Source organism: Perognathus longimembris, chromosome 2, assembly GCF_023159225.1.
Source record: "Perognathus longimembris pacificus isolate PPM17 chromosome 2, ASM2315922v1, whole genome shotgun sequence".
NCBI lineage: Eukaryota > Metazoa > Chordata > Mammalia > Rodentia > Heteromyidae > Perognathus > Perognathus longimembris.
Window position 1 is genome coordinate 60,436,223 of NC_063162.1, and position 52,946 is coordinate 60,489,168.

At 47.2% G+C, this 52,946-nt stretch overlaps 1 protein-coding gene across 1 annotated transcript; it reads left to right on the plus strand.

Moving 5' to 3' along the window:
• Positions 1–263: 263 nt before the first annotated feature.
• C2H10orf71 (chromosome 2 C10orf71 homolog) lies at positions 264–31,012 on the plus strand. The gene is made up of 3 exons (XM_048336058.1): positions 264–444; positions 21,391–21,493; positions 26,555–31,012. The coding sequence occupies exon 3, from the start codon at positions 26,709–26,711 to the stop codon at positions 30,945–30,947; it is 4,239 nt and encodes a 1,412-aa protein (XP_048192015.1). The 5' UTR covers positions 264–444; positions 21,391–21,493; positions 26,555–26,708; the 3' UTR covers positions 30,948–31,012.
• The last annotated feature ends 21,934 nt before the right edge of the window (positions 31,013–52,946 follow it).

A 52,946-nucleotide genomic window follows, 5' to 3' on the forward strand; every position in this document is an offset into this window, starting at 1 on the left:
CATAGCTTTTGAGATTGCTGTGGATTGAACAAAAGTTGGAAACATAGTAAGGGGTCTAACTAATCGGCAGGCAATTTCTCACTCCCCAAGTTATCTATTACCCGTGGCTGTTCTGGATGTAAAAATAGCCGCCAAGGCTGTTTGTTTAATCTGACTGTTACTTGACACCACGCGGGTGTTGCAGTGTTTGCCTCTTCCCTACCAAGAACACCATTTGGTTTTTCCCCCCTCTGCCGGGTCTCTGTAGGTAAGCTGTGTGGATTTCCAGTGTCTGGTCAGCTTCTTGTCTCTGGTTTCCTCACGTGGGCAGGTTTGTGGGAGACCCTGAGTCTACGCTCCTCTCATCTCTGGGTGAAGAAGTTTGGAGGCTGCTGGGCAGAGCAGGGTGCTCTGTTCCGGGGGAGGCCTGACGATCAAGCAGCTGGAACACGCGGAAAGCGGAAGGTACAGTGTGGCCAGACACTTGCCTGGCTCCTTGGCGCCCGGCAGGGACAGTTCAGCTGATTGCAGGAGAGAATTTGTTCCGGGTGGGCTGGGGGTGTGTTGGGATAATCAGGATGGCGCATGGGGTTGGGGACAAAGGCAAGTTGGGTGCTGAGGTTTCGGGGGGTGCAAGGGATGACATGATAGCCCTGTGGGACTTTGTCCTCCCCATGTCAGAGTTCTCTGCTTGCACATGGCTGGGTGAGCTCAAGCCTCAGGACCTGCTGGACCCCAGCTTTGGCAAATGAGCGACTTGAAGGGGCCAGGTCTCAGGGCAGTGGGCTACAGGAGGTGACTGTCTTATCTCCCCTTGGGAGAGGGGCACTGGCTATGGGACACCTGGACCTTGGAGCTCTGAAAGCATAAATGTCCCCATCACAGAGACTGCCTGTTCTCATGCACCCTAGGGGGTCCAGCCAGTGCCCGCCAGGCCCAATCCTACATCATTCCTATTTTTATTTGTGGAAAAGAATTGATGGGTGAAAAAAAACCCAGTTTTGAATATGTATGAAAGGTTTTGCAGCTACATATATGAAAAGTTTTTAATACAGATGAGAAGTTTTGAATATGAATGAAAAGTTTTGAATATGCATGAAAATAATTATTGTATGGTACCTGAAATCTTCCCATAAGCACAAGAAGCCTAAAGATTAAATTAAGCACAGATGTGTAGTAAATGTTTGGTTTTCAACTCTTGAGAACCTTTACAACAGTTGTTGGTGAACTACATGGGCCAGTGGGCTGGGCATCTGGATTTGTAAATAAAGCTTTATTGGCACACAGCCATGCTCATTCATTTGCATATGGTCTACAGCTGCTTTTACATGGTAACAGCCAAGACCACAGGGCCTACAACAGTGAAATCATTGACTGTGTGGTTCTGTACAGAGAAAGTTTGTCGACCCCTTGCTTAACAAGCGTGAGTCTTAGATGAGTTGATTTAGTCCCCCCTCACTAAATGATGAATGTTACTACCACAAAGATCTGAGAAAGACCTTCCAGGACCCACTGGTCCTGGGTGGGCAGTGGGCTTCCTCTTTGTCCCCAGGGTTGTTTTTCGGATCTGCCTGGCACAGGAAACATTCAGTTTGTCATGGTTGTCATGGGGCTGGGAGAGGGTTAGCTTAGCTGTACAGTCACCAGCTGCACCATGTCCGTGTGGCCCAGCCAAGCGGGGTAGATTGTGCTTATCAAGTGCTTTATAAATAGCCGCCTCTGGTGACCCAAGTCCAACCCATGTCTGCCCCATGGATCTTTCGGTTGTGAGTGGTTGTCTCTGATCTTTAGTGACCAGAAGCTCAATGGGATGAGAGATTTGTGTGAGCTGGAAAAAGGCTTGGTGCTGGAAGCAGAGGGGCTCAGACACACCCCCACCCCACCCAGGAAACTGAGGCAGAGAGAAGGAGCTACAGGACAGGGGAGGCAGAGGCCTGGCATCCTCAAGAAAAGAGTGCATCCACTTCCTGCCTTTTCTCGTCATGCCTCTGTGCATCCCAACTCTGCCCCCGATGGTAAAAAAGCACAAGGGACCCTTCTAGAGCAGGGGAAGCCCCATGTCTTGAAATAACCTGATTGGCCAGCAGAAGCGAGCCTTAACTAATGGAGATCTGCCCCATGGCACCAAGACTCAGCTGCTGCCTAGTGGCCCTGGGGCTTTGTTCTGTCTGCCAGGGCGTTGCTGGAGAGAAGCAAAGGGCTTTAAGGGACAGCCACGAGGATGGAAGCACATAGAACTAACATTCCCCACTGCTGGCTGGAATGGATCTTGATTTTATTTCCATTTGAGGGTCTAACCCCACCTCAACAAATCCAGCCTGTGGCCCTGTAATTGAATCTTAGGTTTTGTTTGCTTAACTGGAAGAACCCCAGATGCATCTTTGGTTTCTACCTGGCTCCCTGGGTTATATGACATGAGTTGCTAGGAGTAGCCAGAAAGAGAGGAAGCCAAGGGTCAATGAAGGCCCCTCCTTCAATACCCAAAAGAAGAACAGGAGAAGCCCTTGCTAGGGTAGAGGTGTGTCACCCAGTGTAAGCCCCGGGCCCAGTACGGGATATGGCTGTGAGTGCAGGCAGCAAACCTTTTGCATTCTTTTATTTTTATACCAGTACAGAGGTGTAGCAGGGCCCTGAGCTCTTGCTTAGCTTTCTCTCTCAAGTCTGGTGCCCTACCACTTGAGCCACACCTCCAATTCTGACCTTTACTGGTTAACTGGAGCTAAGACTCTTGGATTTGTTTGTCTGGGATGGCTTTGAACTGGGATCCTCCGATCTAGCCTCCTGAGTAGCTAGGATTCCAGGCATGAGCCACCACTGGCACCTGGCTAAGAGAACACATTCTTAGCAAAAAGGGACGAGGAATTTCTGAACTACATTCTTTTCCTACTCAAGTCAACCTTTGGGGTGCAGCACAGGTCGGAGCCCACAAAGGGCTCACAAAGCCCATGGAGTCCCACATGGCTTCAATGACTAGCCCAGGGCTTCCCCTGGGTATCAAGTAGTCCCTTCTCTGTCTGAAATGCCCGACTTCTGCCCTGGGCATGAAGGGCAGGAGACTGCAGGGCTGGGCTGAGGGGTGGATGTCCTCTCCGCCATCCCCCTTCTCAAAGCACTTGGACAGAACTGAAGATAGGCAGGACAGAGGAGCAGCTCAGAATCTCTTGAGGCATCTCAGGGGATTCTCTGGCCAGCCCTGAGCTTCCCACTCCCTGCTGTGGCTGGAAATTGGCTTCACTCCTCTGGCCACCAGGCCTCATCTGCAAATGCCCAGTCACACTGGAGCTTCCCGTTGGCTGCTCCTCACCTGGGGCCACCAGGAAAAATATGTAACCACAAATTTGTCACCCTATCTGGCCCTGTATGCCCCTTGTAGAGACAGGTCAGGCCCAAGGCTACAGAAGGGAAAAGGTCAGAGGTCAGACTTACAAGGCTAGACTCACTGGATCAGAGCCATTTCCTGTCCTCGGTTTCCCTGCCGTGTCTACCAGCTAATCCTGGCTACCTACTACTATGGGCAAGGTCTGAGAGCACCTGAGGTTATTCTTGAGGTCACCAGACATAGTAAACCTTGTGATCCCCTTCTTCGAGGCAGGCATGAGCCTAAGAGAGGTTAATGGATGTCCCCACGGGTGCATAGCTAATGAGCAGTGAAACCCAGTCTGAGAAGACAAACCCTGGAGGTGGCTCCAAGGCCGGGGAGGCCTGGGGGGATCTGATCTGCCCAGGTCAGCATGAGGGTTGTGCCTTGCTGCCCTCACTCCTCTGTGGTGGAAAAGAAAAACTATGCCAGACACTCATGCTCCCTGGTCCTGTGTTAACCTGGGCACACTGTGGTAATAATGATGACATCTCTTGGGTAATTGCTAGGAGTCTGTCACTTCACCTTCTCAACAACATTATGAGGTGGGGACTACTGTTATTCTCCTTTTACAGATGAGGAAACTGAGGCACAGGGGGCTCTGTAATTTTTCAAAGACCATACACAGCTATTCAGTAGAGTGAGATGAAAGCAAGAGGTTTGGCTCTTCTCCCCACTTTTCTGTCTAGGTGATATGATTCACATCTGGAGATTCAGAATGATGGGCGTGGCATTTAGAGATTTAATGAGCACCTGTTAAAGTGCTTTATGGACTTGAGCTCCCAAGCACCTCTATGTGCTTTGTGGATGTGAACTTCTGCAGACACTTGACATTGATGTTGGTGGTGTCGTTGGCTCTGTAGGTTGATGCAATTTTCCTTTCCCCCATTGTCTGCTTCAAAAAAAAACAGTGGTCTCTGTCTCAGTCTTTCAACCCTGCTGTAAGAAAAAAAATCCCACAGACTAAGAGGCTTCTCAACAACAGGCTTTCATTTCTCCCAGCTCTAGAGGCTGGAGATTCAAGATCAAGGCTGCAGCTTGGAGTCAGGGGAAGGCCTACGGGCCTCACAAATGGCACCTTCTTGTAGTGTGTCTTTCTTTTCTGTTTTTTTCTTTTTGGGGGTCCTATAGCTTGAACTCAGGGCCTGGGCACTTTGCGCAAGGCTATCACTCTACCACTTGAGCCACAGCTCTACTTCCAGATGTATGAAAGCATTTATGTATGTATTATGTATGTATGAATATATGTATGTATGTGTGTATGTATGTATGTAGTTTGGTGATTAATTGGAAATCAAAGTCTCATGGACTTTCCTGCCTTGGCTGCCTTCAAACTGAAATCCTCAGATTTGAGCTTCTTGAATAGCTAAGATTATAGGCATGAGACAATGCTACCTGGCACCATTTCTCATAAGCCCCTTGGAGAGTCACCTGAAGGGCAAGAGACGAGTGACAAAAATGTGTCCCCTTCCCTAAGAGCACCCTGGAGCATACAGTGTGGAGCCACAGGGAGGTCTAAAAAGTTTCCAAAGTTAGGTAAAAATGCCCAGAGTTTAGACAGAGTGAAGAAGAAAAAAAGCACAAAAACAGCACCTAGGCTCTGAGTTCAAGCCTCAGGACTAGCCAAAAAAAGAGAGCTGTTATTCTAAGTAAACTTGCCAGACTTTTGGCTTTAACTTCTGGAAGACTCAGCCACAGCTGAATGCTTTCTCTTATGAGGAGGAACTCCATGAAGAAAGCAGATGTCAGGTGGGCACTAGTGGCTCACGCCTGTAATCCTATCTACTCAGGAGGCTGAGATCTGAGGATCAAAGTTCAAAGCTACCTCAGGCAGGAAAGTCCGTAAGACTCTTCTCCCCAATCAACCACCAAACAACAACAACAACAAACGACAACAACAACAAAAACAGAAGTGGCACAAAAGCCGAACATAAAAGTTCAGGAACAGCACCCAGGCCCTGAGTTGAAGCCCCATGACCAACAAAAAGGGAAGCTGTCAGTTAGCTCCTCATGACACATCACACATGGCGTGGGGGTCCTTCCCTATTTTCCTACCCCAGTCCCAGCCCCGGTCACTCTGCCCTACCAGTGAGGAAACAAAGGGCAACAGTCATCTGTTCCCTACAAACCAGTCAACCCCCTGGGCTCTTCTAGCCCTAGGCAGAAACCTGATGAGTAGCTCTGCCCATGTGCAGAGGGCTGGGCACCCATGGGTGCTCCCTACAGGGCCCCTTCCCCTTAACCCAGATACCTATGGCTTCCTGGGTCAAGATGGGGCTGCAGGAGAGCCAGACTAGCATGCTGGACCTTCTCCAGTCTCCTGGAAGCAAAGCCTCCTGCTGGGAACAGATAGGAAAGCAAGTACCAGAAAAAAGAGTGCCATCCTTCCTCTCCCCACATGGAAGCACCCCATTTCCTGCTTGTCTGCTTTTGCTGCCTTCAGAGGGAGGAACACAAAGAAGTGGGTCTGAATCCTAATTTTGCTTCTCTGTGGCTATGTGATCTTCAGCAAATTCCTCAAACTCTCTGACCCTTAATATTTCCACCTAAAATTGTCTTGTTACCAGTCAAATCTAATGTATCAGTTGGGGTAATATTGGGTGGGGTCATGGATACAGAATGTAGATCCATGAGAAAGGTGATCTAGAGCTCAATCAACAACATGGATGCTCAGAAAGGCCTACAGGTTGCCCAGGTCAGTCATGGTTCTCTTGCCTCGCTTCTGGGCTATGTCACCCAGCCCCATTGCAGCACCATTTCTCAGTTGGGCCATTGGGATAGTAGACAATCTAGGGGATTCTTTTGTACCTCTTCCCTCCTGTGCTGCTGGAGGTGGGGCAGGAATCCCCTCTGGTACCTTCTCTTTGCTTCCCTGGGCTGTGGTCCCACTAAGCCTCAAGGTGACCACACACGGCTAAGGATCAGACAAATGGCCTGACTTTGCTGAAGGCCAAGATTTTTAAGATCTCAGTGGAGAGTCATGTGTGCCAGCCCCTCGGGGCACCCCAGGGCTCCAGTATCTTGACAGTCTTGGCTCTGGAATTCCAGGGATGGTGAGATATAGGAGACAGGACATCCTGTGGTTCTAGTTCCCTAAGGCCAGTTCCCAGGAGATGGGGCGGGTGGGGGTGGGTGGGTGACGACACTCAGGAGCAGGGCCTTCAGACTGCCTTCTGAAGACTACAGCAGGCATCTCAGTATCTGCTGGAGGAAAGGTGTGTGTGTGTGTGTGTGTGTGTGTGTGTGTGTGTCTGTGTCTGTGTGTCTGTGTGTCTGTGTGTGTCTGTGTGTGTCTGTGTGTGTCTATGTGTGGTGTGTTATATGTATGTGCATCTGCATGTGTGTGTGTATGTTATATTTATATGCACTTGTGTATTCTGGTCCTGGGTCTTGAACTCAGGGCCTTGGCACTGTCCCTGAGCTTTATGCTCAAGCCTAGCACTCTACTACTTGAGCCACAGCTCCACTTCTGGCTCTTTGATGGTTCATTGGAGATAAGTGTCTCATGGATTTTCCTGCCTAGGCTAGCTTTGAACCATGATCTCAGATCTCAGCCTCCTGAGTAACTAGGATTGCAAGTGTGAGTTAACTGGCATCTGGCTGGTGGAAGCTTTTTAATGGGCATGGCTAGGACCTAATCCTGGAGCAGCCTGAGTCCCTGCTTGACACATCAGGTGCTCCAGTCTTTCACATTTCTCCTCAGGAAAGAGCAAGTACAATTCCTGCTTCCCAAGGTTGCTGTAAGTTTGAATTAAATAATAAATACTAATCAGTAATACTGGGCTATAAAGCACAGTATCTTTTACGAGGTACTCAGTAAATGGGAATGTCTTTTATTCATTCATTCAACAAATAAATGCCCTGTCTCTTGTTAGGCACGTACAGTACAGGCTGTGGACACAGCCCAAGGGCAAAAAGGCAAGGCCTGGCCCCCACCCCTACCCCCAGGAGGTCTGCCTCCCCAGTGACTCTTACTAGACCCTCCAATCTCTGTACTGAGGCATCAGCTCTCCAACTCTTCTCCCAAATGGACATCTATGTCACTATCAACTGGTAAACAGGACAGCCTGGCACACAAAAAATAAGTAGACAGGACAGCTTTGTATAGCACCTGAGCAGGAACACTGAGGGATTCTCACCCCAGACATATTTCTAAAAAACACTACAAGCCGGGTGCCAGTAGCTCACACCTGTAATCCTTGCTACTCAGGAGGCTGAGATGTAAGGATCACAGCTGGAAGCCAGCCCACGCAGGACAGGCCCTGAGAATGTTACCTCCAGTTAACTAGCAGAACACTGGAAGTGGAGCTGTGGCTCAAGTGGTAGAGGGCTAGCCTTGAGCATAAAAGCTCCGGGACAGCACCCAGGCCATGAGCTCCACCTCAAGACAGGCACAAAATAAATAAATAGGTAAATAATTAAAAAATAAAAAATAGGTAAATGTTACAGATCATAAGTCACACCTGAGCCTCCAAATCACTTATTAAGTTGCCTACTAGGTTTTTTTTAAATGAAAGACTATAATAGAATTGAATATAATAAATAGAAAAATAGAATAGACTTAAAGTAGTACTCATAGGAGGGATAAATTTTGCTTCTTGAAATCCCCTTTCCAGATCTTTCTGAGCATGTTCAGTGCAGTGATAATAATCTACTTCACAGGAGAAAACCAGGAGTGCCACCTCTGCTGGGGGAGCCTGGGAGGGCAAGGTATGGCTGTCATTCACTTGCTGTACAGCTGCTGCACAGAAAGTGCACAACACTGCACTGACTCCGTGGACCTGGCCTCCCTCTGGCTGGGGAGTTGGTCAGCTCTGAGAGTCAAGCCTTGCTGGCTCAGACGCCATTTTCACAATTCCCTTCCCTGATGTGGGAAACTCCCCTGGTGATGGGGGCAAAGCAGGAGTCATTTTCATTGTCCCCATCTTACAGTGGTTGTTAGGTGACATGGATGGCACAAAACTTCTAAAACCAGGTTGCCAGATCTTCCTTCTTCCCAGACTTTCAATTTGGTTTCTCTCTCATGTCAGTTCTTGTGGTTTCCAGAATCCAGATTCCAGATTGCAGGGCAAGGCATTCCCAAGGATGACGAGTGATGTTGGGGCAGTGGGGGGCAGTGCCCATGTACAGGCACTGAACTCCAGGGTTCACTCTGCTTCCATAACGACAATCTCTGCCAGGGGCCCCCAGGGGTCTTTGACAGAGTTGATTGTGCCAATGGGACACTTTAGGGACACTTCTGCCAGGTGCATGCACAGCCTGGAGCTCACACAATGGGCATCACTTAGCCAACATTTAATATGTGCAGAGTAGCACTGGGGATTTGAATGCAGATCCCCATGTAAAATCCTTACAACTGTGTTTTTTAGGAGCTGGCATCCTTTCTCCCTGGTGCAGCCTGGCTGCCTGGCAGTGAGCATGGCCTTGGTATTTTGGATAGCATGACAAGGTCAAAAGGTCAAAATTGAGTCAGGCTCATGTGTATAAATCCTAGCTACTCAGGAGGCTGAGATCTGATGATCAAGGCTCATAGCCAGCCTGGGAAAGTAAGGCCATGAGGCTCTTATCTCCAATAAATTTAAAAAAAAAAAAGCTGGAAGTGGCTCTATGGCTCAAGTGATAGAGCACTAGCCATGGGAAGAAGAAGAACTAAAAACAAAACAAACAAACAAACAAAAAAAACTCAGAGACAGCATCAAGTCCCTATACGTCAAGTAGTAGAATGATAACCTTGAGCAAAAAAGCTAAGCAAAAGCTCAAGGCCTTGAGCTCAAGGCCTTGAACTCAAGCCTCAGTGGCACACACACACACACACACACACACACACACACACACACACACACACACACACACACCCATACTGGAAGCAGGAGACAGGAGAACTGGAGTTTTCTTTGAGATTAGTCATAGGCTGGCTAGAACACAACATATGTTTACTATATATCTTTTGAGTCAGAACTGAGTTTCAAGAATGGTAAGGAGTAACTACAAGACTTTGCCATTTCCCGGTTCTCCAATGATTCTCAGTGGTCCCGGACAGGGGTGGCTGAGGTCCAGGCTAGAGTCCAGCAGCAACATATTAAACACACCCAAGGAGATTCTGCAGACACACCTTGCACTGCCTATTCACTGATGTGCCAGGTAGTCAGTGGCGGGTGGCGGCTGCTGATGGTGTTGCCTCTGCCTTGTGTGGTTCAGAGCGCACTGGCTGGTTCTCTGATACCATCTCCACAGACGCTGGCTTAGGCAAGCACGTGTGCCACTGGGCAGCTTCTGCAGAGCCAGTGGGGTCCCAGTAAGAAGTTACACCTATACATATAAACACGCATATATGTATACATATAAACACGCATATATGTATACATATATTATCAATATGTACATATATGTGTGTATTAGACTGGAGGTTTAAACAACCAAAAATAATTTCCCAAAGTCTGGAAGCTAGGAAGACTCTCTCTAGTATTGGAGTTCGAAATCAGGGCCTCTCGCTTGCTTGACATGCCTGCTTGACTGGTGTTCTACCATTAGAGCCACACTTCCAGCCTAGATTTTTGCTGCTTATTTTGGAGATAGACTCTCTTAAACATTTTCTCCAGGGTTGGCCTTAAACTTCGATCCTCCCAATCTCAGCCTCCTGAGTAGCTAAGGTTATAAACGTGAGCTACCAATGTCCAGCTCAAACTGTCTGCTCATGGGGCAATCCTAGCACTCCCGAGGCCCTAACTCCCTCCCACAAACTCCATCTTGCTGGAGATGAGAGTCCCCACATATGAATGCTGGGACACAGCCGCCAGTGACCAGCAGTGAATGAGCAAAGAACAAACTGGCCTTGCTCTGGCGGGGCATCCAGGGGTAGCAGACACAGGCAAGGCACCCATGGGTGATGGTCTGGGCTTCACCTCTTCCTGCACTTGTACTTGCTGCCTCATGAACAGTATTCCTCAGGGAGAGCCTCCACTCCATCTTGCAGCAGGGTAAACTGAGGTTCCTGGGGTTAATCATGTGTCCCTTGCTGCAGCAATGCAATACCCCATCCTTGGCCTCTGAGTCCTGCCTTCTGGGCCCACAGTGATTTCTCCCCCACTGTTTTCCCAGTGTAATGATTGCCTTGTAACTCCTGACATTGCAAATCAGCAATTTCAAGTTCATTTAGATTTTCCTGGAAGGTTTCACAAGTTCACGGTAACTAGAAGTACTTTGATACACTCATCCATTTAAAAGCAATTGGGGGAGGGTGTTGGTGACTCATGCCTGAAATTCTAGCTGCTCAGAAGGCTGAGGTCTGATAATCATAGTTCAAAGCCAGCTTGGGCAGGAAAGTCTGAGACTCTTATCTGCAATTAACCATGGCTCAAAGCCAGCTTGGGCAGGAAAGTCTGAGTCTCATATTTCCAATTAATCACTAAAAAAGTCAAAAGTGGACTTATAGCTCAAGTAGTAGAGTGCTAGATTTGAGCAAAAAGGCTCAAATAGTACCCAGGCCCTGAGTTCAAGCCTCAGGACTGGCACCAAAACAAAAGCTATTGGTTGACCACTTGCTATGTAGTAATGCTATACTCACTGGTGCTGGTAACACAGCCTCAGCGAGGCTGATGTGCCTTTTCCCTGTGGAATTCCATGAATCCTAGCAGAACACTGCTTGTATAAAGTGCATTTATTCCGGGCACTGGTGGCTTACGCTTATAGCCCTAGTCACACAAAGAGCTGAGATCAGAGTTCAAAACCAGACTGCGCAGAAAAGTCTATGGGACTCTTATCGCCTATTCACCACCAAAAACCTGGAAGTAGAGCTGGGGATCTAGTGGTAAAGCGTTTGCTTTAAGTAAAAAGGCTCAGGGACAGCATCCAGGCCCTAAGTTGAAGTCCCAGAACTGGTGCGTGCACGCACCCACCCCACCCCACACCCACACCCAAAAGTGCATTTACCTCTGCCTTAGACGGACCTCATTGAGCAGTAAAAACACAGTTTTTATTTACACACCATTTTTTGCACATATACTTGCCCAGCTGTATTCAACATCCAAAATCTAGCCTGGCTCAAATAGCCCTCAAATTGAGAACTAGGCTGCAAACTGCAAGGACTCCCAGACCAGGAGATGGAGGACAAGGCTGGCTTTCCATCCATCCTGGCCTTTGCCAGCTTCTTTTTTTTTTGTTTTTTCTTTTTTTTCTCTTTTTTTTTTATTAATTGGACATAAATTTTTTTTACAAGGTGTTGTGCAAAGAGGGTGCAGTTACATAGTAGGGCAGTGTGTACATTTCTTGTGATATCTTACGACCTGTTTTTCTATCCCTTGTCTAGGTCAGGTTGACATATATGCAATATACAATGTATCAAGAACATATACAGTATTCACAGACTTGGTCTCTACTGTCTCTCCATCTCCCTTTGTTAACAGTCATATATCAGGGAGATCATGGCCCTTTGTTTTCTGTGTTCTAGGCTTGTCTCACTCAACATTATTTGTTCAAGTTCTGACCATTTCCCTGCGAATAACAGTATTTCACCATTCCTAATCGCTATGTAGTATTCCATTGTGTATAAGTACCATATTTTTTGGATCCATTCGTCTGTGGAGGGGCATCTGGGTTGTTTCCATATTTTAGCTATTGTGAATTGTGCCGCGATAAACATGGAAGTACAAATGCCTTTTTGATATCTTGGATTTTGCTGTTTAGGATAGATGCCTAGGAGTGGTATGGCTGGGTCATAGGATAGGTCTATATTGAGCTTTTTGAGAAACCTCAATACTGTTCTCCAAAGTGGTTGTACTAGTTTGCACTCCCACCAACAATGGAGAAGGGTTCCTCTTTCCCCACAGCCCCTCCAGCATTTGTTGTTTCCTGAGTTCAGAGTATAGGCCATTCTAACTGGGGTGAGGTGGTATCTCAGGGTTGTTTTTATTTGCATTTCCTTTACTACCAGGGATGTTGAGCATTTCCTCATGTGTTTCTTTGCCATTTTTATATCTTCTCTTGTGAAGTCTCTCTTTAGCTCTTTTGCCCATTTCCTAATAGGTTTATTGGGCTTGGAGGGGCTTAGTTTTTTGAGTTCTCTGTAGATGACCGATATCAGGCCTTTGTCTGTTACTGTGCTCTTTGCCAGCTTCTTTGATAAGTCATGTGACTTCGTGCTTTAGGACTTTAATATGGTGGACCCTCTGCTTGGAAATCTTTTCTATTCCTCCCCCCAACCCCGTTACCTGGCTAACTCCTACACACGCTTCAGAAACCCAGATACATGTCCCTTCACCAAGAAAGCGCCAGGCTATTTCAGGTGCTTCTATGACACACTCTCATAATTGGTTTGGCCTGTCTAGTGACTGAACTGGGTGATCTGCTGGCTACCATTTGTCTCTCCTCTCAGCCTGGGTGCTTCACTGTGCTGGGACCGTTGTCTGTCTGTCTTTCCCCCTGTCCTCATGGGCTGGCATGAGATGTCCTGCATAATAGAGTAAACCCTTCTACTTCTGTGCTGACCACTTTTCACTCTATTAATTTGCTTAGCAGATTTTTTTAAAATCGATTCAATGGTAATTTGGCAATTGCTGACCTACCACAAATTCTAGATTAGTGAGTTTGAATCCAAGTGAATTTTCTTTATTTTTTTATTCCAAGCCCTAACACATGTACCATTTATCTGTGGTCAAAATGGAATCAGCCAGGTACTGGTGGATCACCCCTGTAATTCTAGTCATTCTGGAGGCTGAGATCAGAGGATCACAGTTTGAAGCCAGGCTAGGAGGGAAAGGTCATGAGATTCTTATTTCCAACTCACCACTTAAAAGCTGCAAGTGGAGCTGTGGCCCAAAGTGAGTAGAGCATTAACCTTGAGTACAAAAGTTCAGGAACAGTGCCCAGAACCTGAATTCAAGACCCACCACCTGGGCTGGGAATGTAGCTTAGCAGTAGAGTTCTTGCCTAGCATGTGCAAAACCCTGGGTTTGATTCCTCAGCACCACATATGCAGAAAAAGCAGGAAGTAGCGCTGTGGCTCAAGAGGTAGCGTGCTAGCCATAAGCAAAAAAGAAGCCAGGGACAGTGCTCAGGCCCTGAGTCCAAGCCCCAGGACAGGAAAAAAAAAAAAGACCACCATCAATAAATAAATAAATAAAAGCAATCATCAACTGGGTACTAGTGGCTCGTGTCTGTAATGCTAGCTACAGGAGGCTAAAATATCAAGCTCACAGTTCAAAGCCACCATGGACAGGAAAGCCCATGAGATTATTATCTGCAATTAACCAGCATGTACACATACATGTGTGTGAACAAACACACACATGCTACATGCACATATATTAGCCCAAACGAAGACATCCCCCTCGCCCCACCCCCCCCCACCCATGCAATGCAGAGACTCTTCTAGGTCTGGTGGTAGATGCAGAGGCCAAGAACTTGGCTTAAGTCTGACCAGCAAGGCACAGTCCTTACTGAACATAGGGGCTGCTCTGGGGTGGGGGCAGGGCTGGGCAGATCCACATCTGGAATGGGGCTTCCCACCTGCAGACAGGCAGCGGATGTATAGTAGTTCACAACTCCAAAGCGCTCCTTGGGGCCTGCCTGAGGTGATGTCTCTGAAACCCACCCCAGAAAGCAGAGCAAGAGGAATCAATTCCAATTTGTTAAGGCCTTCTGGGTGTGATAAAGCCAACCTCTGTCATCCCCTCTGTCTTCCTGCTTCCTCCTTGACTGAGAAGTGAAAACACCATTCAATTAAGGCAATTAAATCTACCCAAAGACTTTGGGCTCCAAAACCACACTATAGGCAAGTGGTCAAACCCAGCAGCAGAGCAAACCCCAGTGGCTTCCTGTGGAAAGCTGGGCAGACTCTATGGGCATTTCAGCAGCTCAGAGCCTACCCAAGATCTCCCAAGCCAACCTCTGTCCCCAACCCTGTCAGCTCCATCCCTCCCTGAGGCCTCAGCACCCATGCATCCCAAACAGAGGGCCCCCAGGTTTCCTATGGAATCAAACATTGTACCCCCTGTGGCTAAAACAGAAAAGTAGCAGAGAGGATTTCCAGCATGTGGCATGAACACAAAATAAAAGTCTTCCTTTTCTTCCCACCGTGCTTTAAAATATTTGGTGAACTCCTCTAGCCCAGGAGCCACAAGTGGCCAAAATAACACAAGACACACTTACAGGAGTCTAGGCCCCAGGACCTAAGTAAGTCCTAGCTGTAACTCCTCTCTTGCTTTGTATGATGTGTGGCACTGTGCTGTGTTCTGCACCTCTCTGTGCCTTTTTTTCTCCACCTACATAACCCTCCTCAAAATCAAACAAGCCAATGGCTGCCAAGTGTGTTGTGAGCTACAAGGCAGTGTGCACACATGATGCTGCTGTTGCTGTCCTTCCAGTGTTGACTCTCCATATGGTTATGATGTTTAGGGAATAAACACTGGTGAGGCGCTAGGGTTACCAAATAGATAGATAGATTTATTTTAGTCTGAGACAAGTAATTTTAGTATAAGTACATCCCATATATTGCACAGAATATACTTATACTAACTACAGAAGTATTTATCTTTTCACCAGGGATAATTGTGTGTATGTGTGTGCCAGTCCTGGGGCTTGAATTCAGGGCCTGGGTGCTATCCCTCAGCTTTTTTTGCTCAAAGCTAGTACTCTACCACTTCAGCCACAGCTCCACTTCTGGCTTTGGGGGAAATAATTGGCGGTAAGAGTCTCATGGACTTTCCTGCATGGGCTGGCATCAAACCATGATCTTCAGATTTCAGCCTCCTGAGGATTACAAGTGTGAGCACCAGAGCCCAGCTTTCACTGGGGATAATTTTAAATTACTCTATCTGGCAGCCTACGCATGCCAGACCCCTGCCTGCATTCTATCTTATTGTTGCTGACTCCAGCACCACATAGGTGCTGTCCCAGCCCATCTGTCACCAATGGGCTGTGAGATACGGAATATTTGCTTCACCTCTCTGAAGCTTTTTCAGAAGTAAAACTGAATCCAGGCACCAGTAGTTCATACCTACAATCCTAACTACACAGGAAGATCACAGTTCAAACCCAGCCCAGGCACAAAAATCCATAAGACACCTATTTCCAAGAAAACCAGTAAAAGGCTAGAGTGAAGACATGGTTCAAGTGGTAGAAAGCCAGCCAAATAAGCAAGTTGAGCAAGCATAAAGCTCCTAAATTCAAACCCCAGTACTGGCAAAATAAAAGTAAAAGAAAGAGGAAGAGGAGGGAGAAGAAGTAGAAGAGAAGGAGAAGGAGGAGAAAGAAGAGGAGCTGATATTTACCGCCCCATTCATTGCAGTAGCCCCTGAGCTGGGTCCTCCAGCACCACTGACCAGGGCCCTGGCTCTGTTGGAATGTTGCAGCTGTGGGGCTGAAAATGGACCTTGAGGGTGGTGAACAGGCATTTGTAAGAAGTTAGGAGAGAAACCAATTGTCTGTGCAGAAGTCGCCCCTTCTGGTCCATTCTGGTCCCTGACAGCACATTAGTATCTTGTAGTATGACAGGCCAAAAAGCATCATGTGCAGAAATACTTGGAGGAGGTAAAATCCAGCTGTGAATCAAAGGATAGTCTGAGACACACCTTGAGAAGGGGCTGGTTCATGAAGATGATGCATGCTCATCTCTGACTGGTTTGATATATTCCCATTGAAAAAGAGAACTCTGTCACGAGGGGAGACAAGCTGCATTTCTGGGAGTGTGTTGGGTCCAACCATCAGATTCTAGTGTGATAGATGAAGAAGATATCCAGGCCAAGTTACTTCATAACCTCCTAATAACACCGTGGGGCAAGGAATGGGTTGACAAACAGACATGGTTAACCTGAAGATGTCTCCCTGAACTTCCACTTTTATAGATTCAGATTGAACCAGGCTATATTTTTTTTAATTTTTAATGCTTTTTTTTGTTTTGTTTTTGGTGTCAGTCCTGGAGCTTGAATTCAGGGCCCCTGTGCTGTCCCTGACCTTTTATGTGCAAGGCTAGCATTCTCCCAATTGAGCCAGAGCTCCACTTCCAGTTTTTTGGTTGTTAAATGGAGATAAGAGTCTCAGGACTTTCTATCCTTGATTGGCTTCAAACTATGATTCTTAGATCTCTGCCTCCTGAGTAGCTAGAATTAAAGTCACGAGTGCCAAGCTTGCCATATGATATCTTAAGGGAGTTACAGGGAAAATAGACAAAAGAGCACATTCCAAGATTCAGATAAGTACTACATTCAGTACATACAGGAACACCTCTTGTCTTTTTTTTTAATTTAATTTTATTGTCAAGGTGATATACAGAGGGGTTACAGTTACATCCGTAAGGTAGTGATTACATTTCTTGTCAAACTTGTTACCCCCTCCCTCATTTTTCTGTCACCTTCCCTCCCCCCAAACCCCAAGTTGTACAGTTAATTTCCTACATATTGTCTTGTAAGTACCACTATTGCATTGCTTCACCCTTTATCCTTTGTCTCACCATCTTGATGTTCCCCTGCCTCTTGTTTTTGACAGGATTACTGCAGAAGGTTAGACACTCGTGATCCTGTGTCATCACTTAGACATAGGCTAAGCAGCCACACACACAGGGGTTCGCACTGATAAACATTCAAACTCTAAGCACCCTGGCCAAGCCCCCAGCAGCCAGTCTCCATCTCCACAGGGTTCGGGGTTCCCTCCAGTGTGCTTCTTCCCCTGGAGGCCAGGCACACAGTGCACACATGCATGTCTGCCCCAGAACTCCTTCCTGGGTCCCCAGTGAGCCTGAGCTCCAGTGCTTTGCAGAAGCTGCCCAGCGGCACACATGCTTGCCCAAGCCAGCACCTGTGGAGAGGGTATCAGAGAACCAGCCAGCATGCTCTGAGCTCTACAGCATGGTCTGAACCTCACAAGGCAGAGGCAACACCATCAGCAGCCAATGCCCACCACTGACTACCTGGCACATCAGTGAATAAACAGTGCAAGGCGTGTCCTCAGAACCTCCTTGGGTGTGTTCAACATGTTGCTGCTGGACTCTAGCCTGGACCTCAGCCGCCCCTGGCCAGGACCACTGAGAATCATTGGAGAACCAGGAAATGGCAAAGTCTTGTAGTTACTCCTTACTATTCTTGAAACTCAGTTCTGACTGAAAAAACATATAGTAAACATATGCTGTGTTCTAGCCAGCCTATGACTGATCTCAAAGAAAACTCCAGTTCTCCTGTCTCCTGCTTCCAGTGTGTGTGTGTGTGTGTGTGTGTGTGTGTGTGTGTGTGTGTGTGTGTTTCTGTGTGTGCACAGGCACACAATAGTACTAAGGCTTGAACTCAAGGCTTTGAGCTTTTGCTTAGCTTTTTTACTTAAGGTTGGCGATCTATCATGTCTGCCTTTTTGCTAGTTAATGCAGATAATAACCTCATAGACTTTCCTGTCCAGGGTGGCTTTGAACTGTGAGCTCAGTATTTCAGCCTCTTGGGTAGCTAAGGTTGTAGGCATGAGCCACTAGCACTCAGCTGATTCCCTTTTACTTTTCTTTTCTTTTCTTTTCTTTTTTTTTTTGTCAGTGGTGGGTTATGAATTCAGGGCTTGGTCACTATTCCTAGACTTTTGTACTCAAGGCTAATGCTCTATTCACTTTGGGCCACAGCTCCACTTGCAGCTTTTAAGTGGTGAGTTGGAAATAATAATCTCATAAGGGCTGGGAATATGGCCTAGTGGCAAGAGTGCTTGCCTTGTATACATGAAGCCCTGGGTTCGATTCCTCAGCACCACATATATAGAAAATGGCCAGAAGTGGCATTGTAGCTCAAGTGTCAGAGTGTTAGCCTTGAGCAAAAAGAAGCCAGGGACAGTGCTCAGGCTCTGAGTCTAAGCCACAGGACTGGCAAAGAAAAAAAAAAAAAAAAAAAAGAATCTCATGACCTTTCCCTCCTAGCCTGGCTTCAAACTGTGATCCTCTGATCTCAGCCTCCAGAATGACTAGAATTACAGGGGTGATCCACCAGTACCTGGCTGATTCCATTTTGACCACAGATAAATGGTACATGTGTTAGGGCTTGGAATAAAAAAATAAAGAAAATTCACTTGGATTCAAACTCACTAATCTAGAATTTGTGGTAGGTCAGCAATTGCCAAATTACCATTGAATCGATTTAAAAAAAAATCTGCTAAGCAAATTAATAGAGTGAAAAGTGGTCAGCACAGAAGTAGAAGGGTTTACTCTATTATGTAGGACATCTCATGCCAGCCCATGAGGACAGGGGGAAAGACAGACAGACAACGGTCCCAGCACAGTGAAGCACCCAGGCTGAGAAGAGAGACAAATGGTAGCCAGCAGATCACCCAGTTCAGTCACTAGACAGGCCAAACCAATTATGAGAGTGTGTCATAGAAGCACCTGAAATAGCCTGGCGCTTTCTTGGTGAAGGGACATGTATCTGGGTTTCTGAAGCATGTGTAGGAGTTAGCCAGGTAACGGGGTCGGGGAGAGGAATAGAAAAGAATGCCAAGCAGAGGGTCCACCATATTAAAGTCCCAAAGCATGAAGTCCCATGACTTATGAAAGAAGCGAGTAAAGAGCCAAGATGAAAGGAGCCACCAACAAACTAGAAATAGTCCAAAATGAGGATGAAAAGAGAGGTTCCTTACTAAGACTCCTTTGCAATTTTTGAAAACAGGAAAACCACTGAGGTCCTAAACGATAGGTGGACATGACTGATTAGTCTTTCAGAGGCTGTCTGGATAGTGTGTAAAAGTAGCTGGGGTTCCTTCTGTAGGCCAAGGGTGTCATGACGGCAGCTGGTAAGAAAGTGAGTGGCAGCTACTGTGAGGTAGATAACTGGAGATGGGGACAAGACACTTTCAGCAGATGCAGCTTCTCTCACTTGGACTGGAGTGTGCAGGAGGCTGGTTAATTGGAGATAACAGTCTCTTCAGTTTGTCTGCCCAAGATGACTTTGAATCTCCATCTTCATATCTCAGCCCCCTGAGTAGACATCTGCACCCAATGGCTCCATTTCCCTTCCAGGAACAAGGAAGCCAGATGCAGATGCCTCTTCTAGAGCACTCCAGCTCATTCAGCAATGTGTTGATGGGGGAAATACGCAGAAACAGATAGAATAAGACCTCATCCCAGGCTCAAGAAACTTTTTCTCCTTGGGAAAAAAAGTAGTAAACAAACCTATATTTATTTTCTTGTTTGTTCGCTGTCTGTTCACTCCCTCCCTCACCTATCTATCTACCTATCTATCTATCATCTATCTAGTACTGGGGTTTGAACACAAGGCCCTGTGATTACTAGATGGGAGTTCTACCATGTGAGCTGCGCCTCCAATCCAGCAATCATCAATCTCTCTCTCTCTCTCTCTCTCTCTCTCTCTCTCTCTCTCTCTCTCTCTCTCTCTCTCTCTCTCTTTCTTTGGGTGTGTGTGTGTGCGCGTGTGTGCATGTGCGCACACGCACACACGTATGTACTGATCCTGGGGCTTGAACTTGGGATCCGTGCACTGTCCCTAAGATTTTGTGCTCAAGGCTAGTGCTGTAACCACTTGAGCCACAGCTCTAGTTCCAGCTTTTATTTTTGGTGGTTAATGATAGATAAGAGTCTCATGGGATTGTTTTTCCCAGGCTGGCTTTGAACTGCAACCCTCAGATCTCAGCCTCCGGAGTAGCTAGGATGACAGGTGTGAGCTGCTGGTGACCATCACAATCCACACTTTCAGAAGCACAAGGGTTATGATACCCATGACAGCACAGCCTGAGCTGCAGGGAAGGCAGACAGCCCGCCGTGAGGATGGCTGGCTGTGAGGACAGCAGGAAGCCCACACAAGGCAGCCTGGGAGAAGCGTCCAGGATTCACAAATGGTAACAGACGCAGTGCGCTTCTGTGATTCTCCAAAGAAATTTGTTCCCCAAATTTATATTATTATGATTACTAATATTATTAATAAACTACCTTCAACTAAATTAATATCCAGGAGCTACAATCAAGGGATGGACTTGTGGAAACCCCAGGGGTCTGCATTTAAGATTTGCATAGTGGGTTTATTTTAATTAGTTTACACTTCATCCTGAGCACTCTGAGAATTCTCCTGGGCAGCTATTTGGTTCTTTTAGCTGTCAAAATAGATGTTCACATCTCCTGCCAACAATAAACCAAACAAGTGCTGCTCTTTGCTGACTGGACATGAGTTTGGCTGCTTTAGTTCCCTTTATTGCAAAACCTAAGTTATTAATTCAGTGGAAAAGGGACCTTTGGTTAGACTTTTTACTAGAAGATAATTTTCATGACTTGGCCAATCATAGTCCCAAAGGCTTAAAAGAGGTTCTTGAAGATTTCTTGGACCATAGATAAATAAGAAGGAATAAAAAAAAGTGCTAACCCTGTGTTGGTTTGCACTGAAAATATCACTATTTGGAATCTTGTTGTGTTTATGTACATGTTTGACAATAATAATAAGGTCTGGCATTGGCTTATAATTGAAGCTACTCAGAAGGCTGAGATCTGAGGATTACAGTTCAAAGCCAATGGGGGCAAGAAAGTTTCTTATCTCCAATTAAGTACCAAACAGCTGGATGTGGAGCTGTGGCTCAAGTGGTAGATGGCCAGCCTTGAACTAAGGCACAGCACCACCTAAGTCCTGATTTCAAGCCCAAGTACCATCAACATCATCATCATCATCATCATCATCATCATCATCATCATCATCACTAATAACAATAATTGAGCAATTGAGACATTCAGGAAGTTGAGATCAGGAGGATGATAGTTTGAAGCCAGTCTAAGAAAAAAAGTTAGTGAAATCCTATCTTAACAAACAAAGGAAATTGCAGTGCACACCTGTAATCTCAACTATGGCTCAGGTAGGTAGGAAAAATACAAGATGCTATCTGAAATATGAACTAAAACAAAAACATACTTGAAGGAAATAATGTGCTTTCCCAGTAAATGTAAGGCTTTGAGTTCAAACCCTAGGAATATCAAAATAAACGAATTTTAAAGAATGGTTGTATTATAACTATCCCTGGCATTTAAAGATGTTTCTTTCCACTGAACACCTTGGCCCTTTGATCAGTTGGGTTGCACTAAAAATATTTTCTCCTCTTTCTAGATGGGCAGTGATAACAACCAATATAAGAATGGAAAGGAAGCTTAAGAACCCAGATCCTGTACCCCAACAAGGCAAGCACCTGCAGCCCCCACTGCTCTAACAGGTATGGGGTCCTCCTCTTTCTGTTGCTATAACAAAGATCTGAGAAAACCAAGTTAAAAAGAAGAAAGTTTTGTTTTGACTCCAAGTTTGGAGGTTTCAGCCCATGATGGATTGACCCCATTGCTTGGGTCTGTGGTGAGTCAGGACATCACTCCATGGTGGGAGCCTGTGGTGGAGGTTTGTGCTCACTACACAGAACCCTGGATGCAAACAGAGAGGAAGAGAGACAGACTTCTAATAGCATTTTCAAAGTCATATTCAATCCCACTGACCTAAACACCTCCCATTAGGCCCCGCCTCAAAATTTCCAACATTTCCCAATTGTGCCTTGCTGCAGCCTAGGCTGTGAGGGACACTCCAAACACAAACCATGGCAATATGGAACCAATGTGGACACTCCAGACACAAACCAAGGCAACATGAAGTCAATGAGGACACTCCAGACACAAACCAAGGTAACATGGAACCAGTGGGGACACTCCAGACACAAACCAAGGCAACATGGGGCCAATGCCTTCCATGGTTGGTGCCTACACTTGAGGAGTCACTGTTCATGTGAGGATGAAGCCAGCATTAGGACTGACCCCTGCTTAGACTGGCTTCAAATCAGAATTGAAGAAATTACCTGAATAAAGGCAGTGGGCTGGTGCTGCATTTCCCTGTCTCCTGGCATGAATTCATGTGGTTACTTTTCTGGATGCTTCATCAGTGAACACTCTTTACTGGGTATGTGTGTCTGTCTGTCTACCTATGTCTGTGTCTGTCTGTCTGTCTGTCTGTGTGTCTGTGTGTGTGTGCACACATCAGTCTTGGGGCTTGAACTCAGGGTCTGGGCAAGTTCCCTGAGTTTTTTTGCTCAAGGCTAGGGCTTTACCACTTGAGCCACAGCTTCACTTCCAGCTTTTTTGGTAGTTTATTGGAGATTAGAATCTCACAGATTTTCCTATCTCAGCTGGCTTCGATCCTTGATCCTCAGATCTCAACCTCCTGAGGGCTTACTTTACTTTTATTTAGAATCACAAGATAAACTTGTGATCAGTTAGAATTCTTTGGTCACAAGCAACAAATCTGGACATATATACAAAAACAGGTCATCATGTAACGGAAAATTAGAGATGGAGATTGAAGATCAAAGAAAGGAAAGATCAGAAAGCAAACGCCCACAAGCATGCTGAAAGTTCTCTCACTGAGAGCAACCCAGAGGATAGGGGTCTCCAGCATAAACATAAAGTCAGCATCTCTGCTGGGTGTGTTAGCTCACACCCATCATCCTAGTTACTCAGGAAGCTGAGATCTGCTGATCATGGTTCAAAGCCAGTCCAGGCAGGAAAGTCTGTGGGATTCTTATCTCCAGTGAACCACCAAAAAGCCAGAAAGGGAGCTGTGGCTCAAGTAGTAGAGAGCTAGCCTGGAGCAAAAAAGCACAGCTTCCAGGCCCATGCCCTGAGTTCAAGACCAGGATCAGCACATACACACACACACACACACACACACACACACACACACACACACACACACACACACACACACACACCAGCATCTCTGTCCTGGCTTTTGCCCTTGAATGTGGCTCAGGGAGTACAATAGGCTCCTTGGCTTTCAGCAACCCTCGTTTCTGAGTATGATAGTTGGAAGAAAGAATTTCTCAAAGATATCAAGTGTTTTTACTCAGAAAGGTAGAAGTCCATTGTTCCAAAATACAAAGCAAGTCCCTGCTAGTATAATAGTTCATTTAGCCAGAGATTATTGACTCTAAGATTCTAGACTTGGTTCTGCAGCTCTCTCCTATTTGTATGTTACACACAAGTAGTACCAATAGTACCAGGTGTTCTGATATTGTGCACCAGTACTGATGAATGATCCTGCCATCCCGGACACCAGCAGACATCTCCACCATGTTGGAAGGGCCACAGGGCTGCTGGTAGTCACAGCATAATGTGGAGATAGGCAGCGAAGAGGAGGCACATAGAGGAGGAAGGGAACACCCATGGAATGTGAGGGAAGGATTGCAAAAATGTATCTGAATTCTAGACACCTTATTAAAGTTCTTCAGAATGGAACAGAACCAACAGAATTCATAGAGGGGAGAGGGAGAGGAAGAGAGAGGGAGAACTAAACTGAGATCTACCCTCTTAGCGAAATTCTAACCCTTCAGCAGTGCAGCATCATTAAGAACAGGCAGCATGCTTCACAAAAGAGCTCTAGGGTTTATTCATCATGTAAAATCAAAAGTGTGATCCCTAGGACCATCTAGTCTCCATCACCCAGCCCCTGGCAATGGCCATTCTAGTCTCTGCTTGGGTCGTTTGAGTCTTTTACATAAGTAGGCTCCTGTGGCATTTGTCCTTCTGTGTCAGGCTTATTTTACTTAGTGTGATGCCATCTGAATTTATCTACATTGTCACAAATGGCCAACTTCCCTTCCTTTCTAACACTTTTATTAACACATATTAGTTGTACCAAAGGGTTTCATTGTGACATGTCTACATATGCACACAGTGTCTCTCGATCAAACTCACTCCTCCCTCCCTCCCAGACGCTCTTCCCCTCACCCCAATTTGTAAAACAGTTTCAGCAGGTTTCACTGTTCTTTTTCCAGACATGTATATAAACTATGTGGAGTGTCTCTGCCCTCCTTTACCCTCTCTAACCCCCAACACGCACTGGAACCCCCCTCCCAGCTGCCTGTTTCCCTCTCCTAACATCCAGATTTGAATGGATATTGATTGTTTAAAGGGTTTTTACAGTAGTATTTCACATATTCATATATTATGTTTTATCAGACAACTCCCTCCATGGCTCTTTCTTCATTCCTTCTACCAGCTGTTATTCAACAGGTTTCAGAGATTTCTTATGCCATCTTTATACATAAACATAATGTATTTCAATACTGTTTGCCTTCCATCATTCCCTTTCCTCTCCCCTCCACATCTCCCCAAGAAGTTCTGCAGTTATAATCATGTTAGATGATTCATGGATACGTTGATACATACATACATACATACATACATACATATCATACAGACAGACACAGATGATTGATAGATGAGATAGATGATTGATAGATACATAGACATATGAGATAGATAGATGATAGATAGATAGATAGATAGATAGATAGATAGATAGATAGATAGATTCTGCACTGGAAAGAATACATGTGGCTTTTGTCCTTCTGAACCTGGCTTACTTTACATAACCTGAGGATCTCCAGTTACATCTATTTTCCTATACATGATATAATTTTATTCTTCCTTGTGACTGATAATATTTCATTGACTATAGACTAGTTTTCTTAATCCATTCCTCAGTAGTTAGGCATCTGGGATGTTTTGTTGCTCAGCTATGATGAATACTGCTGCAACAAATGTGGGTGTGGCAGTGTCTACTGTACCCTGATGAACATCTTCAAATGTGTATCATTGAATGTCTTATGGTTCATGTTTTTGGAGGAACCTCTGTCCTGATTTCCTAGTTCATATTCTCCCTAACAGTGTATGAGGGTTAGTTTTTCTACAGAATCTGTGGCAGCATTTGCTGTTTATGTCCTTGATGATGCTCATTCTGATTGTCATTTCTATTTACAGTTTCTGCATAGCCAAGGATGTTGAGCGTGCCTTTGTGTATTTGTGGTGTACTTTGCTTCTAAAAATTCTCTGTTCAGCTCATTAATCCCTTTATTAATTGGGCAGTTGATTCTTTGGGCATTTAGGGGTTTTTTATGGCTACTAATCCCTTGTCAGATGTATAACTCTTTTCTTTTTGCCAGTCCTGGGGCTTGAACTCAGGGTCTGAGCATGGTCCCTGGCTTCTTTTTGCTCAAGGATAGCACTCTGTCACTTGAGCTACAGCGCCACTTCTGCCTTTTTCTATATATGTGATGCTGAGGACTCAAACCCAGGGCTTCATGTATACGAGGCAAGCACTCTACCACTAGGCCATATTCCCAGCCCATACCTCTTCTTTTTTAAGACTAAATTATATTCTACCATGTGCATGTACCACATTTTTGATCTACCAATCTGTCCATGGACATTTAAGGTGCTTCCATTTGAACTGGGTTCCACTATAATCAGTTTTAGCTGATAATAAATCAGGATCTCTTTAAGATCTTAATTCCATCTTCTTTATGTATATACTTGGATATTGAATTACTGAATCCTAAAGTCATTTTTAACTTTTGGAGGAAACTTCACAAGGTTTTCCATAATGGCTAGGTAATTTGCCTTCCCACTAACAGTGGGAACCCTTAACAACACTAATGATTTTCACACACACACACATATACATAGTACGTGTGTGTGTATACACATATGAGTTTGGGGGGCTTTGGGAGGGCAGAACTGGGATTTGAACACCAGGCTTGGAACACTCTCACATTTAGTTACATTTCAAATAGAGTTGCAAGTTTCCTTAGTGAAGATCCTCCTATCTTTACTTCCTGAGTAGCTGAAGTGTAGTAGCTGGGGCTTGAACTCATGGCCTGGGTGCAGTTTCTGAGATTCTTTTTGCTCAAAGTTAGTGTTCTACCATTTGAGCCACAGCTCCATTTATACCTTTTTTAGTGGCTAATTGGAGGCAAGGGTCTCATGGACTTCCTAGCTGGGGAGGTTTCAAATCTTGATCCTCAGATCTCAGCCTCCTGAGTAGCTATGATTGCAGGCATGAGCCGCTGCACTTGGCTTTCATTCAGTTGTTTTCCTTTGTTGTACAGAAACTTTTCCATTTTATGTGATCACATTTGTCTTTTCCTTTCTTTCTGTTTTTGCTTTGTTACCATCCTCTTCTCCATTGTTTTTCTCTTAAAGACTTCACCTGATTAAAGGTGGCTTACCTGCTTTACATGGGGTAAGCTGCTGAACCATTTCCACCGATTTCCATGTTCATCACACCTGAAGAACCCAGTTATATAAACATCTAGCATGAGTGGCTAACCCCAAACCATACAGTAAGCAAGCCACAACAGCACCCAACTAGCCAGCCCAGGCACCATTACCCACCCAGGGCAGTGTACAGACTATTAAGTTGAATTTACTGTTTACATCATGCATTTCTTTTACAGAGGCGGATTAAAAAATAAATAAATTCCCACTTTGCAAGTGCAGCTGGTCAACAAGAAGTTCAAGTTTGTGAGAAGAAGGCTGTACCTGACTGGCCAGGATCTCACCCAAGACATCACCCACTGTCAGGGGCCAGCCAGCCAGTGCCCACAGACCATGCAGGGGAGCAAGAAAGGCACAGATGCGTTCAGTGATACCTCCAGCATTGGCAGTGTGCTGGATGATGCAGACAGAGAGGTGAGTAACCTGACAGACAGGGCATTCCGGAGCTTGTGCATTTCCGAAGACACCTCCTTCCAGGACTCTGATCTCACCCTTTCTCCAGAGAGCAGCCGCCAGGGGATTGGCTCTTTCCACCAAGAAACAGTGGGCCACACCCAAAGGAAGAGTGGCATTTGGACTCAGCTTCCATCCCAAGGCACAGAGCACACAGGCTGGGCCGCCACCTTCCAGCAGCTGCCCAAATATGCCCAAGGGGAGGAAAGGTACCCCAAAACCAGCCCCCCACCAATGCCAGCCCAGAGGAGACTGGAGGTACCTGTTTCTGGTCTAAGGAGCAGCACTAAGCCCATTTCCAAAGTCTCATCATTAATCAAATCCTTTGACAGACCTGAGAGCCAACATTGTGACAATAGGCCTCCTCCTAGCAAGCCTCCGGCTCTCAAAAATCCCCCCAAGTTTGCCCCTCTCCCAGAAAGCGGTGTCAATTTCTGTTTCGATTCTGCCTTTTTGACTGTCAGAAGAGTGCCCGCTGAAGTCTCCAATCCCCACCAGAGTGGCCACCAGCCTGGCAGGAACCTTGGAGAACAAGAGGCTCCCAAGAACTCTGAGATGGCCTCTCACAGCTCTGGAAGCTTCCTCCAAGCAGAGGACAGGGCCACCAGTGCATTTGAGTCGCGGTTCCCCTCTCCACCCAACCAGTCAATCAAAGCTGAACCCGAAAGAAGCAAGGAGTGGGCTCCCAGAGGGACTTTTCTGCATAGTGAAAACAGTGCTTTTGAGTCATGGAATGCCCACCAGCCAAAGTTGCTGGAGAGGAAGGAGGTGGCTGAAACAATCCCAGAAAGCAAAGCTCCCAGACATTACGAGGACAAACTTTTATTAAGAGAGCCTCATGCCCCCGATCGCAAAGTCTCTCCCTGCCAGGCCCGAAGCAGCTGTACCCAGGAAGAGAACCAAGTGGCCCCAGGACCTCTGTGCACATCGGGATCCTGGGGGCCCAGAGACCCAGGAGCCCTGGTCTTTCCTGCTGAGGAAAAATCTTCTGGCTCACAATCAGAGCCTCAGGCAAAGCCAAGCCAGCCCCCGTGGAGGAAGCCAAAACCTAGCAAAGGAGGGAAGGACAATCGCCAAGATACTCCCGAAGAAAAGAAGCAGAGCCACAGGAGAGAGCTGCCTCCATTCTCAAAGCACAACCCCCCAGGGCAGTTTCCAGACAATGATGCTCCAGACATTTCTGGGGACCCCAGTGAGCATTATAGTCCTCCTTTTAATATCAGTAAGCTCCTGACCCCCATCATACCTGCCAAGCATCCCCTGGAGTCCTCAGACCCCCAGCAGGCACACATCAGCCCCTCCCCACCAACACAGCTAAACGGGTACCAGGAGAAGGAATCCAGTGAACACCTGCCTCGAGACAGTTACAAATCCAAAGCACCCAGCCTCTTGTTCAACCTCAAGGACGTGCGGAAGCGCGTCAAGAGTACCTACAGTCCCTCCCCGCTCTTAAAAGGCTTTGATGAAAAGCACAGGGGTAAGATGGATAGCAAGCAAGAAGCCATCACCAATGGGGTGATGCTGCCCAATGGACTTGAGGAAAGCCCTCCAGAGGAGCTTTCAAAGGAGAGCCCAACCAATGCCCCCAGCCCATCTCACAGCGGTACCCAGGGGGACCCCAGTGACTCCTCCTCAGAAATCCATCCAACCCTCAACTCCCCTGCAACTGGCACCCAAGCCCCTTTCTGTGTCAATGGGGAGGCTATAGAAAGGAGATGTGAGGAGAAAAAGGAAGCAGAAGGAGAGGCAGAACTGGGTCTTGCCAAGGCCAGTTGGCACCCAGACTCCAAGGAACATTACCCCAGAAAGCACCTGTCACTGAAGCTTTGTGACAGGGAGCCTGAGACTGGACAGACTGCAGAGAAAACCAAGATCCACCAAGTCGAAAATGGGCTCTCGAGATCCATCTCCCAGGAGACAGAACCTGAGCAAAAGGTGGGACTTCTGGTCCCACCCTTGAGCCAGAAACTCTCCCCTGCACCTCTCTCCCCTGAGGAAGAGGAGGTCTTCTACAGTGACAGCCAGTCTGACTTCATGCCGAGCCTTCAGAGCAAGGCCAAGGTCAGTACCAGCTCCTCAGACCAATCGTTTGCCTCCTTTGAAGATCAGCAGAAGTCATGGTTTCCTGAGAGCCAGTGGGAAGACAGGAAGAAGGACATGAGTGCATGTGACAGTCAGAAGGATAAGAAGAATGTGCTAGAAAAGGTTGACCCTCCAGACTACAGCTCACATAATGGGGACAGGTGTGTGGAAAAGCCTAGCCAGGGTAGGGTGCTGGGAAGAGAAGGGGCAGAGCTGCCTGCAAGGAGACCCAGAAAGGCATCCACAGAGGAAGGGAATTTGAGAGGCTCTTGGATCCAAGGAAAACAGGACACATCCCTTTCTCATGCCAACGATGCCCTTCCCTCACCAGCTTCTGCCCCAAAGAAGCACAAGCTGTTCACCATTAAAGACAACACCTTGAGGGCCACCCCAGTGATAAAGCCTATCATCCTGCCTCTCCTAAGGACCACATCCTCCGAGGATGCTCTCATCAGTGGCCACAGAGAGGAGGAACTGCAGAGGCAAGCATGGGGGGAGGATGCTGGTGGCCTCTGTGCCCCCCCAAATCAGGAGATGCCCAGCATTCCAACATCTGCTAGCCTACAAGGCACATACTTGAAGCACAAGGTGGGCAAGTGCCTGGACCCCCAGCAGGTATACAATGGAGCCAAGATGGAGAGCTCTGAGCAAGCTCAGAAGGGGGACTTCCCACCTGAGCTCCTGGCGGGAGGAGGGGCTTACGGGATGTCATCCCCAGATGTGACACATGAACTCCTGGCCAGTGATGGCAAAAGCAAGGCCACAGGAGGGGGTGCACTGCCCACTCCCAGGCATATCCCCACCATCACTTTCCCCCAGGAAGATTCAGAAGCCCAGCCACCTGGTACCTATTGGGAAGAGCAGGAAGAAGGTTCACAGACTCACTTTTTGTCTCCACCTAGAGCAGGGCTTGCTGGGAGAAGGCTGGTCCCCTGTGAGATGGTGGCCTCTCCCTACCCCAGCTCCCTGGGCGAGAGCAGCGCCTGCTCCCCAGCTGCCAGCAGCCTCTGGGACGATGGCTCCCAGATCCCCAGCGACCTGGGTCTGCTGCCGGAAGAGCCTCCAGCCTCCAGCTCCTGGGCCAGCCCAAGCCCTGCCAGGCTCACCCGAAGGGAGGACCTGACGCATGGTCTCATGTGGGAGGCAGATAGCTCTGATCTCCAGCTGGAGGGAGCAGTGGAAGATGGCCGAACTCTCTCTCCAAAGGGTGCGCTGTTGGAGATGGCTGGCAGCTCTGCGGGCCCCTCTGAGAAATCTGAGCATCCAGCTTACCGGGGAAGGACAGCCAGCAAACCCCCGGCAGTCCCACCCAAGACGGAGAAGGCCCTGAGGAGGGCCAAGAAGCTGGCCAGCAAGCGGAAGAAGACAGACAGGGTACAGGAGAAGCCTGGAGAGGCCTGGGAGAACTTGCAGGGGACAGAGCACAGGCCAACCTCTCCTAGAGACCCTCCAGGAGCTAGATTTCCTGTCGTGCGAGCCCTGCCGCCTCCAACACACCGCCACTCAGTGTCAGGAGGCCCAGAGCCTATGGGGAGGCGGCCCTGGGGGCCTCAGGCTCTCACACCCCTGCCCCCCTACCCTGCCACCCAAAAAATCCTCCAAGATCCTCAGTCTGGAGAGTATTTTGTCTTCGACTTGCCCCTGCAGGTGAAAATCAAGACCTTCTATGACCCAGAGACAGGCAAGTATGTTAAAATCTCTGTGCCCTCATCAGAGGGGGCGTCCCCCGAGCCACCCCTGCAGGACGCTCTGGCTGCCCCTTACCTGCTGTACCCCGGCTTCCGGCCTGTGCCAGTGACGACCTTGATGCCTGTACGGTGCTCGTCCCAGCTCTCTGCCCCTACCTTCCTCAGGCAGGGCCCCCGTGCCAGGCCCCAGAGCATCCATGGTGGAGGACTACAGCCAGCCCCGGGGCCTCAGGATGACCCTACCCCTCAGGGGCCTCCGCAAAGCCTAGAGGAGGGCACAGAAGCCTCTGGCCTCAACATCATCTCCACCGAAGACCTAGAGGACTTTGCCACTGAAGGCATTTCCTGAGAATTGCAACAGACTGGATCCCCAACCCCCCAAAACAAAACAGCTTACAGTTCTTAACAACTAATCCCTCTCTCCCTCTCTCTCTGTCTCTCTTTCTCTCTCATGCACACACACACACACACACACACACACACTCACACACATTTATACTTACCTATTTGAGATTCCTGAAATTCACAAGAAGGTGGGGATCCATGTAATTCCATCCCAGGGCCCCCTGGGCTCCCTCTGAGTCTCTTCTCAAATCTGCTTCTCTCCGCCCTCCTCCCCCCCCCCCATTCTTGTCTTTCTTTGGCCCTGCACCAGCATGGTAGGACATAAGAAACTGTCAACCCTATGGGGTGGCTGATCTCCTGCACCCCCACACCCTCCTTCTCAAGGGTGGGCTCCCTCCTTCAGGTCCCAGAAATGCCAATCCCTGTGATGGGCACTCCCAGCCTCGCAGGAAGAGCTCAGCCACACCCTCCTGTGGGTCACTAGTGGCATATGGTAGCAGGGCTCCTGGTCACTGAGGTGGAACTGGCCGCAGATGACCCAAGATGGAGTTTGCAGAAACTGTGAGTGGGCGATAGGTTTTCTTTGCTGAAGGGTGTTTGCCCCAGGAAAGCTATTTTCTGATAAAGAAAAGACTCTCATGGAAAAAGTGAAGAAAATTTACCAGTGTACCTCTGTCCCTGGACTCCTGTCTTTCTTCTGTGGGCAGTGGGGTGGTGCACATTTGTGGGAGGACGAAGAGGGTGGTATGTGCTTCAGGCTTCCCAAGATAGCCCACACACAACCTCATGTGAAACTGCAGCCCCGCGACTCACGGCAGTCCTTTAATCCCTGCTCATGCCATCTTGGGGAAGCCTGTCAGTGCGAAACTGAGGGAGGCTAAGCTCACTCTCAGGCTTGGCCCAGGGAAACTGAGTCGGTAGAGTCTGTTGACTCAATTTCCCCAAGTGAGGAAAACAAGTTGCTCTGATTTAGTGACTGGTCTTTACATCCTGCACTCAAAAGGAATGTGTATTCTTGAGCCCCTAGTCTCTGGGGGTTGGAGAAGTGACTCAGCTCAGGTCATTTGGGCTGCAGGAGTTTGGGGGAGATGGGGGTGGCAGAAAGGGGCCAGATTCAAACAGCCATGCCAGCTCATGGTTTAGATTTGGGGATTTTATACATATTTTCCTAGCGAGTACAGCTACACCTGAATTTCATTGTCAAAATGTCCTCGGGTAGTTCCCTCTCTCACCTGCCCCCCCCCCACTGCACCCCTGGGTCGAAGCTGCTGGATTTGGCTCCGCCTGTGAAGTCAGCCCAGCCCAGTACTACGCCACAGTGCCAGCCACACACACCTGTTCTCACTGCACAGGGCAGGACCAGAGCAGCCACCATGCCACCACCCCAGGACCGGCAGGTCCTCCCGTTATTTTTTTTTTTTTTTTTGTCTTATTAGAGTCAGAAAAAAAATAGCTCACCTTAGAATTCGTGGAGCCTCTGGGAGAAAATGGCTAACAAAGGCCTCTTCATTCAATAATAATCACCATTATAAAACTGTGTCCCCACCAGGGAAAGTACCAGAGGGGCTGGGGTGGGGAAGCAGTTTCTTCTGTCTTGGGTGACTGCATTGGGAGGGCTACGGAGAGGGGCAAAAGGATCAGCCGGGGGAGGCCTGGAGACCCAAGTCAGCTCTCTGGGGCCCTAGGGGATAGCAGGGTCTGTCTGTCTGTCCGCTCATACCAGGGCCTGAGAAAAGCCAGCCTGCACCTGCTCACAGCAAAGCACCCTTCATCTTCAATTCCGATTACAGCCCCGAGACAAAAGGTAAGAGTCGTTACTCCAGAAAGAACAACTCACTTGATGGTTTGTACCAAGATGAGAAGGGGGGATCATTTATGTCTCCTTCTCTCCATCCCTTATTCTGTTCTTCTCCTCTCCTCCCTTCCTCTTTTCCTTTTTCCTTCCCCCTCCATTCCTTATTCCTGCTTTCTTTCTTCTTCCCTATCCTCCATTCCCTCCTTTGTCTTTTCCCTCCCTTCCTTTTTCTCTTCCTACTTCAACCCTGTCTCTCTTCTTTTTCCCTCCCTCTCTATCCCTTCTCTCTTCCTTACTTCCTTTTTTCTTCTCTCCGTCCTCTCTGTCCTCCCTTCCTGCCACCCCCCCCCACTTCTATCCCTTTTTCAAACCTTAGCACAGGGCTGGGAATATGGCCTAGTGGTAAAGTGCTCGCCTTGTACACATGAAGCCCTGGGTTCAATTCCTCAGCACCACATATATAGAAAACGCTGGAAATGGCACTGTGGCTCAAGTGGTAGAGTGCTATCCTTGAGCAAAAAGAAGCCAGGGACAGTTCTCAGGCCCTGAGTCCCAGGCCCAGGACTGGAAAAACAAACAAACAAACACACAAACCTCAGCACAGAGCCAGGCATTTTGGTGGGCACTGGAGGAAGCATAATCATGAAACCTGTGCTCTGCAGTCAGTGAGTTCAAATCTAACAGAGAAGCAAGATGGTTACCATTTCAACATTCAGTCATCAGCAGGTTGCTCAGAAGAGCACCCAACTCAGCCTGGAAAGCTGAGGGAGATGGCACCTGAATTAAGGAATGTACAGCAGTTCATCCTCCTATGAAGAAAGAATGACATTCCCCCTTCGTCTGTTTATCAAAGATGACACTGATTAAATATGTCTATTAGATATGTCTTACCAAAGCACATTGGATTTATCTAGCAACTCATGAGCATTTTTAGTCAGTGCAAGAGCTGAGGATAGAGCTTTATTGATTTGTCCTTCAACTTCTGAAATCATATTTCATTCTTTTGGCTACCCAAGAAAACCCTTATTCTGCCATTGTGTCTAAAGAAGTGAGAAATGTGTATTGTGTAGTTAGTGTGCACAGTACATGTGTACTGTATTTTCTGTAGCGTGTGGATGTTTTTTGAGGTAGATTCCTTCTGAAGTATCTCCTTAGAAGGGACAAAAAAATGTACAGCCCCCTCAAGGGAAGTATCAAAGGTCCTGAGGTTGTTTAGATAAAAATAAAGGGCTCACGGAGCAGGAGAGAGTTGGTATGCCAGCTCCTGGGTGGGGAAATGTGAGTCTGTTGTTAGTTATCACAACAAACTGCATGCCCGCATTGGCTTAGTTTCCTTTGTATAGAAACAAAATCATTTGGATATGATGTTACTGCCTAGGCACTAAGGACAGGTTGTACCAGATATTTGAAGCTCTCTCTTCTGGATGGATTTTTGAATCCCAAGCTGATGCCTCTTCAAATCTGATCTTCAGGTCAGGCCAAGAGCTGACCAGAACCCCAAGATCTGACTATCCTCCCAAGATCTCCACGGTGACAGATTCACTTACAAATTCAACTCTGTGAAAGTGCTTTTAGCACTATTGAGCCTGAATAGATAACTGAAGGGAAGAAGCTCACAGCCCTATTTATTGTGGGCTCTGATCTCATAACTTCCTCCTGTCTACTTCCTGTGGGCCCTGAACTCACACCCTCCCCCATCTACTTCCTGTGGGCCCTGACCTCACACCCTTCTCCTGTCTACTTCCTGTAGGTCTTGACTTCACATCCTCCTTCTGTCTACTTCCTGTAGGTCTTGACTTCACATCCTCCTCCTATCTACTTCCTTTAGGTCTTGACCTCACACCCTCTTCCTATCTACTTCCTGTGGGTGCTGACCTCATATCTTCCTCCTGTCTACCTCTTGTACAGCCTGATACTCTCTATCTACTTCTGTGAGCTCTGACCTCACACTCTCCCCCTATCTACATCCTGTGGGCCGTGACATCCTACCCTCCTCCTGTCTACTTCCTGTATATCCTGACACTCTCTTCCTGGTGTCAAACCCTCTTCCTGTCTATTTCCTATGGGCCCTGACCTTGTACCCTCCTTCTTGTCTGCTTCTTGTGTGTCCTGACTTCCTGACTTCCTGAGTTCATAGCCTTCTCTCGTCTGCCTCCTATGTATCCTAAAGTGCTCTGTCTTCAACACTGTGTATTCAAGGAGAACTGCCTCTGATCCCCTCACTTCTGGCTATACCTAACCAACTTCTGGAGTCTGCCAGTGTTGGGCTCTCTCTCTCTACTTCCCCTCTGCTTGGGGAGAAGGGGCTTGTCCTCCCCTTCCTGGGTGGTCCTTTATCACTCTCACGTGGGAGCGATGGCCACAGGTAGCCTCGGTGGCGTGTGGTCGCAGGGTGCCCCCAAACCGCCAAGAACGACATGGATGCGTGGGCCCCTGGAGAAAACCTCTAGGGCTTCTGTTTATTCAAATGAGGAGCCCCCCAGATATATCCCAAAGGCGGGCACAAGAGAGGGGCCCCTGATTGGTCCCAAGGGGCTGTCCCTCAAGTGATGTCAGGAGACTTCCTTTGTGGGCAGAGGTCCAGCCCCCCAAGGATGGGCCCCTGGGGTACCCCTCCGCCATAGCACACGTGCTAGCCCCAGGAACAGGGGCTTCTCTTCCTGTTAAGACAGGAAGGGGAGGGACAGGCCGAGATTAGCTGTGGCCCCTTAAAGGCACAGCTGACCCCAACAGCCAGCACTCTCTGCTTCTCCATCCTTGCGCTTGTTATAACTGCCTTATTCCTGTGTATCTTCCTCACCTACGGAATGGTCATATGAAAGAGAAGAATCTTGCCTGTCTGTATTACTGCTACCTTCTGCCAGTGGCACAGTGCCAGGTGCAAAGGAACCCTCTGTAATCATCTCCAGATTCATCACCGAATTATGTTAAATCACTGAGTTGAAACTGGTAATAAGAATATATTGGAAGAACCACCAATACCATCTGGACAATTCCCAGTTGGGTGTGGATCCCACACAGCTAAGCCTTGGTCCTAAGGCAAAGTAAGTACTTTACTACCTTGACCCCAGGTGTGGTGGGCAGCTGAGCAGCTTGCGCCCTACGAATGGGGTCTCAGGGACCAAAAGCCCAAGAACAGATGTCTTCCCATGTAACCCTTAAGTATTCACATTTCACTAATGTTCTTTGATGAGAAATTCCACACCTGCCAATAAACGGAGGCCAAAAGACTTGCCCAGCCCCCACAGCCACATCCAAAACCCAGATTCGAACCCAATTATTCTTTGGCATTGTGCTGGTCAGATGATGAGGACATTAGGTAAATTGTATTAAGCAAAAGTGGTGAATGTGCCTGAAGTCTGTATGTATCACCACAGGAAACCTCCAGACCACACCTCATTCTTCAGAAATATTTTATTGTGTTTGCTTGCCAGGTGGGAAGGCCTGGCTTAGTGTAGATGAGTTTTAACTTTTAAGTCATCCTTCTTCAGGATCAAGAAGGTAAGCCAGGCACTAGTGGCTCATAACCTGTAATCCTAGCTACCCAGGAGGCCGAGATCTGAGAATTACATTTCAAATCTAGCCTGGGCAAGAAAGTTTGTGAGACTCTTATTACCAAGTAACCACCAAAAAACAGGAAATAGAGCTGTAGCTCTAGTGTTATAACACTAGCCTTGAGCACAAAAAGCTCAGGAATGGAGCCCAGGACCTGAGTTCAAGCTCCAGTACTGACCAAATAAATAATAAAACAAAATGGATAGTTCCAGATAGAAATGTATAAGAATGCAACTGTGGAAGACTTATACCTCCAGAGATACAAAATTCTTGTTGGACACTGATTGCTCACACCTACAGTATTAGCTTCTCAGGAGCCAAGGTATAAGAATTGTGGCTCAAAGTCAGTGTAGGCAGACAAGTCTGTTAGACTCTTATCTCTAATTAATCTGCAAAATGCCTGAAGTAGAGTTATGCTCTAGAGGTAAGTAACAGCCTTGAGTGAAAAAGCCAAGCAAGAGTTCAAGCTCCAGTAACAGCATAAAAAAATTAAAATGTGGAATACTCAAGCATAACAAAATATAACCAGATTCTTTAAGCAGAAGAAAAATGACATGGGATAGTATAACTGAATTAACCACTCCCAAAATGATGAATATGTGAGCAAATAGAAGCATCTTCTTACACTTAGTATATTGAAATTTTTTCTTAAAACAAAAGGACAATGTACTGTGAGATTTACAGCAAAAACAGATGTAAGTTTAAGTCAACAATGGTAGAAAAGTTGTAAAAAGGTAGAGAGAAAGTTTTAAGGTTTTTACAATATATAATGAGTGGGATAATATTGCTGGCAGGTGGTTTTAAGTTGAGAATTAAATTTTAAGTCCTGGAGCAAACACTAAAAAAAATAATAATAAAAACATTAAACCAATAATGAAGTAAAATGAAGGAGGAAAAGACAGAGAAAAACAAACAAAAAAGACATAGACAAATATTAAATTTAACCCCAAATAAAAATGCCCTAAACACTCCAATTCAGAGTCACAAGATAGTCAGAAAATTCAGTTGCAACTTGTTGACAAAAATTCACTTTCACTATAAAGCCACAGTCTAAATCATAATTAAATAGAAAAGGATAACACTAACCTGTCGACATTCATATCAAACAAAACAAGTTTCAAAGGAAAAGAGCATTACCAAAACTAAGAAGAGGGGCTGAGAATATGGCCGAGTGGTAAACTGTTCGCCTTGTATACATGACCCTAGTTTCGATTCCTCAGCACCACATACATAGAAAAAAGCTGGAAGTGGCGCTGTGGCTCAAGAGATAGAGTGCTAGTCTTGAGCAAAAAGAAGCCCACGCCCCAGGACTGGCAACAAAAACAAATAAACAAAACTAAGAAGATAATTGTCTTCTCTTAGTGATAAGATCCTAATAGAAAGCAACCTGCTGGGTACCTGTGGCTCACACTTGCAATCCTATCTACTCAAGAGACTGAGATCTGAGGATCACTAGGAAAACATACATAAATATAGTTAAAAGTTTCAGCATTACTCTAACTCCTACAGCCCAAAGTGATGGTGAATTGTGTCAAGGTGACTGATAAAGCACACCTCTCTGGGTGTGTCTATGAAGGCATTTATAGAGATCATTGATCTAATGAATGGACTGAATGCTTTGTGGGTTCCTAATTGGGAGGTAGTGGGAGGGAGGAGGTGAGGCCTACTGAGAAGTAGGTCACTTAAGCTGGGCATTTGCCTGTAATCCTAGCTACTCAGGAAGCTGAGATCGGAAGCTCATGGTTCAAAGCCAGCCCTGGCAGAAATGTCTGTGAGACTCTTATCTCCAATTAACCACCACCAAGAAGCCAGAAGTGGAGCTGTGGCTCAAGGGCTAGCCTTGAGCAATAAAGCTCAGAAATGGATCTCAGGCCCTGAGTTCAAGCCCCAGGACTGGTATAAAAAAAAAATAAAATAAAAGCTAAGGAACAAACTTGCCTAACCAAAAGCATGCTTGTCAGTAAAGTGAGTTCGTTACGGGGCTGAAACTATAGTTGTGAGCACCTTTAGGTATCTATTCCTGTTACAGTAAGAGGAATACCAAAAACAGAGCCAAACTGGCTTATATAACAGATCTGCTCTCAAGATAACCTGCTAACCCATTTTCCATTAATCCATGGATGGTTAATATATGTATGAGGTAAGGGCAGAGGCTCTGCCACCTAACAACTTCTACAAGGTTCTGTCTGGTCCTACTTCTTAATAACTCAACCAGAGTTTTGAGGGGCATATTAAAACCATTGTAAGTAGGGTCATATATTGATAACAGATAGACAGACAGACAGATAGATGATAGACAGGAGGCTAAGATCTGAGGATCACTGTCAAAGCCAGCTTGGGAAGAAAAGACTATGAGACTCTTATCTCCAATTAACCAGCAAAAAGCTGGAAGTGGAGATGTGGCTCACATGGTACTAGCCATGAGCCAAGTAAGTCAAGTGAGAACATGAAGCCCTTAGTACCAGCACCAAACAAAACAAAACATAAAGTCCTTCAGAGTTATAGTTGCTTTTCCCATGCATCTTAAAGAAACTTAATGCAATATAAATGCTATATAGATGTGGTTATAGCATATTTCCAAGCAAATAATAACAAGAAAAAGGTCATGTTCAGTACTGGTGTGATTTTTTTGTGGTTTTTTTTCTTTCTTTTTTTTGGTCAGAGGTGGTGTTTGAACTTAGGGCCTGGACACTGTCCCTGAGCTCTTTTGCTCAAGGCTAATGTTCTACCACTTTCATCCACAGTGCTACTTCTGGTTTTCTGGTGCTTAATTGGAGATAAGAGTCTCAGACTTTCCTGTCCAGGCTGGGTTTGAACAGCAATCCTCTCAGCTCTGAGCTCTGTGCTTAGTTGAATCTGCAGATGTAGGACCCACAACTATGGGAAACAAGAAAATCAAGAGGATTATTAATTTCTGTTAAAGTAGATTTTAGATGAGGAAATAAATCAGGACATCTCAGAATGAGCAAGGGGTAGTCTCATCAACAAAACATAACAATTCTAAATGTAACTATACCTAGCAACAGAGCTCTTGAGTACATGAAACAAATGTTTAATACACGTGAAATAGAATTACGCATTCATCAGATGAGCAAAATTATAAATTCTGACAGTCCCAAGTGCTGACAAGCTAGAGAAAAATAGGAATTCAAGCACACTGTCCTGTCATATTGCTATCTACTGGTATGTAACAAGACATCAAAAACAAAATTGCTTAAGATTTAAAACCTTTATATTTTCACAATACTGTGGGATATCCTCACAAATTCTGGCTGAAGAATCTTGAGTCAAGATATTGGCCAAGCCAGGCACTGGTGGCTCACACCTATAATCTAAGCTACTCAGGAGGCTGAGATCTGAGGATCATGGTTTGAAGCCAGCCCAGGCAGGAAAGTCCATAACTCTTATCTCCAATAAACTACTCAGAAAAAGCTGGAAGTGGCACTGTGGCTCAAGTGGTAGAGCACTAGTCTTGAGCACAGAGAGGCTCAGGGACAGCCCAGACCCTGAGTTCAAGCCCCAGGACTGGCAAAAGAAAGAGGGGGGGGTGAAAGGGAGGGAGGGAAGGAAAGAAGGAAGGAAGGAAGGAAGGAAGGAAGGAAGGAAGGAAGGAAGGAAGGAAGGTAGGTATTGGCCAAGTCCGACTTTATCTGGCCTTCCTCCATCAAGGGGCTTAGAGTAGCCCTACCCTCCCCTTGCTCCACTAAGAGAAGTTTATTATCAAAGCAGGCCACTAACTACCCCCACAGACCACAAAGGCACCCCACAGGCATCACAAAAGAGAGGCTGCCCCTACAAGGAGCCAAGGCCCAGACTAGAATCAGGTTGCCTGGATTCACCTCCCAGGACACCACTCAGTTCCTAACAGGCCATGCCAACACTCTCTATCCTCATCCATGAAACACCAGCTTCAAAAAACGCTGCTAACAGTTGAGCTGTTAGGCACAGTGTGTGGCAGTCACCATCATTCTCCAGTCCCCTAGGCTATAGCCACTCATTGCTACATAGAGACACTGTGATCTGAGGTTAGGTTACCCTCATACAGGTGACAAGCATTGGGTGGCCTCAGTGAACCCAGCAGGGCTGGGTCAGGCCTACGAGTCCTGCCTGCCACCACAGCTAAAGCTCTGTGAGGCCAATGATGCTCACGTGTCCTCCCGCCAGGCAGGCCTGAGGATAGCTACAAAGGGCCAAAGGTTTCCAGGAGTGTGGTCAAAGGCACCTAGGGCAGTTCTTAGTCTAATGTAGTTGCTGCAGATTGGAGCCTGGCACAGCACAGGCCAAGAAGCTCTTGTTTGATAAAGAAGTTCAAGGGGAACTGAATTTAGACAAAGCAAATACAACTTAAATGGAGAAAAGAGATTTTTTATTTCGTGTCCCAACTCCAAGACCACCTTCCACAGAAGCAAGCATGACATGGCAGCCTGGATCTGAGGCACAGGCGGGAGCCCCTGTCTGGGTGGTAGCTACCCAGGGTTTGGCCATGGGGCTCCAGCCTTGGACAAAGATTCCTCACATTCTCTGAAACCCAGGTTCTAGGGGCCATGAGAGCAGCCCTTGGGGTAGGAAGGACCCTCCTCTCTCTTCCAAAGGGACCAGGGCACCTAGAGTTCCTGAATGGAGAGGGCCAGCACCACCCCACACACCAAGCCTCCCATCCACTCTCTGGCTTTATCTTTTACCTGGCACTTCCAGACTACTATGCCACTCCTCTTCCTTGCTTTTTCCCAGGGCCTGTAGCATACCATGAAGTTAAGGGTCAAGGTGCATATATTGTTTATTGTCTCTTCCTACACCCCCATGGAGAAAGGCAGCCATGGGAGGCAAGGATCCCTGTCAGAATTTTTTTTGTGTTACATTTTAAGCACCTGGAAAATAGCTGATGGTTACTGAATATGTGTGAAAGGCAAGAAGGAGGGAGGGAGGGAAGGAAGGAAGTGGGAATAAAAGTTGTCACAATCAAGATGGAACCATTTATGTCAAACCCCAGCAAAATAAATCCAGGAGTTCATGAAGGGCTAGTCCCCTTATATGATTTTCCTGTTAACAAAAACTATCACAGAGATTTTTCTGGAAGCACAATCTGGCACAAAGAATCTTTGAAAGAATTTCTTCCCAGAGGCTATTCATCGTTGTTATTTATTAACCCTTATAGCCAAGTCTAATTTTCCAAAACAACTTACTTTTTTAATCTTCTTTGTTCTACCTTTTTTAAAAAGCCTTATTTGCTTCGCCTCCCCAAATATGCCTAGAATCTCTCACAATGCCCAGACTCCAAGCTATAATCATCTGCACATTCCTGAGCAAAGTTGTTTTGTTTTGACAGAATTCTCTATCCAATCAGTGGACAGAGGAAGGAAAGATACTAGAAGAAAGGAGACAGGGACCAAGGAGGAAGGTAGACAATAAGGAGCATAAGTTAGCATCAGATGGTTGAAGTCTAGCCACAAAGCTCCCTTGGAGCCTACAAAGACTCCTGGGGGCAAGGAATCCTTACCCAAAAAGGTCCTGGACTTGGTGGAGGGTAGAGGTCCAAGCCAAAGGGGAAGAAGGAGGCTGTGGAGCTAGCTCACTTTGGAACTGTCAAAGCAACAGAGGAAATGAGCCTCTTTCTGCTCACACACTGGTCAGGCAAGAGGATTATTGCTCTGTGATCCAGGATGAAGTTTATCTAGCATCCCTGGGATACGGAAGCTGCAGGCCTGTGGTTAGAACTAAGGTCTTCTTATGTTTCTTCTAGTCTTTTTGCCATGATTTTCCTGGTGTCAGTCATGGTAAAGGGGCAGATCCTTAGCCTGGGGTGTCAGTCATGGGAAAAGGGGCAGATCCTTAGACTGGTGTCAATCATAGTAAAGGGGCAGATCCTTTGCCAGAAAACTATCCTGAATGGAAGGCCTGTCGCAGATAAATAAGCCGGGCTGTCCTACCTTACCTCCTGAGGTCTCAGCACTACACATAATCTGTCCCAGCAAGGATTACTGAGCTCTGCCTATGACAGGGGTCATGGAGAGAGGAAGAAGAAGGAAAGACATGGCCATGGTGACCCCCAAGCTGAAGAAGGTTTAACTCCTTGAACTTGCATAGAGTCCTAGGGCTTCTTTGCAATCCATTTCCTCAAAGCACGAACATGGCAAATGGTATTTTTCCAAAATACTATAAAAGTCTTTCTCGTCCTATGTGCTCTCCTGGAAATTTGCTGCTCATCCTTGAAGTGGAGAAATCTATGTTCTTTGCCTTTGCCCCCAGCCATTGTGACTGCCCACTCCCACACAGTATAGTCGCTGCACATGACCTCTGAACTGGTCATAAAAGTGAAGGCAGTTTCCCCCAGCTGTCTCTCTTTTGAGCTGAAGGCTACCAAAGAGAAGTCTGAGGCCACCATGCTGTGAGGAAGCCCAACTAGCCCACACTGGAGACCACATGGATAGATCCTGAGACCCACTGAGGAAGAGGTGCAGGCTGCTCTAGTCTTGAACTTCCAACTCCAGCCACTGTCTTGGAGCAAGTTAGATCCAGAGCCACCAGCCAAGCCTGGAGTCCTGGAGGCCTAGGACCACTGAGGACCTCAATGTGGCCTGCAGAGTGGAAAATCCACCCCTAGGGCCTGAATTGGGCTAGCAGCAGTTAGGCAGGCAGTAGAGAGAGATTCAAAGATGGAAAGACAAAATTCCTCATCTCAAATGTGCTGCAGATATATCTTCTCAGCTAACACCGTTCACACAGCACTGGAGAAGGGAAGCTCAGAGGGGCTTGCGATTCCGCAACCCCACATTAGAGCAAGGAGTGAAACCAAATCTGCATGTTCCCTGAGCCTAAGGGACATCTGGGTCCAGCCAGGAGGGCAGCGTTTGATTCTGAGGACTAAAGAGGCCAATGCTGGGCAAGGACGGGAGAGAGGATCCAGGCTCTGTTCCCCACAAACTCCCTCACTCCAAATTCCTCCCACTGAGTAAACAGAGATGAATCTTCCCCATAAAGAGGGACTCCGACTGATGCCATCACTAATTGCTGGCAATAAAACTGCTAAATAAAGAACAGAGATGGGATGATGAATCTACAGGAGGCCGCCCGACAGAACAATTAGACTTAAGAGGCGAACCTTCACTCACAGGCTGTGCCACCAGGCATGTATTATTAATAAAATAGACATTGAGCTCTGTCAGTAACGACAAAAAGGGGACCCTAGCCTTCCCTGCTCACCCCAGTAAAATCTTCCGCTGTCTCTCCACTTTGGCAGTGAACAGTAGCAGACCAGAAGTTGCTGGGTGATGCCCCGCCACAGGGGGCGCCAACTCCACATCTGGAGAACCAGGCAAAACTCCCAACAATTCCAGATGCCAGCCCACAGTCTCCACATGCCAGTCCATGAGACTCCTCTTCTGTGGTGTCTCAATGGTGGTGCCACCACTGCCGTTGCAGCACAACCTGATTTCTCAATTTCAAACAACAGTCAGCCAGAGGGTGGTGGCTCATACCTAGCTACTCAGGAGGCTGCGATCTGAGAATTGCAGTTCAAAGCCAGCCTGGGCAGGAAAGTCCATGAGACTCTTACCTTCAGTTAACCACCAGAAAAAACAAGTGGCACTATGGTTCCAAGTAGAAATGGCTCAATTGTTCCTTGAGATATTTGTGTCTCCCTCTCTCCATCTCTCCCTTCCCTCCACCCATCTTCTGTGCATACATATGGTTATGTACAGATAGAGAAAGAAGGCAGACATCTGTAGGATACATTGAGCCCACCCCAGGAGTCAACTATGCTGTGAACTGATCTTGAACTCCTAGACTGGGAGAAAATTAATTTCTGTGATCTAAGCCACCCAACCTGCTTGTGTCATTCTGTGATAGAAAGCTGGACTGACTGACTAACACATGTCACATATAATTCATATGAACTCTCTGTATTTAATGTTTAAACTATCATGGATAACAAATCCTATATAATGTTCTCTTTGAAAAATATCCTAGCCTAGCCACTGGCTCATTCTAGTAATCCTAGCTAATCCGGAGGCTGAGGTCTGAGAAAAGTGAATTGAAGCCAGCCTGGGCAAGAAAGTCCATGAGACTCTTAGCCCTAATTTATTACCAAAAAAGCTGGAAGTAGAGTCTGGCTCAAGCAGTAGAATGTTGTCCTTGAGAGGGAAAAAGGCTCACAAAAAAGTACACACACACACACACACACACACACACACACACGTGAGGGATATATATCCCAAAGTGATGGAGAACAGACTAGAGGCTGCTATGGCTGTGACTGTGAAGGGGATGGAAACACGGTCCCCTTGAGATGGTGAAGCAGTCCATACTCTGAGTCCGTACTCATGAATCTGTACTGGGGTGACTTTCACATATCCATTGTCCTCTCTCACATACAACCTCTCCCAAAATGAGTATATATAAAAACTTATGGCATCTAAAGCAAGTTTGAAGCTCAGTGACCACGCCATTCCCAGTTCAAAGCTCGGTGGACCACTCCAGCCCCAGTCGGAAGCTCAGTGGACCACGCCAGCCCCAGTTGGAAGCTCAGTGGACCACACCAGCCCCAGTCCAAGGCTCAGAGGATCGAAGCTCATTGGACCATGTCATTCCAATTCTGAAGCTCAGTGACCACGCCATCCCAGTGTCTGTTCATGTTCTGATCATTGCTCTCAGCTTTTTGCCAAGAGTGGGTGAAAAGTTCATGGGGATATCATGCTACTTTTGAAAATATAAAATTACCTTGGGATTAAAAAGACTATTAAAAATGTATCCAGGGGCTGGGAATATGGCCTAGCGGCAAGAGTGCCTGCCTCATATACATGAGGCCCTGGGTTCGATTCCCCAGCACCACATATACAGAAAATGGCCAGAAGTGGCGCTGTGGCTCAAGTGGCAGAGTGCTAGCCTTGAGCAAAAAGAAGCCAGGGACAGTGCTCAGGCCCTGAGTCCAAGCCCCAGGACTGGCAAAAAAAAAAAAAAATGTATCCAGTCAAAATGAGTATCCATGGCTCATGCCTATAATCCTAGCCACTCAGGAGATCTAAGGATCGTGATTTGAAGCCAGCTAGGGCAGACAAATCCATAAGGGTGTTATCTCCAATCAGCCAGCAAAAAGCTGGATGTGTAGCTGTGGCTCAAATGATAGAGCACCAATTTTGAACAGGGGTGAGAGATGGAGTATTCAATTACATCTATACCTCCATCTTTCAATTTTCATAGTGCCATTCCTGAAGCTTGAACTCGGGGCCTGGGCACTGTCCTTGAGCTTTTGTGCTCAGGACTAGTGCTCTACCACTTGAGCCACAGCTCCGATTCTGCCTTTTTGGTGGTTCATTGGGGGTTGAGTCTCATAGACTTTCCTCCCTAGGCTGGCTTTGAACCACCATCTTCAGATCTCAGCCTCCTGAGTAGCTAGGATTGAAGGCATGAGCCATCAGTGCCCAACTCATTGCCTCTACCTTGAAAGAGGGCAAACTGAGGCATGGATCAGGAAAGTGACTTCCCAAGACCCCACAGCCAGTGGGTAGTGTGGTATCCAGGATGACTCCTGACCCTGACTACAATCCCACCATGGCCACCAAGGCTGCCACCTGCAGGCAGCAGGTGCACAGCAAACCAGTAGGGACAGAGCTGTAATTCAAGGCTGTGGGCAGAGCAGCTGTTCACTGAAGTCCCCCTGGCCTAGGGCCACACTGCTCGTTATGTTCCGGGGAGATGAAATGCTCCACTTAGGAGAAGCTCTCCCAGCTGCAAGGCCATTAGCTCACTGACTCAAAAAGAGAAAGAAAGAAAGAAAGAGAGAGAGAGAGAAAGAAAGAAAGAAAGAAAGAAAGGAAGAAAGAAAGAAAGAAAGAAAGAAAGAAAGAAAGAAAGAAAGAAAGAAAGAAAGAAAGAAAGAAAGAAAGAAAACATTTGGCCAGCGCTGACAGGTGTGGCCATTACACAATCACCTAGCCCTTTTCCCTGCCCCACCCGACCTTGGGAGGGGGAGGGGCTTTGGGCAGCAAAACCCAGGGGAGGAGCCAAGGTTTGCTTCCTGGTACCACCTCCTCCCCAACCTTAGGTTGCATTTTGCCAGGCCCAGCAGTCCAAGGAGCAGGAGGCGGCCTCAGATGGCGAGCTGAGCTGCCACTCAACTTGAATTTGGAAAGTTATTCACAAATGGCCTTCACACGTCCCATCTCCTCCATTCCTCCCACCCATCTTGTGTACTGGGAATGAGAGTACTGCCATGATCCCGGAATTAGGAAGTGGCACAGAGAAGTTCAGGAGCTTTCCCAAGGTCACACAGCAAATGGGTGTCCCACTTCTCATTCCCAATTCCCTGCTTCTGCAGTGCTCTTGGGGTGATCCATCCTAGAAGTAGTGCTGATGCACTGGGTGGGGGTGGAGGCTGACTGAGGAACCCCTGGCCTATGGGTAGCTGGTTCTCCTCTCCCCACCCCCATGTCACCCTAGAAGATTCCTGACTGTTACCGAGCCAGCAGCAGAGGCTGCTGCCAGTTTCTCCAGGCCAATAGTGGAAAAGCCACAGCCGCAGCACCGTGGCCCATGTGCCCGGATCCCCCTCGACCTGGACACCTAGCACCCCAGCACCACCCTAGGGAAGCACACTAAAGAACAACTCTCTCACCCACAGCCATTTGCAGAAGTGGATGGATTCAGCCAGCTTGGGCTTCCTTCGACCTCCACTCAGCTCTGGGACCTGAGTCCAGCCAAGGGGAGAAGGCCCAGGCCCCAGCCCATCTTCCACGGGCCGCGAGGGGGGCTCAGAGCACAAAGAGAAGATGGAGCTGGGAGCCACGGTTCCCAGCACCACACCTTAGGTTAGTGGAGGTGGCCACAGAAAGAAGTGCTCAAACGCTTCACAGAGTCTCCTGACGGGGCATCTAAGAGAGCCGGTGTGTCTGGTTTTGCCAGAACAGCCTGTGTTGGGAGGGGAATGAAGCCACTGCACATGGCCACAGAGACTGCAGACCCCAGCACCTCCCAAATTCCCCCTGCCCCCCGCCCCATACTAGACAGTAGTTTCTGGAGCCAGGCCTGGAGACCACAACTCAGGTAAGAGCTTTGTTGTCACTGCAGGGCCATTTGGACATGACCGACATCTGTGTGTCAGCTCATGGGACACTGAGTGAACCACAGCAGTATGTGTGAGCTTCGTAGGTGCAAGCTGCACTGCCCATGCTTGTGCAAGGGGTCTGTGCTTATGCGAGGGGCCGTACTTGTGCAGGGGACTGTGCTTATACAGGACACCATGCTGTGTCAGATGCCCATGCTTGTGCAAGGGGCCGTTGCTTGTGCAAGGGACTGTGCTTGTGTAGGACGCCCATGCTTGTGCAGAGAGCCTGTGCTTGTGCACGGGGCCTGTGCTTATGCAGAGGACTGTTCTTGTGCAGGGGGCCTGTGCTTGTGCAGGGGACTGAGCTTGTGCAGGGGACCACGGCAGAAGCCATAGAAGTCTTTGGCCAATTCCTAGCAAGGAAAAACACCTCAAATGTTGAATTTTCTGAAAATAAGCTGGCTAGCTCCAGGACTGGAGCCCAGAAGAAAGCTGTATTACTATTACTTTAAAATGATCATTCCAGCCAGGCACCAGTAGCTCAAACTTGTAATTCTAGCTACTCAAGAGGTAGAGATCTGAGGATTGCAGTTCAAAGCCAGCCAGGACAGGTAAAGTTTGTGAGACTCTTATCTCCAATTAACTACCTAAACACCTAAGTGGAGCTGTGGCTCAAGTGGTTGAGGACTAGCCTTGAGCACAAAAGCTCAGGGACAGTGCCTAGGCCTATTTCAAGCCCTAGGACTGACACAAAAATTTATTTTTTTAATGATTACTCAAAGTCTCTTGCAGTTTCTATCATTAAGGAACATAAATGTCATCTTGCCTCAGCAGAGGCTGGTTCTTCCCTATCTGTGCCCCTCTCTGACCCTGATGTGGTCTCCCTGCAGTGGGCACTTTCTAGATTCTCCCAGGACACTGAGAAGGGTACCCAGTGGTCCTCAGGCTCATGAAGCCAAGGCAATCATAATGGGCCATGCCTGATTGGACCAGGGGCATTGGCCCAGCCATGCTGGACCAATTACATTTACTCCCCAAGGCGGTCAGGGTCCCCAAACACAGGGAATCAATGCTGAGTTAAGAGTGGAATCTGAGTGCAAAGGGAAGAAGCAGAGGAGCTGCAGCATGGGGAAGCAGCATAGGGAGAGGGGCTGTCCCACCTTCTGACTTCCACTTCAGACTTCCATCGGTCTCAACTTTCCTTGCAACTAGAGCATTGTCTTCCCTCTCTGTGTCCCCATCATGCCTCAGCACCTGCCTCTGGATCCCTCAGGTTTCAGGACAAGTCCTCAGTTGCCTTCCTTGCCCTCAGAGCAGAGAGCACGCCTCCTTCTGGAAGTGCTGGGGTACCCCTTGGTTGGGGGGGGGCACTCAGGAGAGAGGAGAGGCCACTCCAACTCCCTCTGCAGGCTTGGTGGTAGTAGATCAGAGCCCAACCAACTCATCTCCTTGAAAATGTAAGCATGGCTTTGCCTGAGAAACATCATCAAGCCTTTGAGGTGGTGTGAGGCTGTGAATTCACCTTATGCTGTGATCCTGTGAGGTTACTGCCTCATCATGCAAGAGTGTGGCAAAGCACAGAGAGGTTTAAAATGACTTGCCCACATCACACAGTGCCAAGAGAATGGATTTCAAACAGGCCAAATATACTGTTTATCAGGATAACTGGATTCTGTGCTTGTAGAAGTTTTACTTCACTTTGTGAAGCCAGAACAGTGTCCTCTATGTGGAGTGATTGAATCTTGGGGTACGTTGGTGGTGGCCCCCTCTAAAACACACACACACACATCTGAGAGGCCCAGGAGCCTGTGGATACCAGCGAATCTCTTTGGGGCCTGCTCCTGACAGGCTAATACGCTTTGGAAACTAGATGCCCTGATCCAAAAGCAGACCAAATGAAAGCAGGCTGGCGTACGGTGTCTGTCCTTATCAGGCTGGATCCAGGCAGTGAGCCTGCACAGAGACCAACAGAGCCGTGGGGTTAAAGCAGCCTCCCTCCCACCCGAGGCAGAGCCCACCGGCCATATGCACTGCTGTCACCCCCACTCGCAGTGTTTCAAACATGCTAGCACCCTGATGGCTTTCTGGGGTCTTAAGGAAACAGTTCATCCTAAAAGTTCACCTGTTAAGTTTTCATTGTGTGACAGGCGACCCTCATGGCCTCAGTTTCCCTATCTGCCACATAGGAACAGAGCTGCACATCCCTTATCTGGAATGCTGGAGACAAGAAGTGTTTCAGATATGACTTTTTTTCAGATTTGGGAATATCTGCATAAAAATCATGAGACATCTTGGGGAGGGGACCACAAAACTCACAGATGTTTCATAGGCACCTTACATAGCCCCAAGTTAATTTTATACAATCTTTTTAGTAATTTTGTACATAAAACCAGTTCTCATGGTATGGAATTTTCCTTTTGTGATATCATGTCAGCACTCAGAAAGAGTTGTTGATGTTGAAGCATCTTGGGTTCTGAAGATGCATGGCCTGTGCTTACCTTGTAGGTTGGCTGCTGGAATTAAATTAGCTGATCTCAGCTGGGCACTGGAAGCTCACATCTGTAATTCTAGACACCCTGGAAGCTCAAAGCCAGCTTGGGAATAAAAGTCCATGAGAGCCTTTTTATTTTTTGTGCCAGTCCTGGGACCTGAGCAAGGTTCCTGAGCTTCTTTTGCTCAAGGCTAGCACTCCACTTCTGGCTTTTTCTGTGATTAACTGGAGATAAGAGACTCATGGACTTTCCTGTATGGGCTGGCTTTGAACTGACATCCTCAGACCTCAGCCTCTCAGTAGCTAGGATTATAGGCAAGAGCCATCAGCACCAAGCTCATGAGATTCTTGTCTCCATTTAACCAGAAAAAAACAACTAGAAATGGAGAAATGGCTCAAGTGGTAGAGTGACAGCCTTGAGTAAAAAAGCCAAGGGAAAGCATGAGGTCCTGAGTTCAACTCCTAGTACACACACGCGCGCACACATACACACTTAGCTGGTCTCTACCATTTCCCAGGCAATGAGACAATCTAAGGAAGTTCTTTCTATCCAGTTGAGAGACCAGGAACTGGTTTTGCATAAATAAATAAACAAGTAAAGGGAGGGAGGGAAAGAGGTGGAGAGGGAGGGATGAAGGGAGGGGAAAAGGAAAAGAAAGAAAAGGGGAGGGGAAGGGGGCAGGCAAAGGAAAGGAAGAGAGAAGATGAGCCCGTATCCTATGGCAAAGTAGCCACCCTTCCCCTGTCTCCTGACTGCATCTCTTTCTCTCAGAGCTCCTCAGGGATGGGAGGAATGGGATGGGCCAGGCCACTGCCTGGGCCCTGACTTCCGTGGCTTCTAGGCTCTCTTCTCCCAGCCTGGAGTGCATTAAGACATGCTCTTTGGAGTACTTCAACTAATAAATGAATAATAATTATTAATCAATCAATCCCTAGGGCTTGGGCCTCCTTCCCAGACTTTTATAGTCATATTATTAACTTCTGCAAGCAGGGCAACCTGCAGAGGTTCCACCCATAGCTGCCCCGAAGGGTTCTTCACCATGGACAGCTCTGAAGAGAATTGGGCAGGGCTGTGTCCATCCTTCCAGGCACCAACGCCTGATTCCTGCAGGCATGGACACTGGGGGAAACTCTGGCTACACAAGCAGCTCTGTATTGTCCTAGCATCTGCTGAGAAGGTTCCCAAGCCAAAGCCTCAAAGCCCTTCTGGAAGTTTCTGAGAGGTTCCATTTGCATACTGGCCAAGGTAGAGGACTATAGAGCCACAGAGCCTACCCCACCCACAGCCCCAGGACCAGGAGGAACAAAGAGAGGACCTGGATTCTGTAGGTTCTTGTTTTAACTCTTCTAAATTTATTTGGGTATTTAAACAAACAGAAACTACATCATGCACTGGTTACTTTTTTGTTGTTGTTGTTGTTGTTGTTGTTGTTGACTTGCCTTTGTACAACAAAACTAAGTACTCAATATTTCTGCAGAGATTTGGCGCTGGCTTTTCCCCCTTCTTTCCGTAATGTCAGGCAGATTTTTCAGTGTTTTCCAGTTTTGCACAGTCACTGGAGTGTCGCGTCATGAATTATTAAATCAGTGCTTCGTGGTAATACATAATTTCTTATCAATTATTCATGCTAATGTGTGTGTAGTTTACTTAATTGTGTTATTGACGATCAAAAGTAATTTCCTGAAAGTCCTCAAGGACACAAAATTTAATCAGCGTAACTACTTTTCGGATGCAATGCTGTTAAGTATTCTTAATTTGCCCAACAGTTCACTTATTTATGTACCTTTCTGGAGGAAATACGAGTTTAATCAAACAATTAGATTGAAGACTTAGTGTGCGTAAGGGCTCGAGCTTACATTGCTCAACGGAACATTCGTAATTACAGGGAAACAGAAGCTTTTTGGCAAATTGTTTCGTCTTTGTACTCAACAAGCAAAATACAGCAAGAGGAAGGATCTGGGGTTTTTTTGTTTTTTTTTTAAGGAGGCAGTGTTTTTTTTTCAAACGCTTTATGGTAATTATAGACGAGGCACAATACACTTGGGAGTATTATTGGGGGAAATATTGGAAGGAGGCTAAAAAGAGGGCACAGGATCTGAAAGTAGAACCTTTTGATTATAATAACTGGAAGAAAAATCACCATCAAAGCAATAACTGTTTTTGCATGGGAAAAAAAAAACATCATCAGCAAAAGCCACCAATGGACCACAACACCTTCTAGTAGCAGGTGAGAGGCAAGGCTCGTGCTATTGCACATTTCTCCCTTTGATCTCTTCAAAGTCACTGTCTACACAAGAGCAAATAGTCCCGCTTAACTGAAACAGAAACCTTAAGAAATTTGGCCTTTTGGAATCCATTCTCTCCATACCACAAGGAAACCATCTTTCACAAGTTTCTTCTCTGCCCATCTACCAGTCTGTTTCATCTTGTTTCCTACTTTTCTTCCCTCCAGTTAAAAAAAAAATCACCCCTGGAGATGGTCTTCCATATACCAGAGACTTGATGAGAGGTGATGCCTTGCCTGGACCAGAAAGCTGATTTCCAGTGGTCAATTTCCTACCAATCTCCAGATCTCTTCCAGCAAGAGGCAGGACTGGGTGGTAGGCACTTCCATTACCAGTGCTTGCTTTGTGCCCACAATGTCAAGATGGCAGCTCCCAGGTCATAGAGTTCATGGCCAGTCTGAATGGCCCAGCCTGCCTGGCCAGGTATGCCCAGCAGTGAGATCACTGCCAGGGCAGTGCCATAATGTTCCCTGGGAACAGGCTGTGTCCTGCCAGCCCTTCTCCACCCGCACATTTCCTCACCTTCAAACAAAGCCCATAATCAGTAATACCCTCAACAAGATTAAAGTCTTGGCCAACAAGAGTTGGTTGAGAGTCCACCAGGTCTGTGGTTCCTAAGCAATGTAACATGTTCAGTCTCATCTCCTATCATGAGATTTCAGCCCTGAATGTCTCTCTGGGATGACACACACCACAGTACCTGGAGGTGACAAGACTTTGAAAGGTGACCCAGGAGGGGACAGGAACCACAATCTGCCTCTCTCCAGACTTCTAGGCCTGGATGGAAAAAAACCCGGAGCCTCACCAGAGAATGAGCTCCAGCGTCCCCCAGTACCAC

What these genes read in the sequence shown, in the direction of transcription:
- C2H10orf71 (XM_048336058.1), top strand. Translation starts at nt 26,709, where the DNA reads ATGCAGGGGAGCAAGAAAGGCACAGATGCGTTCAGTGATACCTCCAGC.